This window comes from Monopterus albus, unplaced genomic scaffold (genome assembly GCF_001952655.1).
Source record: "Monopterus albus unplaced genomic scaffold, M_albus_1.0 scaffold54.1, whole genome shotgun sequence".
In the NCBI taxonomy this organism is placed as follows: domain Eukaryota; kingdom Metazoa; phylum Chordata; class Actinopteri; order Synbranchiformes; family Synbranchidae; genus Monopterus; species Monopterus albus.
In genome coordinates, this window is record NW_018127934.1 from 2,088,781 (window position 1) to 2,148,051 (window position 59,271).

Here is a 59,271-nt window from a genome sequence, read left to right on the forward strand (position 1 = left end):
ATTGTGGGATTCACTTTCACGAAAATCAGTTTATAGCCATGGATTTACCTTTTTTTCGCAAGGGCCAGAGAACATTTGGAACAGACTGTGTCATTTAAGGCTTTCTTTACTCTGGATTTATCATGCGTGCTTCGTCGTAACGGTGGAGTAGACCTGACTGGACAGCCACAATCTCCCGGGGCGCAGCCGAGAACCTGGTTTTATGCGGAGGCTGGTCGTGACAGAGCCATTAAAAAAATGATATTAACACGTAAGTCCTTCTCATGATCATTATCTTATGTGGTTGAAAACGAAACCTTTTTGAGACTTTCTATTCGAAATAAAAATTGTGTCCATAGCCTACATTTAATCGGTTTCCTGTTTAACCAGGAAAACGTGGTTTATTGATAAGAAGTCTAAAATGCTTATTTTAAGCTTTCAGTATTTCGGACACTAACGGTTTACTTAAATGTTGCCTTCTAGTAAAAGGCTTTTAAAGTTGCCTTTAAGGCAGGAGGCTGTCAGATAAGAAATCCCCCCACTTTGCGCATATCTCCGCGTCTCCAAATGTCCTTGCTTCTGCTCGGAGTTTATCCCCAGGTTTCATTTACCAATAACCAGTAAGTTATCCACGAGCCAGTGATCCATGTTTTGCTATTTAAAAAAAAAAAAGATCTTTGTTTTAAAACCTTCTCTTTTACGCACACAGAGAATCTTCTAGGAGACTAGCTCCCACTCGGCGGTTTGAAGTGGACTGAATGATCTGTAGCCTACGGAAACAAGGTCCTGAACTGGAATGTTCCACGCAAGTCGTATTTTTCTGTCCTTTTAAGATTATCAGCCTGCGACCTCTCTGCCATCTTAGTGCCTCCAGTCTGCGTAACTGCCTTTTTGTCTGACTGCCAACGTTTTCTAAAGGGGTAATCTGATGGGATGTTTTATGGTTGTATAAAATCCTATTTTCAGTCCTGTACTGGCATGCTTAACTTGATTTGTAGGCTTTGGCCCTTTGTCTCATCTGTTTTAACTGTTCCAACACATGGCGCCTTATCAGCTACCTCAGGCCTGGAATAGATATGAGCAACATGAGGTTCAGTTGGGCCATATAACAATTAGAAACGTGATCAAAGACACTCAGATATCCAGCCAGCATGCTGCTATATCAGTGAAAACTATTTACAGTAATGATAACATGAAGATATTATGACATTGACAGCATACGTCCACATACACACCCTGAGCCCTCTCTTTAAACAGTAAATAGCAAACACTAATGGAAACTATAACTTTTATACTCTAATTCTTACTGCATGGCTTTCTATTTCTATCAGGGCTAGGTGTAGTTGGTTTTTGGTTATTGGTGGTTGATCTGTGAAAGAGCAAATGAAGGATGCATGCATCATCTGCACTTTTTGTGAAACAGGAAGTAGGCTGGGGCTTTATCTTAAAGTTTCACATCCATCTGGCACACTGATTCTTCATGTCCTCTGAGGATACACATATGTTAGTTCTTACTTTCCCTGTTCTTAAGGTACTGGGCTGTCCTGGGATTGATGGGAGATGGGCTTCCCAGTGAGGCAGGCTGTCATCGGGCTGTGGATAGCTCAGCAGAGGCTTTGAATATGCCTGGTCACCTGATCTGCCGTTACAGTCCAACATGTGAGCATAAATCTGAGCACAGGGGCCTTTGGGGTTAGCTCTGCAATGATCCATCTGGTCCAGCTGTGTGTTTGCATGCGTGTGTGTCACTGCCTGCGTGCCTTTGCTGGCTGGTGGTAGATAACTAGAATGGACCATGGTAGTAACCTCATTATGCCGTCATGTGTGTGAGTATCAACGGGGCCCAGCTTGAGGCCAGCCAGATGGTGATATTCTTGGCACTGTCTTACTTAAGTAACAGCCAGGCCTTCTCAGTTAACACCAGGTGCCCAAGCTATGGATTTCACAACACATGATACCCACTGGGAAAACAATATGTTATCAGTCATAATTGCATTCCAGTAGAGAACTGGTGGGATTTTACATTTGTCATATTAAAAAAAATCTGCTATCCCTAGTGTTTGTTGATGCTTTCATATAGACACAAACTGTTAAGGACATTGTGATAATTCTGAAATTGTTGCATAAAGTACTGAATAGGTCAACCACACATGACGGGCAAACACTGTCAGGCTCCTAGCTTTCCTTGTTGTAGATTACTAATGACCCACAGAGTTTGGTCTGGCTTATTCCATCACTATATTCATTTTTACACTGGAATCCCACACTACTGCTGTTCCAAAGGATTGCCAATATCCCGCCCTTGTGCTGTTCATACAGATAAAGCTAAGGTCGGTATAATCGCGGGCCAGCCTATAAATTCAGACAGCAGGCCGGGACCAAAGGCGGAAAGCAAGGTAACTCTGCACCAACTGTGACGTCACTTTTGTGCCGGTAGTCTACAAACTCAAACAACAATGGTGGGAGAGATAAGTGCGGCTGTAGCTTTGTTGGCTCTTCAAGCGTTGTTTTCACTTCATGCAAAATAGGTTAGCATGTTTCTTGCTATGTCTGCGAATGAGAGAAGCCTAGAACAGCTGGAGGCAGAGAGGCGTGCAGACTTCAGATGCCGGTGATAGTGTCACGCACATATTACATCATCAAAACGTAGCACTTGGTCCCGGACTGCCGGCTTACCCTTCTACACAGAGTGGGTCTCCCCTTTCTTTCCGCTTTGGATGGTAATACCAGAGGCGGACCAAGAATGACCCGCCATTCCGGCTTTGTGCCTTACACATAGAAAACAAGACAAAATAAAGGTCTACCAATCCCGCCCGGAAAAGGCAGTGTGTAAGGTTTATCATAGTGCCACACTGCAGCTCCTTCAGAATGAGCCAGTCAGATCTGGAGTTGATAAGAACCCTCTGACTGCCTTTTGGCTTGTTTTACAGCTTGCACTGTTAAGACCCAGTAGATACGTCATTTCAATTCACAGCAGTTGTGTTTTTCAACAAGTATTTTTCTCTATCTTTGTCTTCAAATATCTAGCTTCAGCTATAACTATATTCAGACTCTTGACCCCCAGTTTGCAATGTATGTAGCAGAGCCTTTGAGGTGGGGAGCAGCATCCTTTGTTTGCTAGCTGCTGACAAAGTCCCACCGGAGCTGAACATTCAGACTCAGCCAAGCCAGACCTCACTGCCTCCTGGGATGGAGAGAAACTTTGGCCAGCAATTGTGAGAATTTCCTGTCACAGGAAAGGAGAGAAGAGACAGGGTTAACAGAGTTAGAATAAGCAGGGAGAGCAGAGGAGATGAAGGTGAGTACAGGGAAAAGGAAAGCAAAGAAAATACCATGATGGATAATTTTAGAAGTCAGTAAAGCTTAACACTGACTGGTCACTCAACAGATCAGCTTTGGCCAAATTCCAGGAGAAAAGCCACTCGCGATCCAAATGAAATCTTTATTAGCATCGGCTTATCTTGTTGTAGTCATGTTATCAGCTGATAATTACTCTCATCCTTCTTTTAATACTGAGAAAGTCTGCTCACTGCTGTTTTTTCTCATTCATATCAGCCAGAACCAATGTGCACCTACTTCTTCATTCCAGTTGAGACGATTTCTTTGTATTTCTGTCCACAAAGTAAGACTTAGATTAATTGTGTGGAAATATATCAGAAAATAAAAATGTAGTCAGTTTTGTATAACTGTCCTGATGAGGACAGTTCAGTTTTAGCCACATGTTTGACTGTTGCTTTGTCCCTCGTTATGGACATATTTCAGACATCCTTTCAGCCCCCTCAACAGAACCAGAAGTTCTGATCATATTTGGTCAGATTCAGGTATTAATATACCCAGCTGTTTGTTTGTCTGTCTGTGTGTCTCCTAGCCAACAAGACAACCAGTGATGGGAATAAGATACCCAAACAGAAAACAGTTTGGGATTATGTACAGGCATAAGGTTACCTTTTGTAGTAAGGGAACTACATGCAGCTGTTACCTCCTGTAGCTTGAAGCCTAAAGTCAGCAGGGTCAAAATGTCACAAGGCTGAAAAACCTTTTGTGGACTGGTGTGTATTTTAGACAAACCACAGTTATCCACATTTAACAGGCCATAAACAGTTGTTACTTTGTGAAAACAAAACATGAAGAGGAATGTCTCTAGAATGTGTTGTTCTAAAAATTACACTACACATAAGGACCCATGGTCAACTCTAACAGAATTAGTTTGCCAGGATGTTTTTAGTGCTGTGGCTGGCCTTGAAATTTTGTTGTTGGCCTGACTTCTTTCATAGTCATAATCTGTTTTACCTTAGATAACTTAGCGTATGTAGACTAAATATCACCATCATTAACAAGGTGGCCAACTTGACTTTTCTACTTGAGGGTGACTCAGCGATTGACCTTTTTATTGTCATATTTAAATTCCAAGGACTTACTGTTAGACATTTGTGGCTTTGTAGCCGTCTTTAACCATGAGGACATTTGGTAAGTGCACACAATCACCGGAGCCTATGTTTGTCTTGGCTGCCTTGCTGCCTATTATCTGGCCAGGAACAAATGAAGGCAGGGTCTTACAGCTGGGTGGTCAGCAACCACTGTGGTGCTGCTTGGCTCTCTTCCTGTGAGGGAAACAGGAAGAGGAACTGAGGTAGCTCCCTGGCAAGAGTGGAGGAATTGGGGTGGACAGTGGGGAAGACAAAAATTAAAATACCCTCACGAATCTCAGAAATGTAAAGGGCTGGGTGGAGAGTTGGACTAAGTTGACCGGAGTGCCTAGTATATTCTTGTAAACCCTTCCATGGCATTGTCAATCTTTTTTTTTTTTATTCCAGATGTATGAGTGTACATGTGTGCGCACCTATTTTTAGGTTCCCACAGCCAAACAAAAGATAGAAAAATATTATAGCTTCACTCTGTGAATGAATGGAGCAGTGACAGATATTATTCAGTCTGATCAATCTGCGTGGTGAATACTGTTGGCATTTTGTTTCCCAGGCACACTAAGTCCATATTATGTCAGTGTAAAGTAGATTTGACACACATTCTAGCCAAATGGGGTGTGTCACTGAATAGCTTCCCTCCAAAGACACTTATTGGTCCTTTTTTCAAAATTTTTTTTTTTGGTGGTGGTGGTGGTGGGGTGGGGGGGGGGGCACAGAAAGTTAACCATGTGTCTCATTTGCATTTCAATAGCTTTACTGTCTTTTGAGTGGTTTGTCTTTAAACATGAGTTTGGTCTTTCCAAACACACACAGACTTGCTTATGCGCGCACACACACACACACACACACAGATTCACACGCGAACCTAAGAATCTCTAGCCCTACACAGTGTTTGCTTTCAAAAATGTTCATTTAATTACACCTTGGTTTCTGCGTTCCTCTGGGTTCACTATGGTCCAGAAATACTAGGCTCACCACATACATGATGTCTGAGACTTTCCGGTTCACATCCACAGGGAAAAACTGAGCTCATAAAATAGCATTAAAACATTGCTAATGTGTTATTTGACACACAGGTGCATAATAGTGTCACGCTTCAGGGGTTGCTGGCCATTGTGGTGGCAGAGGGGAGACCCTGTTTTTTCCGTGTCACACCTTGTTGTTAGTGGCTTTGTCTGTTGTCTAGGCTTGTTGTTGGTATGTAAATGCTTGTATATGGTTGAGTGCACACCCTTTGCAGCAGCCGTCTTCTTCTGACCTCTGTCTCTGTCTGACAGTATTTTAGAGTCATCTCTCTTTTGTCCATCATTAAATGAAGTTTTTTAATGTCTCACTTATGTGACATTTATTATTTCACATTCATTACTGTATTATCTCTGTAGCTTTTGACCAAAACACTTGAAAGTCTTTAGCTTCTTCTGAGCCACATTCTGCTCTCTTGCTCTGCTCCTGTTCTTGAGTTTTAGCTACAAATATATAACAATTCCTTGGTGTAATTTAGCCTTGAAATGCGGTGGAAGTTCTAGACCTATGTTTTGAAGTAAAAATAAACTACACTACACTCTCTTTACCGATGGTTACTATTTGTTCAGTCAAACTTAGCACCCATACAAAAGTGTAAGAGACATAATATCTGACTTCAAGGATTGCAGAATCTGAAACAGAATTTCAGACTTCATGCAGAATTCTTATATCAGTAATGAGATTAACAATAACTTTGCTTTTGTGTTTTGCTGTCATTCTGAATGTTGTCACTATCCTTCATGGTTTACAAGTCTTTTACTGCCTTTATTACACTGGTTTTGTTTGCACATTTTTTCAAGCTTGTGCTACATTTGTGATTCTGTGACTTTACTAAAGAGACCATTGTGAAATCAGCTTCTTAAGGCCTGCAGACATGTTTCTGTCTGTCTTCAAACCGCTACAATTGAGATGATGGAGCAATTGAGGAGGCTGAGGTGTGGGTAACTATTTGGCATATGTCATCTAAAGGGCTTTCACAGATAATTGGGAGACATTCCCCTGGTTCCTTTGACACACAGTGGACCTCAACATTTAGACATAGTACTTAGCATAACAAGCCCAAATGTTACACCTTGTGTTTAAATGGAGTTATGGCAGAGTTTGTTCGGCAGTGCTGGACACTAGAGAAACATATGATTAGTATGTGACACACTATTTGTTATATGCATTTTGTTTGCCACATTGGCATCATGAGGGCAACACTGTACATTATCAAAAAAAAAAAACAACTCAGAAAACAAGCAAACATTGCTTCAAAAATGCTACCAATATGGCAACAGCCAGATTTGAGATTAAAAACCTCTCTTCAGAAATCCAATGGGCGAAGTCACAGTGAGTTTGTCCATTTTTTATATAGTCAGTGCTTGTAGCATACACCATAGCCTGACGTGTGCCTTTCCAGAAACATAACTGCACGTGGGGTCAGTGCAGACAACAATAACTGTGATTAGTTGCATCACATTTCTGGAGGTAGAGGGTTTGTCTCCTAACCGGAAGGTTGGTGGTTCGATTCCCAACCCCAGAAACACACCCCAGTGCCTTGCAGGGACAGCGCTGGCATTGGTGTGTGTGTGTGTGTGATGACACTACAGGTGGCTGCCTTGATTCTGTACTGGAGACAAATTCCTTGTGTGTGTAACATACTTGGCCAATAAAAGTGATTATATATAAGGAGTTTGAGTGGCATCCACTTGCTGTGTGATAGGGTTAACATTATTTGCACAAATTATACCTTGACTCTAGCTTTAAAAGCATGTAAGAGGAGATATTTAACAGGATCAGGGGGTTCACATTGATAAATTACTAGCATCCTGGAGTGCTCACCTCCAGAGTTTTGTCCCATTGATATGTTGACAGGATGGCATTTTCTAAAGATGTTTCATTTCCACTTGAGTGATAGGCTAATAAAAAACCTTTGTATCAATGTCCATTATTATTTGCTGATTTCAAACTGTGTTTTTTTCTAAATTAATCATTATTTTCTCAAGTTCTTCTTTGTTTTGGCTTGTTTACTGTATCTGTAATGATGTGTACATTTGTGTGTGAAGTAAACAGTTGATACATTTTCATCAAACTTGCCTTTTTGCCTTTCTCTGTCCTCTGCAGAAATTGAAGCCAAGGAGGCTTGTACCTGGCTTCGGGCAGCAGGGTTTCCACAGTACGCCCAGCTTTATGAAGGTAAAGACACCTATGAGACCCCTCTCCTGGCTCTCGCAGCTAAACTGGTGAAGCTGAAGATTAACAGTGACAAAGCCAGGAATCACTGTAATTCAATTATTTTGGGACTTGCGAGTCTGTTGAAAATTTTATTTCACCACCTTCCCACAAAAAACATACCCATTTGTGTTTTTTCTCCCCAAAAAAATGAAAATCATTTAGGCAATAAGATAATAGTAACACTTTTTTTAGTTGGAGTTAAATTAATATCAAATTAACACAGATGCTTTTTCACTCTTTCATGTAAATAAGATAGCAGCAGTCATTCTGCTATATTGTACACACCAATGTGGCATTTAGTTTTTGCTGAACACAATCATGTCCTTTATCAAGCAGAAAAACACGCACACATGCCTGTGCGCCCATTCACACCACACACAGCATAACATTCCTGAGGAGTAAGGGGTGTTTTATTTATTTATTTTTTGCAGCACCAGTGCTTTGCTTTAGTAATGCAAATCACACTCTACAGCAATCCAGATATGAACTATAATGTAACCTATACACTTACTCTTTTGGGACCAAAGGGTCTTGGCTAGCTTGTTAAACACAAAGGTTTTCCATTCCTTCTTAAGTTACTCATATGATGACAAATGGTTGAGAAAGAAGGCTTTGCTCGACCTTTGAGTTTTAAATTCACACTCACCAAAATACATCATTCTTTCCACTCTATTTAGCTACTCCAACTATATTAAGACATACCAAGGGCATACCAGTTGCCCTTACGTAACCACAGGGCAATGACAGCAGAATTAATCAGCTTTTTGTCAACAGGCCATTGCTTGTTGCTGCTTAACTGTGAAAGGTTGTGTTTCGATTTTGTGGTTGTGTAAACGGAAAGCTTGTATTTCTGCATAGGTGATGGGACTGTCTTCATACATGAACAGCAACACAAAATTGTAAACCACAATCAACTGTTCATATTTTACAGCCTTGCCGATTGGTCACTTGCAGCCATCGCCTCATGTGTATGAATCTGAGCCAAGAGCTTTTGTGCATGACACATTTTTCCTTCCGTTGTATCCATGGGACCATCTTTATTGTCTCTACTGTCAAGACTATTGCCCCACTAAAGATAAGCAGACTGATAGGCTTGTTTCAGCACAGTAAGTACAAGGTGCCTGGCCTCCCCTTAATAGTAATTTCTTATCATCGTTGCCTCCGAGGGTTTAGATGCAAGATTCCCATTTTGTGTTGGGTCATTACATTCCAGAACATATTTTAGTATCCGTCCATCCATCTCTATACCACAATATGTTGGTGAAATAGCTTAATATATTAAGACACACTTTAACTGAGAGTCCTTACCAGTGTTGTGGCTCTAAGTGATCCTGTTAATGAAGGAGACTAGAGAGAGTAGATGAGAAGCATAAAAGGAAGTGGGACCTCTGGCAGCGGTGGAGTACCTATTGTCATTCTTCAATCAAACCCCTGTTCTCCCTCTGTGCTCCACATCCCCCCTGCCTGCTGGGTCTGAAAGCTGCAGCTGTGTTTGTTTGGTCGGCTAAGACGCTGCTTCCTCTCTTAGGTTTTCATCAAGGCTGTATGGGGGAGAAGGTGGGACAGAAGGCCCTGGTGGGTGGGTGGGTGTTTTTTGGGGGGCTAGGGGTTGTATGTTTATTTTATCTGAACATGCTGATCCAATCAGCAGCAGGGAGATAGCCACACACTAATCTGACTCCTTCTCTTTAGATGCCCAGTTTCCCATTGATATCTCCTCGGTCACCAGAGACCATGACTTCCTTGATCGGGACGCTATTGAGGCTCTCTGCAGGTGAGATTGCACCAATTGTACTTATTTTCTCTTTCTTTTGATGGCACTCCTCTCCTTCCTTTCTGTACTATCTCTTGTTTTCCCCCAGATGAAATCATAAGGGCATGTTTTGGAAAGTTGCAGATGACATGAAAGAATGACTTGATAAGTGCCTTAGAGCCAGGTACTATACCTTTCCCTCTCACCATTTAGTTTTTAATCTGTGCCTCACTACATATTTTGTTTTTTTTCTGAGGCTGAAAGTGTTTACCCCAGTCATTGGAGTCTTTTCATAATTCTGGCAAGCACATATCTCACTTTTGCCTTTCACTGCTAAATGCTACAGTCATGCAGTTCTCTTTACATTCAAACTTTCTTTGGTGTTACAGGACATTCTGCATCATTTTCTACCCACAAATGGGGCATAAATGGTTTCAAAGCTTTGTTTGTGTGGAGTTTCAGGCATCTCTTTGGTTTGTGTGTGCAAAGAAAGGGCTAAATGCCAGTGCTGGAGAAAAATGGGTTTGCCTTCTAGTTGCTGCCCCTGTTATATTAATCTGCATATCAGGAGGAGGTTAATGGCTCTGTAATGGAGTTGACTCCTTCATCAAGTTCCAACTCTCCATAATAAACCACAGCAGGTGTCCCTCCATACATCTGGAAGCTCTCATCTCAGTCTCTTCCCTCTTGGCAGCCTTTCACCCTCCTCCCTACAACCCCAAAGATCTTTCAATTCCCATCCCTTCACCTCCATTGTTACATGATCTGCTCTAAGAGCTCTCCAGAGGGTGGACCCCACCGCCACCTGGAGAAGGGGAGCAAGGGTGGTGGTAGGGATAACATTTCTTTCCTCTGCCCCAAGTTTTCGTCACCTCCCCAGCAGACTTCATTCTCCTCGCTCTCTGGTTTTCTGTCTCCCTCTTTTTCTCTTCCTGCTCATGTAGGAACTATCCTTCAGCAGCTCATTAGTCAGCCTGGGTGCACTCAAAACGCTTCCTCTGTCTTTCTCTTCCCCTTTTCAGTTTTTCATTTTGTTTTATCATTTCTTCCATCATACATCATGATGAGAGGGATTAAAAAAACAGGGAGCTATATTATGTTCAAGCCCATTTCATATATAACTAATTCACTATGTCTTTGTGTTTGCAGGAGACTGAACACCCTGAACAAGTGTGCTCTAATGAGGCTGGAGATATCACCACAAAGAAAGCGAGTAAGTGCATATGCACACACATGAACGTCACTCCTCCCTGAAAACCACACCCACAACCACAGTTGGATTTCCTCACCTCAAACATCAGTTCACTCTGGGCCTCACAGCAAAGTTGTCTTTTCCCGCATCTTATTTAATGAATAGGCACTTGTTGGGTTTATTTCTATATGAAGTGAGCTGTGAGGACCCCAGGAGGAAGAAGGATAGCTTTAATGTCTAAATGAAGGGGTTGCATTCAATTGGACCTCCCTCTGCTCAAGGCGTACTTCCTTGTACTTCAGAATAACCATGAAATAAATTAGTATGCTGCCTTTGCGACAGTCTTGTAGAACAACCCACTATTTACCTGCTGCCTGTAATAATGCTCATAAGGATGTTTGAGCATGTGCAGTTTCGTACGTTTTTAAGGAAATAACAGGCCTCTTAGAAAATGTTTATCTTCTTCTTCTTTAAAAAGGGCTTCTGTGAATATTCCAGTTTTACCATGCATATTTCATGTAAAGTAGAAAATCTAGACTGATACACATGGTCACTTAGTGACAAGAGTTGTCTTTTCCACAAATCAACCTAATTCTCTAATGGCCTTAAGTGCTACATAGTAACATCCTTGTTCTGTGTGTGCTGGTATTCATTAGGATGACCCCTTCTGCATCACCTTTATTTCAGAAGTCAACAGAGAAGAGTAGAGGAGTCAAAGAGGTTATTTGCCATCTTTGTGGGGCGACAACCCCCTGCAGACAGCTTAGGAATGCATTGATCTCCTGTGTTGAATCTCCTTGTCTGTCATTCCTTCTGGTTTGCTCTTTCTGCCTGTCTTTTTGGAATAATAATAAATAGCTTTCAGTCTGTAAACTTCTTGTGGCATTCACTGCTGCAGGGAATGCTTGTGCATCTGTGATGCTTTGAGGATAAGATATCTCCAGAATGTCAACAAATGATTGACGCTCTATTGGCTAATCAGTGCTCTCTAGGCACAACAAATAGCACGGTTATCTCACATTCCAACCAGCATAACTGGAGGAACAAACCACAGTGGAATCTGAAAATCACAGATTGTCTGCTAAATCACTGGCTTTAATAAAAGCCCTGTAGGTGGCAGGGGTAGATTGCACTCAATATGTCATTACATCATGTTTCCACTGCAAGAACTTAACTAACAGAGTCCAGTGTGAGCAGTGCCATTGGAACACTGGCGCTCAAGTAGTGGAACATAGATTTTTTTTTAAATCAATTTTTTCTTTTTTAATCAAAGTATTTAATTTTCTGCTCTGAAGTTAACTGCTTTCAGATTTTTCTATGTACATATAACATATACACTTTTGTGTGTGTGTTTTGGTGAGTTCAGATTATGGGTAGCAGTTTAGAGGAGAAGGGCGTGGTCAAATAGTGTTGTGTTGTTTGGTTTTATGAACCTTGGCCTTCCAGTGTGATCAGGAACTATGAATAAGTCTGCTGTGGAATCTCCTGTATGTGTTTTTGTGTATGTGACAAGAGGTCAAACAGCTCTGTCATCAATAAAGAAAAGTATATCAGTGACAATGTCATACACTTATTGTGTGTGCATATGTACAGACAGAAGGGATAAAGGCTGTAGGGGGGATGACCCCAGTCGGACTGGCTGCATTGTGAGCTATGGGAGGGTCGTAATGGGATTTCCTAAAGTCCCTCCAGGGCCTGAGATAGATTAACCAAACTGGGGGAGGTGTATACATTTTTGGAAGTTGCATTTGTTCTATAGGTGACTCAGTAGTGGCCACTTTTTTCTTTGTTGTATATATGCTTTGTCCATGCAGTCAGGAAGTAAAGGTATTCTACAGCTGTCATAAATGAGTACATGTCATATACTTTACAATTATTATTATAAAATAAGTTCCATAACTCAAGAAGGTTTCCTGGCTCAAGGTGAGGAATGTTGGGGGGGATGGAAAACATAGCAATGCATAATGTTCTCCTTGTGTTTTTTCCCTTCTCTTCTTGCTATTTCTTTCTCTCTACCTCCATTATCCACTCCCTATCCAGAGTGAGGACTCCGATGAGGATGAACCTTGTGCCATCAGTGGCCGCTGGACCTTCCAGAGGGACAGCAAGCGCTGGTCCCGTATGGAGGAGCTTGAGGTTTTCTCCACACTGCCCACAGATGCTGCCCAGCCTCCGTTCACCAAAGGCCAAGTACCCCAGAAAGGCAAGCTTGCCCTACATGAAGGCAACAGTTCAGAGAGTGTGCTGACTGACCTCAGTGAACAGCCTGAAGTGGGCTCCATCCATAGCAGCGCGAGTGGAGGAAGAGGAGAAGAGAAGAGCCGTGGTGCCACCCTGGTAAATGAGGCTGTACCTGCTGGTGCCACTCGTGCCAGCTCTGTAGCGAGCATGTGTTCTTCGTCAGGCACAGGTGGTTCAGGATGCGCTAATGAAGACTATTTGTCAGACGGTTTGCCTCCATCGCCCCTGGAGACACTCAGACAGTTCACATTTGATGTGAAAACAGGAATGGGAGGACTAGGAGGAAGTCTTGACAGAGGAGGTGTCAGTGGAAAAAGCACACGCTCACGAGCTAAGAGCTTCCTGAAAAGGATGGAGAGTCTACGGCTGCGCAGCAGCGCCTCCTCCAAAAGGAAGAAGAAGGGGAGCACCAGTGGAGGGAAAATTGAAATCAGTGGCCCTGTCATCAAAGAGGGTCTAGATGATGATAAGTTGAGGAAGCTCAACTGTGTGGACATCTCCAGTATCAACCATAACCAGAACTTCAATCTCCAGTGTATTCCCACTCAGACTATGACACTTAACCGGAATCACTCTGTATCCTACTCCACTCAGATCAGCAATGGCAGCACTGGAAGTACTGGGAGCAGCCAGTCAGAAGCTAGCAGTGGAAGCGCAGTGAGCACACCAAGCCCAGTAACCCGCGCTCGCAGCCACAGCACAGCAGCAGGCTCTAGTAAGAGAGGAGGAATGTATTTGGAGGGTTTTGATCCTTTCAGCCTTCTCCAACAAGCTTCAGACTGTCAACCAACACCCCCACCCAAATCTGCCCCACCCATCCCCTGCCAAGCTAGTAATGGGATGACATTTGATCACCAGAACCATAGGAACAACTGCAGTGTTCGAAACAATAGCAGACAATTAGAGGAAGAAGAGGAGGAGGAAGAAGAAGGCATGATCTTTTTTTACTTACCAGAAGGTCACAAGCCTGGAACTTTCCCCACAGCCCTACAAGATGGGAGCTCACGCAATAATAATGGGAATGATGATGGAAACTCGGTGATCCTCAGGGGACGGCAAAGTAGATGCCAGCGTCGTAGCTCTTCAGGCTCCTTTGACAGCCGGCTCAGTTTTTATGACAATGTCCCCTACACTGGAAGAGAGGAGGAGGAAGAGGGGGATGAACACAAACTGGAGGAGGTGCTACAACATGTTAGCGGCCTGCAGCGTTTTGTTAACGCCTGGTCAGAGGCTGTGGGTGGTGAAGAGGAGGAAGATGAGGAAGATGAAGATGAAGAAGGTGACTCAGATTCGGCACTGGATTCGGCATCGCCGTGCCCATCCTCTCCACTGCAGAACCGACTGGAGGAGACTGAAAATGGAAGCGACCAAGACAGCACAGGAAACCCGCTGGGTGAAGGAGAAGAAGGGATGAGAGAGAGAAGAGATTCTGGTGTTGGAGCATCTTTAACCCGAACCAGCAGGTCAGTGAGGAAAATCAAAGGGTCTGTCATATTTTTTCATTCTCCAGAGCGATGTATCCAGCATTGCAAATAGTTTAGTTTTATTTTGTATTTCTCTTGTAGAAAACAGTTCCAATTTGAACTTTAACTTATGTATCATCTTTATGTAACTGATCTTTTAAGAGAGAAACATTCAAACAGCTTCTTCCAAACGGTCTCTTGCTTAGTCTTCTTCTGTAGAACTTGTGCCAAACACAAAAAGCTCAAGGACAGCTAAGCACTAGAAAGACAAGCGCTGGGTTACTAGCAAAAAGTTTTCCATAGAAAGTGACAGCAAAGGATAAACACGGGGACACGCTGAGACTTCTCTCCTTACGTAATGGTGCTGCATACTCTGGAATGCTGCTTGGTCTCCATGGGGACTGTTTCTGTTCTTTCAGGAATCCACAGGCAGTATTACATGCAGGGGGTGTGGGTTTCTAGTCCCTCGACAATCCCTTGATTGATGTGTACATAAATCCCTGTAATCCCTAAACTGATCACTTGGCACATACAGCTACAAATACCGTGTGTGGCTGTGTTATTTTCTGAGCTTGTGGACACAAATCCCAAGAGTTAAACTGCTCAACAAAATTCTTCTTCTCACATCTCAATTTGCGTTCTTTGTTTCTCCTTCTCTGTACTCCAGGCCACAGAAACTCCGTTGGCCAAGCTTCCAGAATTCCCATCGGCCCAGCCTGGCCACTGCACAGCTTCAGATTAGCTGCCAGTCTGTGCTGCAGATGAATCTGCTCCAGAAGCTCTCACTTCTGCAGCTCACTGCTCTGCTGGAGAAACACACCCCTACAAACAAACATGGCTTCAGCTGGTGAGTGGAGTGCTTATATAAGTGTAGATTATATGTAGTGAGGAGAAAGTGATTTTTTTTTACAGTGATAGTTTGATACACTCACATTTTAAAGCTTGTTTTTCATTTGATATGTCTTCTGTGTCTGGGTAATTATTCTTTGGCTATTCAAACAACTACCACCCCTCCATCCTACCCGTCTCCCAATCCCTTCCGTCTGCAGGTTGCTGTATAGTGTGGTGACGGCTGTCCACAGAGGTTGGGTTTCACATTCTTTTCCCAGGCCCATAATTGCTGGGAAGGGGCATACATTGTGTTTTTCTCTACGGGGCAATCATAGCAGTTCACACGCATGGTATTACAAGAGCTGGAGGCTCTAAAAATCTGTCCTCAGCAGTTATCTCACCACTATTGGTTTGACTTGACTGTATATGCTGCTCATAATTATCCATTAGCACTCAACAGCAACATTCTTGTTACTGTATCTGCTTTATCTTTGAGTTTGTTTTGTGAGGTCAAATTCTAGGGAAAAGCCCCTTAGATAGTGTAGGTCCATTGATAGGGAAGCTCTGACGTAAAAGTAGCAGAAAATGCAAGTGATATATGAGATGTAAGTCTTATGACCAAACAATACATTGCCTGGCATTCTTCACAATCAAAATGTCAGTGTAACATTGGTTACACTGGTTGTTGTTCTGAGGAGCACCTCTTACAAAGGCCAGCTTGTCCTGAGTCACGCACAGCATATCTCCTAAACACACTCAGACACACAGCTGTAAATCTGTGTACCCAAGTGCATGTGCACAGTAACAAATAGTGAGACAGACACTGTTTGTGAATGTATAAAGCATCAGGTCACTTCAGCATGCACCTCCCCTCACCCTGTTTATCCACTCCTCTCATAAACCTGGAGACAAGCCTCTTGCAGCTGCTTGGTTTCCTCCTTGCACACACATAAAATATCCATTCATTATCTATACCACTTAGTCCCGAATGGGGCTGGAGCCAATCCCAGCCGGCATCGGGCGAGAGGCGAGGTACACCCTGGACAGGACGCCAGTCTATCACAGGACTGACATGCAGACAAACTATGGGCAATTTAGAGACACCAATCAACCTAAGCCACATGTCTTTGATAGGAAGCCGGAGCACCCGGAGAACATGTAAACTCCACACAGAGAGGTCACGAACCTGGAACCTTCTCAGGCCGAGGCAACAGTGCTAACCACCGCACCACTGTGCTGCCCACATATAAAATGTTTGTTTTACAAACATTTAAGTTAAATCTGAGCTAAATAAATGACCTTTGGAAACATGTTTTAAATTCTAAAGATTAATTTATGTTTATGTCGGTACACAGACCTTTGTTTATCCTGATTACTGAATCTAACTGTACTATAAAAGACTGAGTAGGAATTTATGCAGCTACTGATCTCATGTGTTCCCTGATAGACTAGTGGTTTGGGCGCAGCACCCTCACCGCTGCAGTCAGGGTTCAAGTCAAGGTTGTGTCAGGAAGGGTATCTGGCATAAAACACATGCCAAATGTCAATATGGGAAAAAGCTGAAAGTGGCATTCCAAAATGGTCTCATGTGAATACACATTAATATCCTGTGCTGCAGATATTGATGATACTATTCTTGTGTGTGTGTGTATATTGCAGGGCGGTACCAAAGTTTATGAAACGGATCAAGGTGCGTGACTACAAGGACAGGAATGTGTTTGGTGTACCACTTCAAGTCATCGTCCAACGGACAGGCCAGCCACTCCCTCAGGGAATCCAGCAGGCCATGCGCTATTTGCGCAATCAGTGCCTCGACCAGGTAACATACAGTACAGTGTTTGGACAACTGCAATCAGTCTAATATTCATCCATGATTTGTTTCACTGGTTGTTACATAAGATTGAGCAGTGAATCAGAAAAAGAGAGTGAAAGAATGGGAGAATAAGGAGAAAATGGCTAATAATGGAGGGCAAAACAGAAAAGAGAACGATGGTGTTCTTTTCAAAGCAGGACAAGGCGCCTCTGTTTGAAAGTGGTGAAATATCATGGAAAATATTCAGGCTGGACCAGCCAATGGCATTTTCTGTTTTCCTCTCCAACACGGCCATTATGTACAGCCTTAAAAGGCTACTGATGAGGTTCTACATAACATTCATTACTAGAATGCCTACTGGGTGTCATGGGAGCTTCTTGTAGATACAATCAGCAGGATCTGTTTTGTAACCATATTTACTGTAAGCTCTGGATTTGGGGATTTTTCAAGAATAATATTTTTCTGTAATAACAGCCTGCAGCTTGAGAGGACAAGCACATGATAAGTCTTAATGACAACATCAGACATTACAGTGCAGTGAGTCTAGTAAGTGTATTATGGTTTAAATCTGACTTTTCAGTTTCTGTGCATGCATGTATATTATTAACTCCTTCTCTCTTTGTCCTTGTATCTCTGTCCAGGTGGGTCTTTTCAGAAAATCAGGCGTCAAATCTCGAATCCAAGCTCTTCGCCAGATGAATGAGGCGAGTGGTGCAGACGGGGGAGGTATCAACTACGAGGGTCAGTCGGCCTATGACGTTGCAGACATGGTGAAGCAGTACTTCAGAGATTTGCCAGAACCCCTGCTCACAAGCAAACTATCTGAGACCTTCCTCCAGATCTACCAGTGTAAGAATACACACACATCCACATAAATAAAATCTTGTACAGACATTCACATGCAGTAACATACAGTATGCCTTTACCTCAGATACACAGCCACATATCTGTAATAGTACACATGAGTGTAGCGTTGTAGATGCTTGCCTGCCATGGTGCAAGAAATTGTGAAACTGTAAAAAGAAAACAAGATAATGCGCAGGAAATACCACTGGAACGAGGTCTTACAGGTACCATAATTCCACTGGCTCATACTTCTGTGACTCAGTATTTGCATGGACATCCTCTCAAGTCCTGCTCTTTCATGGTTGCTGCAAGAGGAAGGGATTATCTAAGGTTAACCACAGACCAGTACTGTGTATGAAACAAGGTATGCATACTGTATACAGTACTCTTATATAACACACATAACTCAGAGCAGATCCTGTCATATCTCATTCCAGGTAAATGAAGTGAAGCAATATTCAAACTCCTTCCTGAGTTAACCAATGGACACAAAAGCTATGACAGGGTGTAGAATGCTGGTGGTTATTAGTCTTTTTCTGCATATCATATTAAAAGGTGTCATGACATCCTTCCTCTTCCTCTCTAGACATGCCCAAAGAGCTCCGTCTGCAGGCAGCTCGTGCCGCCGTGCTGCTGCTGCCTGATGAGAACCGAGAGGCCCTGCAGACGCTGCTGTGTTTGCTAAGTGATGTGACGGCCAGTGTGGCTGAGAACCAGATGACTCCCACCAACCTGGCTGTTTGTCTGGCTCCATCCCTTTTCCACCTCAACACCCTGCGCCGCAAGGAGAGCTCCTCGCCGAGGTGTGTGTGAGTGTGTGCCACTGTAGTCAGATCAATTTTATGATATGATTGCCTTTATTTTCAATGCCGCCACTAGTGTAGTTATTGTGTTAGCAGTTTACATAATATGTAATGCTGTACAATCTAAAAACAGGAAGGGTCACTCTAAAGAAACAAAAGAGCAGGATGCCGTAGATGGAGGACAGAAGAAAAAGGAAGAGGGCAGTGCTTGAGGGAAGAGAAAGGGAGAGAAACAGATGAAATGGAAAGGTTATATAAACATCTTTAACTAATTAAGAAACACATGTTATTCCACATTTGGCAGTCTGAGATTAGAGTTCATCAGGTGCATACAGCAAAGCCCTTTCTTTCCACCCTTCGTTCCTGGCACTGTTGCTATTGTCGTTATGCCCATTTGTCTTCCTTTTTCCCTTCCTTGGTCCAAGGGTGATGAACAGGAAGCAGACACTGGGGAAGCCGGACCAGAGGGATCTGAATGAGAACCTGGCTGCCACTCATGGCCTGGCACACATGATCCAGGAGTGCAGGAAACTCTTCCGGGTCAGTAGTTTACAACACAGGAGTTGAACGTGTCCTCTAACTTAACACTTTAAAAGGGTATGTTAGCTTGAAAATGAAAAGGAAAATAGATCCCATACAAACACAATTCAGAATGGTCTATTGACTGAGAATTGTTTGGCAACAAAGGTGTGTTTTCTGACAATATTAATGGGGCTGCAGGCTCACAATACCATGTTTTTGTCAAACACCTTATCAACCCAGTATTTGTCCTGTAAACAGACATAGTCCCAGTTATGTAACAGGTTGATTCAGCTCATGTCATGCCATTTGCTCAAGCACTGTTATGATTACATATAACAAATGTGCCAACTGACCTCCTCCTTTGTGCGGGAAGGTAAAACATAGTCAACCAGTATGGCTCAGTGTGTTCATAAGATGAGCAGTTGATGGCATAAAAAAGAAATCAGTAGACTACACTTATTATCATTAATCAAATTAAAGCTTTTTAGACATGTTATAAAAATGATTAACAGACTGTATGCTGTGTGTCATTACTGTTCAAGGTTTATTAGATGAGCTTCCTCACATCACACAACAGGAAAACTTGGTTAGCACTCAAGTTATTTTCTTTTAATTAGATTTCTGTTTGCTCATAGAGGTTAATAAATGGAAGATGACCTATGAATTTGAATGTAATTACTGTAACTAGCCTTTTCTTAGGCAGTAATACTGTGGATAATCAAATCAACCTGAAAGATTGCAGATATAAGTCAGAGAGGGATAATGAGAATGAGCTAGACAAACACACTGATGGAAATTGGATAGGACATGTTTCCATTTTAAATTATTTTTAGCCACTTAATACATTTCCCTTTTGTTAATGGAATTTACTGTATGTAATCAGGATGGAGATACCTGACAAAAACAAAACATGTGTCAGTGCTGATCATAGGAGATTTATAAATTAAGAATCCCCTGCAGACTTGTTTAAGACATATAAATACTTTGCTTTGAAAGAAGAATGTTTCCGATATAGTTTTCAACAAAAGATCTCAATTAATTAGTGAAAGTTTCTTAAAATTACATCTACTCCTTGAAACCCCTTCAGATCATGAACGTAAACACTTCTATTGTCAAATGGTCTGTACGGTACATCATTTTGCACAATGATGCTCAAATATCCAAGTGAAGTAACATTAAGCAAAACATAATATTGAGTGGAGAGGGACTAGAATGTATCAAGATTTTGCTAACATTTTTACTCCTTTATATGTTTAAGTGTTGTGTGGCTTCGTGTTGTTGTCAACATATTTCTCACAGCAAAATCGAATCCACACATTTAGCCAACATTTAATTTAGCTACTCCTGACTTCCAGCCACACAATGAAAAAGGACATATGTACAGCATGAACACCTGCCCTGACTCTCACCATCCACCTATAGATTCCAGAGGAAATGAATCGCTGCAGGAACTCCTATGTGGAGCAGGCGCTGCTACCACAACGCCTGGAGGAGCTTGCCGGTGAGGAAGCTGGACATGGAGGCTACAGGGTATATCTGCGGGAGAGCCTGGATGCCCTCCTCAAAGAGGCCAAGGACAGGTTTAAAGGTTATGACAGCTGCTCCACGCCCGATCACGCTGAGCTGGCCTATAGAAAGGTGAGCCTACTTATTCATCTGCTCTGTCAAACACTTGTTTCTTCATCTGTTCAGTCCATATGTTTGTGACAGAAGCTGAATACAGTGGTATATTGCCACTGAGTGAAAGTAAAAGGAATCATAAAAGACTGATTAGCAAAGAAAAAGTAGATCATCAGTCTGTCATTTGTGTGTAAACAAGCCACTGTTCACGAAGCACACAGTATCTCTGTTTCCTGTCTTGTGCTTCCCTCTTCGTGTTTGCTTCTCCATCTGTCCTTCTTCTCTAAATATCTAGTGGAAAACCAGCAGTGAGGGTTTCCTGTATAGAATCAGAGCCGTGTGAAACTGGCCTAGCTTTTCAGTCCCATCCCAGTACTGGACTCCATCCCAGAATGACATCAGTTCGACACAGACACATACACAACCTCACCATTATATCAGGCATACATGTCCTGTGTCTCGTGTGCAAGGGCCCTGTATGAGGTTATCTCTTCTTCAATTCGAGAGTCACAAGGCAAAGAGTGTGTTCTTTATCATCTGATGGCAGAGTGAAGCAGCTGACTTGACTAAAGGACTAGGCAGGATTTGAAACCACATACCGTTGTGTATAAGATTGTGGCTTGGTAATTACATCTAATTTTTGTGAATATGACTAATAGGATTAGATGCATTATTTATGCATTATTCTAATATAAGCACGTTGGATTTTAAATTCTCAAAATCACATGGAAAATGTTTAAACTTGTGTTTATCTCAGTGAATCAGGAATGTTTCACACTAACTCTGTTTTGCTCTCCCTGTAAGCCAGCTGTAAAATAATGCAGCTTTTCTGTATGTCTGTCCAGGTGCATGATGGGTTTCCACTGCGGCTGTGGAAGGCCACTGTGGAGGTGCCTGCGAGTCCTGAGGAGGTTTTGACACGGGTGTTACGGGAGCAGGGCCAGTGGGATGAGGACCTGCTTGAGAGCCGAGTGGTGGAGACCCTGGATGAGAGGACGGAGATCTACCAGTACATCAGGAACACCATGGCCCCACATCCCACCAGAGACCAGCTGGTACTCAGGTAAACCATTTTCGGTCTTCCTCTGTGTCTGTCCCACCTGTTGCTTTGACTTTTTTGCTGTGTCGCTTTGATCTAAATGTTTCTAAATAATATAAACTCAATCTGCTCCTTCTGCCAGAACATGGGCAACAGACCTGCCAAAGGGAGCATGTGCACTTGTGTGTACATCTGTGGACCATGACGGGGCACCTGTTGTAGGTGTTCGGGCCAATGTCCTCACCTCACGCTACTTCATCGAGCCCTGCGGAACCAACAAATCTCGACTCACACATATTTCCAGGGTCGATTGCAGGTGGGTGGACGATTGACAGGAGCAAAACCAAATTTTGGATTAGATCAAGCATTAATTATTACTTATTTACCGGATGACATTATGAGTTAATACATTGTCTTTTTCATGTTTTTCAGGGGTCGTTTTCCAGAGTGGTACAATAAACTGTATGGACACTTGTGTGCTGCTGAGGTGGCACGGATACATGACTCATTCACTGTGCCCATGGACAAATGAGAAAGCAGTGTGCAGTTTGGGCAACAAAATTCTCAACAGATTTTTTTTTAACCTCCGATTGTGGGACCACAATTTGGATCCTCCTAGTGACTCAAGAGTCATTCCACCCATTCCCACAGAGAGGTAGATGGACTCAGAGTCTTTTTATACACGTTTAAAGGACAAACTCTGGATCCTGGATTGAAGGACTTTGTCTTTGCTCTGATTATGTGCCAGCAGACTGATGTTCACATTGTGAAATGCTTTTATTGGAGCTCTGTGTGCTGCAAAGAGGACTCATGTCACACAAGCATTTATCTGGGCCAAAGGACATGATGTCACTGATATAGGATGTGAGGCTGAGCTTTATCCAAAGGGTGCTATTGCTTCTGGGAAGCAAAGGGAACTGGGTGTATGTGGGAGCATGTGTGTGTAGGTATGTGTGTGCAAAGCAGCAAACCATTAAAAATTCTTCACACTGGTTTCCAGTTGCAGCATTATCTGTACATACATAGTCTGTTCATAGCAATGGTAGGTGTCTGTCTTGTGTTACCTCTGTCCCTTTTTGTGGTAAAGCAAAGCACGGGAGGATAGCAGACAACCATGTGCTCAGCTGACTGATGAATCCAAGGGTGAAGAAAGATGTGAATGTGCAGGTAATATGCAGACTGAGTGGAGACGGGATATTGTGAGACAACAGGTGGCTGATGACGAAGAGAGTTTTAGTGCTGCAGCAGAAGAAGACAGAGACAGATGAGTATGGTGGCTGGCTCACCAGGGTGAAACTTTAAAGTTTGAATAATAGCTTTAAAGAAGAGTAGGAGTCCACAGGGAGCTGTGTGAGAGTGAGATTTTGTGTTAGAGAAAAGAAATGTTGCATATTTTGCTAAATAAATCAGACAAATGATTTTAGCGGACCAAATTTAGAAAAAGCTGAAAGATGTTGAGCCTTTCTTCACTGTTAAAGGCATTAAGAGCACAGCACAATTCAGTTTCTGAAGTTGTTTTAGGTGGATCATTACTTGTATACATTAAAAAAATATTGACTTCACAGTTGCTAAGATGTACATAAGAACAAAAAAACCATGCACCATTCCATTATAAGTCCTATAAGAAAAGATGAGAATAAACAGGAAAAAAGGTCCTTTTATAAAGGTGGAGATTTTACAGGTTTTACTGTAAAAAAGAGGGCAGACTGAATGTTGTTGTTGATGTGTGGTTTCAAAAGAAGGATAAATATGTTTGTGTAAGCTTCTATCTTCTCAGTGTTTAAAGATCAATTTAGGGTCCTCATAACAAAGCTGACCCTCCCTCATAACACTCCGCTTCAGTCTGAGGGCTTGCATATTTCATGTTGAGTTGTATGATTAATTCACTAAGCAGTGGTTCACATCATATATATTTGTACCTTTAACTGTGTCTCTGCCAAATAGTAACGCATGTCAATGGCAGTTAATTTAAATATATTTATACCTCAGATATGTTTGTTTTGTATCATTTTATTTTATTGTAAATGTTAAGTTCTGTTACAGAAATGAACAAATGTTTTATCTTTTTTATTAATATTATTTCTGTACAGGTTAATCAAAGTGCACTATTAAATGTATTAAAATAATAATAATGTCTTGAGAGTTGTGGATGTACAGAAAAAAAAAGAAAATATATAAATCCCGCATAATCTCTCCAGGCATTTGTTTATATTACAAAAGAAAATATATAAATCCCGCATAATCTCTCCAGGCATTTGTTTATATTACAGTTTGTTGTGGGCGCTAACATCATCGTAGATCCAAACTAACTCTGGATTTCCCTCACCACATCCACTCCACTCTTGTCTTTATTCCTCAAAAATAAAGACAGGCCTGATTAGGTCAGCTGGATATTAACTAGCTTTGTAGATGGTGATCTCACTGCTTGTCTTGTTTCTTGCATAACAGTTTGATATAGCAGCAGACAATGGGGGCTGTTGTATCACCACTAGCCTGGTCTCGGCTCAGTGAGGACGGGGGCAGTCATGTGGAAAATGGGGGTGTCCAAGGGTCAGAGTAATGGCTAAATTTCCCTTTATAATCACTTGGCAAAGTGAGAAGAGGCTGTCTGTAGGTAGAAAAACATCTTGGCTGTGCACAAGGTGTATGAAGGTGTCAAACATATACAGTCTGACAGCAGAAACAAGTGTAAACTTGACTGTGAAAGCCCAAAACTAAAGTGTTGGCATATCAGGGTTTTTTTTCTGGTGGACCATGCACACTTCATGTCCTGTTGAGTGAAACTCAGGAAGTAGAGTTTAACCAGAGGCTCCAGAAGAAACACGTGTAAACATAATTGCACACCTAGTTGCTTTTAAACTTGCCATGTAACTTAAAAAAAAAATCTTTGTTTAAATAACATGAACCTCTAGAGGACTATGCTGTCTTTTACTTTCTAATTCTCACTCCAACTCCTTTGTATGCACATGTATACACATTTCTGTTGGGAACCTCAACACCACTGAGAGATTACGCAGGGTCCAGATAAGACTGACCAGGAGTCAGCACAAGCACTGCATTCCTGTGCCGCTGTTTGAGAATCAAGCGCAAAAGGTTTCCCACATTGATAAATGGTTGTGTGAGCACATACTTGCACGTATGCATATCTTCTTGCACTTTGTTAAGCATTTGTCAGAAATGTACTAAACAGTCTGAAACAGAACAGCGGGGAAGGTCATTGCAGGATCTGATTTTATATGTTATTTTTATACCTGAGGTTTTCACACTGTCTTCATCTAGGACCAGAGACAATTGCCAATTGTATTTTTAAACATAAGTCACACTGAAAGGCATCAACATGGGATACTTTACTCATTTAATAATACAAAAATGTCACCACCTACCTGCCCATGCTCATTTGAGAAGCCTGCCACATGACTCAAACAGACAATGGCATACAAACTAACCCAATTATTACAGATAATTTACAGATCTTACAGCTAAAACAGAGTTTCCCCAGGCGTCTGCACCAGCATGATCTGTGCATGATCATCTTTGGTCACAAGAAATCCCACAGACATGCCAGGTATCTAACAGGAACTGTGGGCCACATATCTCCATGTTTTTTTTTGTAGATTACCTGTGGTAACAGAAATGGTATGTTGACACGATAACACCATATTGAACAAAGAATCTATTCACATAATGTTTCTATAGTGACCTCGTGTAACTCCTCAGCTTATCTCAGTATTCCAGAAATTTCTGACAGGTATGACAGCAAAGAATTTAAGCAGGGAAAAACAGATTTGTCTGTCTGTCTTCCAGGGTTGGGGTACACTACAGTATGTGCCAGGAAAAATACACCTACACACATGCTCTCACACACTTTCTAGTTTTTTTAAATGGCATGTTGTTTTAATGGTTAAATTCATGTCACACAAACATGAGCCATATCAGTATCAGTGAATGTTCCCGTTTGTGAGCACATGTGAATGTGTGTGTGACAGAGAGGAAATGAGAAGGAACGTATCAGTGCCATATCAGTCCTGATATGATTCAGTGAATGTTCACGTTTGTGAGCACATGTGAATGTTTGTGTGACAGAGAGGAAATGAGAAGGAATGTGGCATGACAGATACAAATAGAAAAAGACAGTCAAGCTACATTTCCAGCAGAAACACAATCAGCACTAATGCTTGAAGCAGAGTCACTACCTGAAGCAGGAACGAAAGGGCAAAATTGGTACAAAAACACGCATGAAATGTGTTGGGGTTCACTGAGGACTGGAACCCCGAAAATTCTCTCAACTGAACAAATTTATTTGACGTGGTGCTGTCAAGTCTTAAACCATGAGTTAAGCAATACTGACTCTCTTCTATGTCTGTTTCCTTGGTTTTCTACCATCCTTGAAACATTTATTTCTTAACATGTGTGGCACACCACTAGTGGAAAGTATCTAAGTGCATTTACTCGAGTTCTGAATACAATTTTGAAGTATTTGTACTTTACTTGAGTATTTCCATTTTCTCCTAATTTGTACTTCAACTTCACTACAGTTAGCTCAGATTAGAGATAAAGGTGATGTACACAAAAATGCATCAATAAATATAATATAGTAATATAACATGCATTGATGTGAAATGTGCCATTCTGCATGAGTACATTTACTTTTGGTACTTCAAGTATATTGTGATACTTTTGCACTTTTATTTAAGTAAAATTTTGAATGCAGGACTTTTACTTTTTTATTTATTTATTTATTTCAAGCATGTACACTTGTATTTTTATATTGTGGTATTGCTACTTCTACTTATGTAAACTATCTGAGTACTTCTTCCACCAGTGTAGCACACAGTAGTGGTCACTGAACCAGTTAAGTGACGACGGATTTATGCCTGTTTTACAGCTCAACACTGCCCTCTGGTGGCTGTTTGGAATACGGCCAGTTTGCTCGCCCATACTGAATCTTTCTCTGCATTCTTCAGCCCCATTTTTTGCTGAAATTACACTCAATAAAATTCATAAAATGAATATAGTAGCATAACACCAAGACACCAAAACAGCTCAACAAATCAAAAATATACATCAAATTGCTTCTGGTTTATAAATTTTAATGTTAAAAATGCAAACATCCTCTTAAACTGAAGTTTTAAAATACATGTTTTATTTTCAATTAAGGTCCTTAAAGAGTTCAGAGAGTTAGTCGGCTAACGTCATCATCTATTGATAAGAACACATACCCAGGAAATAGGTTGACAACTATATGACTTTCTCTCCCACTGCTTCAGTTTTTCACCTTTTTATAAAGCCTGTCTAAAAGATTCTTTATTTTTTTGCTTCTTTGTTTGTTTTGTCCTGTTACTGGTACTAAACACGCCTTTAATTTTATGTGTACATTTCTTCATAGCGCATTTTATAAATTCACACTAAACTCCTCTATGCCTGTCTAATTGGAGTAATTGCTCACTTTTCCCACTAGGGGGCAGTGTCCCCCCACAATAGCTCCATCATGTTTGGTCTGTTGAACCCCATACAACCTCAACTGTACATTATGTTGTCCTTCAAACGTTTCTCCAACGAGTTACAGCACTACATACATTAAATTAAACGAATGAGCACCAGCACTGATAAAAAGATTAATAATATTTTCATTGTGACTTCCTGAGATATTGCATATGATCATACTTATAACTTATAACCCTTCCAGGAAGAACTTAAACTGTTCAATAGCTTATCCCTAAATGACTTTATACATCAGATCAATATAGTGGATACAGAAAGCTTTTTCTGCTGCATGAAATTATTTGTTGTTTTTGTTATTCCGTGGATTATTTTTTTTAAGCTGGCTGATGATGTTATAACAGCACTTTTGTTGCAGTTAAGTTCATATTTCCTTCCAATAGTAATTGTCACATAATTCTCCATAAAAACAGTGATGCATAGTAATGTGCATGTGTTTCTTTAAGACCTCATATGACTTTAAATTTGGAACAAAAGGACAGGAGGCTGTCCTGTTTGATGGCATCATAGCACTAGCATCACTGGCTACAGGAAACCATCCCTCCCTGCTGTGGAGGAACATCAACTAGCAGACGACCTGAATGAGTTTTACTGCATGTTTGAGAATCATCACTCCCCCCCTCACCCTCCCCAACTCATCCAAGTCTCATCCAAGACAAGTCAGCCTACAGACGGGAGGTTGAGCAGCTGGTCCTGTGGTGTAGCTGCAACAACCTGGAGCCGAACACGCTCAAAACAGTGGACTTCAGGAAGAACCCCCCCACCTTACCTCCACTTATCATACTTGGCAGCACTGTATCAGAAGTAGACTCCTACAAGTTCCTGGGCTCCACTATCTCCAGGACGTGAAGTGGACATCACAAATAAGGCACAGCAGAGGATGTACTTCCTGCTACAGCTCAGGAAGTTCGACCTGCCCCAGGAGCTGCTGATACAGTTCTACAGAGGAATCATCGAGTCTGTTCTCTGCACCTCCATCACTGTCTGGTTTGGCTCAGCAACCAAACAGGACAGGAAGGAGGATAATCACCTTTATTGTGTCACACCCTGGACACAATCTGTTTGAACTCCTCCCCTCTGGATGGTGCTACAGGTCACTGTGCATCAAGACAACCAGGCACAAGGACAGTTTCTTTCCCCAAGCCATCTCTCTGATTAACACATGAGTATGTCTCATGTATGTATGATATTAACCCTCAGTGCAATACCTGTAAATATATACAGTATATGTATATATACATATATGGACCGGTCTCTATTGTTACATACTTTACTCTTATTTTTTTATCTCTTTTCCTAATGCACATTCCTTTGCTTGTTGATATGTACGTACACATTGAGAGCCACTGTACCACAGTCAAATTTCTCATGTGTCCAACACACCTGGCCAATAAAGCTGATTCTGATTTTATATGTTGCAGTGCTGTGTAGATTAGGATGTTTACATATTAAAACACCGTTTTATTTGTTTATTTATTGAAGGGCTTGTTTCAAATAAGTCAAGTTGAGATAAAAAAAAAAAAATTCCTTCCATAAAAAGAAACAAAAGTGTTACAATATATTGATATCATTGACTTGTTGGTGGATCCTTTAAATAGTTTGCACCACACTCAAGCCACCATCATGCTCTTGTTAGGCTTAATTAATAATAATTTTCATTTATCACTGTTAAAGACGTTGTTGTAAAAAGCAACACAGAGGCTATGACCAGCTTCAGGGGATGACAGGTGATGATGGGAGGTTATAGACACAGCAACATGTCACAACAGAAGAGTTCCTCTCCTGTGACAAGGTTTGGAAAAGGTGGATGATGCTGACTATTTTTTCTATGAGGAAAAAATGCATGAAAAGTAAATGTGCAGGCTACTGGGAAAGGTGTCTTAGAAAGTGGCAATAAAAAGGATTAGACACAGCTAGGGAAGCTAAAATAAATTAGGCCTAAAACTGAAATTTAGTAGGTTTTACAAAATCTTATTGCACAACCAGTTATGAAGGGGGGTTCTGGGTAGACTTTTAAAAACACCAACGTTTTGATAGATATATAAAAGAGTTGTATATCGTGCTTTTGTTCTGTTGTATTGTGGTGTATTCCAGTCTGAGGGCATTTAAGAGCACAGCAGTAAGAATCAAATGGATGCGCTGGAATCTGGCGCAGGGAAGCTCACAACGTCCTTTCCGTAGTTATGAAACTTTCCAGCGCAGGTTTTGTAACCGAGACGTTCTGACCAATCACGTCCCGAGTCTGTGTTCACGTGACGGTTTTTTTTTTATGTAACAAACGGGTGTCTATAATGTGAAGGACCGCGGCAGCTACAGAAATGTATAGAAACGTTAACAGAATAAAAACTAAATCTCCATAACAGTTGTCTATTTAATTATTGACGCTATAATGTCTCTCCAGCCGCAAGTAGAGGACGCCCCGGAGGAGAAAAGCGCCTTTTTCATCGGCACGGACTCGAAACACGTCTCGGAAGAAGAGGACCATCATCAGCTTTTATTACAGAAAGTCAACGCGCTAGCATCGGAAAACTACCTCACAGAAGCGATTTACTGGTTTTCCGTGGCTATGCGGTATGGTCCCGTGCGACCTGAACAATTAAACTCTTTCGTGGACTGTATCCTTCGCAACTTTAAGACAAAGGCGGCGGTGCCAGACCCACTCTCGGGCCACAGACGGGACAACTCCGGGGGCGACGTGTTTGACTGTCCGAACTGCCATAACTTTTTAGGTGAACCTATGACCATAGCCTGTGGACACACTTATTGTAAAAGATGTTTATATCGACGGCTGCTCTCCAAATGTAAGTTGTGCAATGAAGCCGTAAGGGGCGAGGAGAAAGCGAATGTAATTCTGTGCGGACTTTTAGACAAATGGTTCCCCGACGAGTTGAAAAAGTCGAAAACAGTATGTGAAGTGGACGAGCTGTGTAGAAACAAACGCTACCAAGAAGCTGTTTTGCTAGCAACCCACGTTATCGAGTCAGGTAAGTGTTGTTACCATAACCTAACGTCCATGTTGTCAAGAAAGAGGCGTTTCCTGACCGGCGGTGTGTCTCATGCGCACTCCCACTGCAAATGTGTGTTATTACGTAGCTAACGTCCCTGTGTGAAAACATCCGGGGTATACTTGAACTTGACGCTGTAATATGGGGTTGTTTGTTGTCAGTGCGTGCATACAGGCTAAAAGTAGGATGAGTTCCACTGGCCAACATTTTGAAAACTGTTACTAATGCTCCATGTGTTGTCTTGCTACCAGTCGCAATTGGCTGTTTGTCATCTGATGCGTCCTGCTTACGAAATTGCACCCGTTGGGCATGCGCGCTCCGTGCAAGTTGCATAAGGCAGGTCGTGACATGAACAGGGGCAGCTTTTGTAACTTATCCTAGGGGGTGGTATATGTAGTTTGTATTTCTGATGGCTGCTACGAGAACATGCTTTATAAATGCTTTTAAAAGGGGGTGAGTTAGTTTAAGATGCAGGGGAATGATGGTGGTCTAGATAAGACACTCAGCAAGGCAGTCAGCTTTTGTAATAGACCTTAACGTTATGCAGTGAGTGAAAGTAAGCTACCTGTGTGGCAAATGATTTATTACTACCGAGTTTTTGATGTAGATGTGGCAGAAAGGGTTGCTGGTTCAGATAACTGAATGGTTAATTGTAGCTATACAGTATGGGATAACATGCTGTTGTGCTAAGAACTCAAATTCCAAATTCCCCAGTGGAGGTGGGCCAATGTGGGGAAACTGCCTGTGTGTTCACTGAGCAGATCCTGTATAAAGAGGGATAAAAATGTTGTGGTTTGTGGAACTGAAAATGGCATGATGCACTGTGGGTTCTTCTACAAGAACCATGTGGCAACCTCTGAGGCTGAGAAATGAAATGCCAAAACTGGCAGTTCCTGGAATGGTCACTTGAGGTTGGCTATAAAAGGGAGTCAATCCCCACAGACTCCCATGTTAAAATAACCAACTTCATCTATCCATTATTTATGCCCCTTATTCTTGAATAGGGTCACAAGTGGGGATGGAGACAATCCCAGCTGACATCGGCAGTGTACACCCTGGACAAATTACATGTCAGCCCTGTGATAGACTGGTAGACAGACAACTACACACACCCACATTCACTCCTACGGGCAATTTAGAGTCACCAGTCAACCTAAGCTGCGTGGGAGGAAGCCGGAGTACCCGGAGAGAACCCCTAGCAAGGCACAGGGAGAACATGCAAACTCTGCATGGTTTTGGGTCATCCCTGGCTCGAACCTGGAGCAAAAATTGTTGTGGAACTTTGTCTTATTTATGGAAACCTCAGCGGTATTTGGGTCAAGTGAAATGGTATTACACAACCTTGCTACAATCCCACTGTCCTTTGTTACTCAAACATTGCCTGCAGGATTGTTTACAAAAGACCTATGCTACTGTTACAAGAACTTCAGTGACCCTTACACCTGGAAATGACCAGTTGAATAATTGACTAATCGGCTGACATAAAATTGATCTACCACAATTTCAGTCAGGGTAGCGTTATTTATTTAGCACATTTCATACACAGAGGCAATTCAAAGTGCTTTAAATAATCAAAGAAAACCTGTAACAGCATAAAAACGATAAGCATTAAAACGAGAATTAAATCAGTTAAGGCCAATCAAAGATAAAACATTGTTAAAGTGAGATACATGCATGAAATGAAAATTAAAAACAAACAGGGTAAAAGGTCTGAAACATGAACTTCTAACAGTTACAGTGCAATAGTAAGTTGAACAGCAGTGTTCTCAGTATAGACTTGGGTTAGACAAACAAATTTAAAGCCATCAGGACGTGTTTCCATCTGCGTGCAGCATAGTATCTAAAAGCAGCTTCTGAACCAAGGTTTAAGGACTTTATGGCCAGTCTGATAACCATGCTGGGGTATTAGTTAGCTTCTCAACAGTGGCAAACAAAACATGAGAACTATTGATATTCCTGGTGATGATATTAGAGAAACCGGCTTATTGGGTCTTATTTTTACAGAGTTTTAAATGCAAAGCCTCTTTTCAAAGATCTCATAATGAATCTGAAGATTATCTTTCCTCCATTTTTTTCAGCTTTCCTGTGCTGTCTTTTCTGAATTCTGATGGCTAGTGTTTCTATGTGGTACCTTTTGCTTTCTAGAGGTGTATTTTACCTTTTCAGGTGCAAAATGAATTGATAGAGTCTGGTGTTGGGCTTACTGACACAGACATAGCTTCCATAAAGACAGAGACAGTATACTTTTTTTTTTTATATACACCAACAGATGTGTTTCAGGTAGCAGGTCAAACTGAGAAATTACAGAAATTCTCAGACAGGGCGACATCCTTGACTGCGCTGCTTTGAATATCAACACCCTTGGTTAGAACTAAATCAGCTGTGTGCCCTTGAGTGTGTGTGGGCCCTTTCATATGTTGCAACAAATCAAAAGTCACAAACACCACAAAATTCTTTTGCAAGTTTTGTCTTTTGGATTATCAGTGTGAATGTTAAAATCACCAGTTATGACAATATACTCAAAATCTGTTGTGATAAGAGAAAGCAGCTCATTGAAATTGTCAATAAAAATAGAAGATGACCTTGGAGGCCTGTAAATTATTAACAGCAGGACCGTTGGTGTGCTTTTTAACACAAAACAGAGATATTCAAAAGAGTCAGAATCACCACACAATAACTGTTTGCACTGGAATGAGCCTTTAAACAGCAGCGACACCTCCACTACTTCTGTCAGATTGAGAAACATTAATAAATGTAAAGTTTGGAGGGGCAGACTCAATGAGAACTGGCGCACTGTTCCTATTGTGTAACCAAATTTCAGATAAAAGCATAAAATCAAGACCATTAGTAGTGATAAGATTATTGAATAAAATTACTTGTTGCTAAGAGATTGAATATTTAATAAAGCTACCTTTTGTAGAATTAGTGGGAGGGCTCAGAGCAGGCAGGGAATTGAACTGAGTTTTTGGATTATATGACAGAGCAGGATGCACCATTCTGTTTCTGTTAGCTATCATCACAGGGATAGGGAAAACTACTGTTTGTTCTGGGAGCATGCATGAGTGCCATCATCCTTGTGACCCAACAGGTACATATCAGTAAGAGAAGGTTGTATTATGTACACAATCTCGGATGACATCCCGGATGGGAGGCATGAGGAAAAGTGAAGACGATGAGCCCCCATTTATGGAGGTTGGCATGTGGGGTGGAGACTCTTTCTCTGATCCCTAATGGTCCCTCATGTCTTAAAGTTTTCTTAGACAGACCATGAGGTGGCTCTCCTTCATAGTTGCTGTTGTGTTGCGTCTTCTTGGTGTTGTGGATCTTATTGTCTCTTTGCAGTCCCAGAAAAATTTAAATGATCCAAGAAGTTCATATTAATAATCCAGTTCAGTTATTTCACTTCCTGCCTCATGCCCCGTCATGCTGGTTTTCTTGGCTTTTTGTGATCAGTGAGGAGGAGAAGAGCAGCAGAGTGGATTCATGACCACAGCTCCCATTGAGTTCTGCACAAACATGCCAGTCAAGTTTAAAGAGAAAAGGTTTTTCACATATGTGTTGAGGCAAATGCAACTAGAAAAAATTGTGGGTTTGCCCACTGTATGCAGAATTGGATGTCAGATTGTGTATGATTAGTATGGTGGTGGTGGTATTATGATATTCAGTGCTGTGTTTTCCAATATTTGAAGAAGCATATTTATATAGAAATGATTTCTTATTGCTAACAATCTTTTTTCTTTGCCCTCCCCATTTCCTCACGTCTCCTGCAGACCCAGAGACGACAGAGGTGGCGCGACTCTCTCGCGCCGAGGCGTACACGGCCCTCAAACAGTACCGTCTGGCTTTGGCAGACATAGAATTTTGTCCTGGGTCCAGCTCTTCTGCTGAAGTAGGTCACTCACTGACACTTGCAGCAATTTGTTACATAGATGAAAGGAGAAATGTTACATAAAATGTTGTAATGAACATTTCTTCTGTGCAAGCATTTGGTTCCCATTATTCTGATTTTATGATTAAAGTTTAACGACATTGGACATACAGAAATACTGTATGTTCATGTATGTTTATTGGTTAATTTGCTTTGTTATAGAATTAAAAGGTTTTTCAGATTTATTTTGGATGTATGACTTGGCAGCTGAATTCACTAAATCCAGGAATAATTTATTTGTGGTGTTCCTGTTGGTTTATTGCTTACAAGACATATTTTTAACAATTCTATTGATTTGTTTGACTATTACATAAACATTTTCTCTTAGGGTAAATAAGTTACAGAAGAGTCTTATGACTAAATGAGGTTTTCTAGACTGCAGCTGAAAATGCACTGATTATGGTTAAAGCCATTAATGACTGTTACTGAGACCAAATGTCTGGGTTGAATCCCAGAATATTTTTCATCTGTGATGCAACATTTGTCATGCAAAAGCTGTTGCATAACTGGTAATTTCTGATACATTTATTGACGATCCAAAATATTCTATTCTAATATTCTTTTCTAACCTGTCAGTGTTTGTATAGGAAAGCTATGGTGCTACATGAAATGGGCCAGGTGGATGAGTCTCTCCAAGTCTTCCTTCAGTGCCTGGCTGTGGACGAGGACTTTCCCTGTGCTAAGAGACAAGTGGAGAAGGTGAGAGAATGGAAAAGTTGTCATTAGTCTCGGGCAGAATGGAAAGAGAAGGATACAAAATATTAGGTGCTGCTGTCATTCTGAAGTCTGTCAGTCAGTGGAGGTGAGGTTACATGGTTTTCTGCAAGTAGGCTGGAGGGGCTAGTCCAGGGGTGGGCAAACTTTTGACTTGTGGGCCACAATGGGTTCTAAAATTTGACAGGGGGGCCGGGCCAGGAGCAGAAGGATGGAGTGTTTGTGTGAACTAATATAAATGACAGATAAAAGCCGTTACATAAAAGGTTTTGGCCTTTAGCAGGTAGCAAAGCATGAATATGCAAGGCTTATTGTACAAATTATTCTCCAAATGCATTTTTCCCAGAACACAGTAGAGAAATAAACCTTCACTTTCAGTGGGAAATCTGTTGTTGGTTTCCCGTTTTAGCCAGTGCATCAAAGTCTGGAGTAGGAAAAGTGTTGTTGGTTTCCCTTTTTTAGCCAGTGCATCAAAGTCTGGAGTTAGTTTTGTTGTGGCAATTCTCAGGATAGATCTGAGGTGTTGGTCAGTTAACATGGATCTGTGACTGGCTTTGTTGATGTTCCTCCTGGAACGTAATAAACTGAAGGTGCTGAACTCCCCCTGCCTGTATAAAGTTATGTCTTACGACTGGATTCACGACATGATTAAGCTGCAATACAGACTTACAGTACACAGAGATTCCTGATGAATGATGCAGTGAAGGAAAATAACATCCTGGTCAGGGTTTTCCTCTTTCACTTTATCCTAGATTCTTTTCAGCAGCCAGATGTTTTTTCCAGTTAAATTTGGCGATCCATCTGTGGTGACATTGGCAAGTTTACTCCCAAGGTAGCTTCATTCTCTTGATGACAGCAGAAACCCGGTCATATAAGTCCTCTCCTCACGTATTTCCTTTTAGGGACTCCATGGCCAAAAACTCCTCCGTTATCCCAAAACTGTCGTTAATCCCTCAGATAAAAATTAGGAGCTGAGCAGTGTCTTTTATGTTGTTACTTTAATCCAGTCCTAGTCAATAAAACTTAAAGGACTCCGCCTTTTTGTTTAACTTCATCAATCAGTTCCACACGGCGAGTCACTGTCCTGCGTGGTAAACTGATTTTTTTCAAGCTTGCCTTTTCTCTCTGGACACAAGAGACCTGCTGTCTCTACCATGCATTCTTTCAAAAACTGGCCTTCAGAGAAAGGCTTGCTAGCCTTTGCTAATTTAAATACCAGCATAAAACTTGCATTGGTACTTGACTCTTGAATCGCAGTTTGTCGGGTGAGAAACACTTTTGCTGAATCTGTAAATTAGCCATCAACCTCTGGGCAGTAGCTGTTGTCCACTCCTTATTAAACACTTGTCCACTTTTCTTTGTCTTTGGTCTCCTCATTTTTACAGAAGAGGTCAAAGGACAAAGTGAAAAGGTGAAGTAGAGAGGTCAATATGTCTAAAATGCACCATCTATAGGGGAAACATGGGAATTGCAGGGAAAAGGCAAAACGAATGAGGTTGAATTTAATAATATAATTTGGACAAGTTCGGCGGGCCGGATTAAAATGCCTAACGGGCTGTATACGGTCCGCGAACTGTAGTTTACACATGCCTGGGCTATAACATTACATCAAAGATTCTAGGGACATTACTGTCCCAACTCCTTGCCTGGATAGATGGGAATGTGAAGCTCCCCCATTATAATCTTGATTGCCTTAAAGTCATTTATTTTATTTTTATAGATAGCATGTGCATTTATATTGCATTCAATTAATGGAACCTGTCTTCTTTAATGCCATGGATCTCACAATTCCACTTTAGTTTTATGACTAAACAAACAGTTTAGCTGTAAACATCCTGATAAAAGCATCCCTTGTACTGCTACGGTTTTAATAGGATTTACATTGTGCATTGTCCGCTACACAGAAAATGTCTGAAATATGCTAACAGAGATCACTTACAATAAGATTCTGCTCATCCATATCGACCTAAGACGGTCTATTTTAATTGAAAAGGGAAACTACTGTATATAGTGCATTTTAGCACATTTCACAGACAATAAATACAAATTTGTTTGAGAAGCATAATTTGGGGAAGCTCGAGCTAACACGCTCAGACTAAGGGAGGGCCTGCTCAGCTGCTCAAGATGTGCAAAAACAAACAAGCAAAATGCTTGCAAAAACAGAAGCAGACCGTCATTCATGCTACTATTTTCTGCTTGCTTGTTTTTGTGAAGCATAATTTGGGGTTATGCTGTATGCTGATATGCTTTAGTCAGGTGAGCACTTGTCACTTTTTAGAGTTTATAGCTAAATCAGATTAATTCCAAAAATAAAATGAAAACAGCTTAGATATATGGTGCTACTACCACATAATGCGGTTGGAAATGCAAAGTGTGCATCTTTTAAAGAATATCAACTAGAATTCATGCTATTATCATCCATAAATATTGTCTGTTCTTTCTATTAGGATCATCTGTCATGGAATTGCATAAGTTGTTAGTTGGACAGATCCAGTGGCTGTGTGCCTGTAATGACATTAGTACCACCTAACAGACAGAACACAGCACTGTAGTAACACACAGTAGACTCACTGTATTCTCAGAATACCATGACAGTTTGTTGTCTTTTTTTGATGAAACTATGTTAAATTTAGTTGCTAATGCTGCTTAGGTTGTATGTAATTATCACTGTTTAAGGAACCATACACAATCACATTTTATAGCTTCTGTTTTCACTTGGTAAAATGTGTGAAATTGATTGGAGCAGCTGTTTAAGGATGCTGGTTGTATTGGCATCTTGTCTGAATTCTTTATCCTTCTAATCCTGAGAGTGTGGGTGCCAGACAGCCTGCATCAATAAAATGTCATATTTTGTGCAGCCTGTAGTCACATTTAGTCTCAAAGCCCTTTCCAATACCCATATAATGAAAGCAGCATATTCAAGAAAGTGAAAATAACAGCTTCTATCCTTGATGGCCACTCGGAGACAGACCGAGAGAAAACATACACAAGAAATCTTAGAAGAAAATATAAACCTTTTGAAAGCAAATGGGTCAAGATGACAGTCATGAAATAAAGCTGAGCAAAATTACTATAACCCACATTGAGTAAAAAATGTTTAAACTCATTTACATTTTTTTATACAAAACCTGACAGGAAAATGACTTTTCAAAAGTAATTTTTGCATCAGATCCATGTACAGGGTTGTAGCATTTCCATGGCTCATAAAGGCTGCAAGATGCTCTTTCAGAACAAATGAAGTAATGATCAACTTATCAACATGAATCACATTTTTAAATATTTACACTTTCATCTTGTGTACCAGCAGTATTTAGTTATATGCCAGCATCTGGTGGTAAGACTGAATTTTATTTAAAGAAAGCAGGAATAAAACTAATACATGACAAACACCCACACCTGCATCCACATTTGCACCCAGTGACAGCTCAGATATTCATCTTAGCCTGTCTCTTGCAGTTCGGTTCAGTTGTCTTTTGTGACACTGAGGCTTTTTTTCAGATCTTGTGTGACTTGCTCTCTCCTGCTGGTGAGAATGTGAAGGTCGGCCTGAGGGAAACTACACAGAACGCATCACCTCACCTGCACAGTAAAACTATTGTGGCCGATGCCCAAGCTCACCCACATAGCCCAGTCCAAAGACAACACCAAGACCAAGTCTGTGCCAACTCTGTAAACCACCATCTGGACAACCAGGAGGTATGACCACACCATGCACTGATCTTACATAATCATTAATGGATTGTTCAGTGCATGTTTTGTGTCATTATCCAGGAACACTGGGAAAGTCTGGAGCGCCCTGGTTTGAGCCGAGCTCATTCGTTACGGATGCATGGCTCTAGCCATGATGAGGAGGGCCTGAAGAGAGTCTACTCTGCTCCTCAGCTGGGGGACCAGGAGAAAGGGAGCCTGCTGAAGAGAAAGTTGTCGTCAGACACGGAACCCTGTGTTGTGGACAGTGGAAGTAGCAAACATAAAAAACAAGGTCAGTTGCCAAGCCCTTCATTGTACTGTTTTCTGTTCTTCATAGTTTATTATTTTTTAATTTTCACATCAAATCTCTGCTCAAAGAGTCGCTTCCCACGATTAAAAGCCCTGCATGCTAAATGTTGCCTAGGTAAAAGTAGAAAAGTATTAGCATCAAAACATACTTAAAGTGCCAAAAGTAAAAGCAGTCATTAGCAGAACGGCACTGTTCGTATTAATATATATTATATTATTGGATTCTAATAATTTGTTGCGTCATTGTGTTCATCAGTCAAGCAAACAAACATCAAGAATGTATTGTGATAAAATATTTTGCCACATCGCCCAGCCCTGCCTAGTCAGGAGGACCATATCTATCTCAGAGATGATGCTTTTGTTAATAAAATTACAATGCATTTTCTCCTTTGATTTTATGTGTGGTGACAGTCTTCAAACAACAGGCTGCCAAAATTAAAACCTGCAGAAGTGTCCCCAAGGACCTGCTGGACCCCAGTGACTTGGAGTGCTCTCTATGCATGAGGTAAGAACACACTACTGAGCTACGTGCATACATTTACCATGAGGTTTACTTACCAGGTCACACTGTGCAAATGGCCAGTTGATTGTTACATCTCTCTGGTCAATACAGGTTGTTTTATGAGGCTGTGACTACACCATGCGGCCACACCTTCTGTAAAAACTGTCTAGAACGCTGCTTGGATCACACACCCCAGTGTCCCCTCTGTAAAGAGAGCCTGAAAGAGGTGAGAAACCATGGCATGTATTCAGTTTGGATAGTAATCTTTAAAAAAAAAAATCATTCATTATCATATCCTGCTCTCACCAGTATCTAGCATGTAGGAAGTATATGGTGACAACTCTCCTGGACACACTGACCAAACAGTATTTGAGTCAGGACTATGCAGAGAGGACTAAAACCCATCTGGAGGAGACCAGAGAGCTGTCTGAGTAAGTATTTTTGCCTCTTTCTTTGGTTGATTTCAGTGTTTGTCAACATATGTTTTAGTATGTAGAAGATTCATTGAGGTTCAGGGGTTTAAAATATTTCTGTCCTTCTGTGCAGTCTCATGAAGAATGTGCCTATCTTTGTGTGTACCATGGCTTACCCCACCGTGCCTTGCCCTCTGCATGTCTTTGAGCCACGTTACCGCCTCATGATTCGTCGCTGCATGGACACGGGCACGCGGCAGTTTGGGATGTGTATTAATGATCCACAGAAAGGGTAAGAACACAGCCACAGACAGATGGTATAAATCTGTATGATTTACATTATTAGAGGACCTTAAAACTAGTCATAGATTCATATCAGTCATCAGTGAAATTCACTCTGTTGTCAAGTAGACAATAAGATGCTCAAAATCTGTTGTGGATTATATGTTCATGGCATTTTCCATTGTACTCATCAGTTCATGAGTTCTAAAACATCTCAAAGCAATTGTGGGAATAAAGAGCTAAAACTAAATGAACCACCGTGTTAATCTCTGCAGGTTTGCAGATTATGGCTGCATGCTGATCATCAGGAGTGTCCACTTCCTCCCTGACGGGCGATCAGTAGTGGACACAGTGGGAGGAAAACGCTTTCGGGTCTTGTCCCGAGGAGTAAAGGATGGTTACAGTACTGCTGACATTGAACACTTAGAAGATACCAAGGTAAAAACCACAGACTATTGTCTGAAGGATATTATCTACAGTATATGCTTTTATACTCAAATATGAAATTGCTTTTGGGTTTGGGTGGGGTGTCACAGTATATACAGGTCCTGGATAGATAGAGTACTAGTGTACTAATTGACTGACCTTTGCCTGTTAGGTGGAGGACAATGATGAGCTGGAGAGACTACAACAGCTGCATGATGCAGTGTATGAGCAGGCTCGTGTTTGGTTCCAGAACCTGAAGATCCGCTTCCACAACCAGATCCTGCAGCACTTTGGACCAATGCCGGAACGCGAAGCTGACATCCAGGTAAGCATCCAGCCCAGTGTCCCTCTACTTCCATCTTGTAGAATTGAACTACAATACAAATGCAGCTGTAGGAGAACAGTGAAGCATCTTCACCAGTTTGTATTTAACACGCTGTAGTAGGACTACAACTTGGAACCCACATCCAATGGTAGTTGCACAGGAGCTCACTGTTTCTCTGTGCTTAAAAATAATTCTCACATTTCCTCTTATTAACCCTCAGATCTCCTGAGTTTGGCTTTATGTAATGCATATCACATAAAATACGTTATGAGTCTTGAAGTTTATTTTTCTTTGTGAAAGCAGTTGTCTCATACTCTTCATTCTCTATTCTAGGCAACTCCCAATGGCCCAGCTTGCTGCTGGTGGCTCCTGGCTGTCTTACCTATTGACCCACGGTACCAGCTCTCCGTCCTCTCGATGACCAGCCTCCGAGAACGCTTAATGAAGATCCAGCACATCCTCACGTATCTGCAGAGCATCCCCAGCAACTAGAGCTTCCTCTTCTCACCACCAAAAACATCCTTAAGACCTTAAAACAATACTGAAGCAACCTCCTATGAAAATCTTGCCAACTTCTGTTTCTGCTGACATCTGATCATTTAAATGACCTTTTTGACAGCTGTTAGACCCCTTATTCTACATCTGTTTGTATTAAGTCTACACAAGATGAGAGCAAGGCTGAAACATCCTTGAACCAGTGGATCACTGAAAAAGAGATAAGGCCGACCCATCTCAGGAACACTTCCAAGGACACACACTACTTGTGATTGTCAAAAATGATTTAAAAAGTAAGACAGATATGACAGCAGTTATTTTGATCTGCTCTCATTCGTAATGCATTTCATTTTCATATGAACTTTCTGAAGGAGAGAGTCGTGTACAGTATCTAAGAATGATTTCTGAGTGTACCGTCTCTCAGGATAGTAGTACTTCCAGTGCTGGCGTGAAGAGAGTCTGCACCCTCTCTGGTGAGACCAGTGTTTTTGTTTATCTCCTGGCTTTCAGGTTTGTTTACATGGAGAAGGAGGGGGGATGTGATCCTGTGGAACAAAATCCTAAATGCTGAAAGTCCAAACAGTGATTGCAAGATGTAATGTGACTTCGAGGAACCATTGAGAAGGGATTTGTGCAAAACCCAGTGCAACTGAAGGCCGGTGTATGTGTACTAGACGCCAATGAAAAGCATTCATCTTTCCCAGGTATTAAACTTTCTTCTTACGCATTTCTCCCACATGCACAACTGCTGCCACTAAGTAGTGGCAAAGGGAGCTTCCTGTTAAAAGACTGAGATCTGTATTTTCCCCCAGCTTTATCCACTTTGAGTTACTTCAAAATTGTCATGCAGCAATCTGCCATTGTGTGCCTCCTGGACATGAACATGAATTTGGAGGAACAGTCTTGACCCTGAAATCTTATATTGATTCTGTGCTTTTTAGATGTTTGTTTCCCTCTCACAGCTCTGACCTTAAATTTTAAGCCCTATCTTCCAAAATGTTTGTCATGATGCTGTAGAGATCCTACTAGAGTGTGAGGCTTTTCCAATGAAAATGAAAGACAGCAGTTCTGTTTTTAATTTCTCTCCTCAAAACTGAGATGCAGTTTCCCATTTAACACATTTACACCGAATTAATTTATAAATTAAAATATATGTGCATTCTGGCTGTCTTTATATGAGAAATTCTAAGTGGGATTTTGAAAGATTATGATAAAACGAGACAAAAGCAGCATGTATACCACCAGTGGGTTTGCATTATTCCTCATTCAAAGCTGCTCTCAGTCTGCCTGCAGTGCTTCTGTCAGGACACTGCATTTGCCTTACGCCATTTTGCATTGTGATTTGGGGAAAAAAAAAACAATAGCTTGATTACCATTCCTTTGTATGAGTATGAAGTATGATTTCATTGTATTTTTCCCCCTCAGTCTGAGGCACCATATGTTCACAATGTGTATAACAATATCTGGAAAAAAGTCTTAAATGTTAAGCATTTGTAGTAAAAAAAAAAAAAAAAAGCTTTTTGGACAGATCATGCTTTTTGTCAAATGTTTTAAGTTATCAGTAATAATAAATGCTCCTTTTTTCAGTTTAAGCCTCAGTATATGTTGTTTCATGAATATAATAGAAGATGTTGCATAAAATACATCAATGTCCTGGAGTTTTCCACTCACAGCAAGCCATCACCCAGAAGTTTGTTTGAGTATAACATTGCCTATTCATAGCTATATAAGCAATAGCAAAAGAAATATGCATCATTATGTATTATACTGTATATTATGAGTGTAACTCTGTGTGGTCTTATCTTTGACAGAATAGACAAACCATTAAATATAGATGTTTTTCATAAAACAACCAGCACTGTTGTAGCCTGGATGTAAAATACTATTTATTTAGGAGCCCATTACCCAAAGTAGGACACTGAAAAGTACACTTTCAAGACCTTTAACCTATACTACATTTTCCCAGTTCAAATACCTGTGTTGTAAGAAACCAGTGGGTAAAGAAAACAAATCTAGCTTCATTTTGGAAAAATGTAGATTCTACACACTTCTGAACCACAAGGGGGCGACAGTGTAGCATTACTGTTTCATGATGTTACTGCAAGTGTTTCATAACTCACCCGTTGCCTTCTGCACTTAACCTTCCCCTATAGCCTATTATGAAAATATAAACGGATCTCTTTGGCCCTATTATTTATATTTTTTAACAATCAGACATTTGAAACACAGAATGTCAGAAAAAGAATTACAACAGCAGGAAGGAGACCATGGTCACGAGTTGATACACAGGCCGTGAATCCAGTGTTTATGTTCCATCTTCCATCAAAGGTCACCGAGCAGAAAGCATCATAACAAACTCTGCAGAGCGAGACAGAGACAGCAGCAAATCCATTGATAAGGTCTAATGACACTAATATCATAAAAAGGACAGCATGGGATGCAGCCACATCATTATCAGCCTACATAAAATTGTACTGGAAACCGACACAGCTCATGGTGTGATGTAATAGCAAAATGTTTCCATTATCACCAAGTTAATGAAAAATTAAAGTGGTGATGCAGTGATGTATCAAAGCAACAAGGAGAAAGGATACAGGAACATTTCAGTTGAAAATTTAAAGCTGCATTAACTAAGACTGATCCGACTTCCTGTTGGATCAGTCCTAGTCACAAAGACTTCTACATTTTGAGTCAAAACATTAAAGTTTATGCAAGTATAAATAAAACAGCTACGCGACCACCTCCGAGTGTTCACATATGGTGTAGGCTTGTTTTGAGTCTCACTGAACCCTCTAGTGGCTGAACAGAAATGAGAGTAGCTTTAAGTATGACTGATTTCTTTCTCTCTCTCTCTGTTGTTGGGAAAAACTGGTTTTCTGGACAAGGATTGAAGCCCGTCCTGGATTTAAAAGGTTAACAACTCTAGTTTGCCAGCTGCCATTTTCCAGGCTCTGCTCATTTCCTGGTGTAATCAGCAATCAATTTGATTACAACTTGTTTCAGCTTGCTGTACCCATTATTGTGGATTCATTTGTTAATCAAGAAAGCTATTGATGTGTCCTGCCAATGAAACCCAGCTGCAGATAGCTTGAGGCGGTTTTTCCACTAAATCCATCTACTCGATCTCATCTTCCATTTCCCATTGTTCTCCTGAGGCACTTTGCTCTGAAAGACTTCTAATGGGAGGTGTTTGTCTGAGTACTAAATCTTAATTCCAGATTAACCCACTAGCATTAGCTCTGAAGGTGTTTCTCTGCTAGCCATTTTCTATAAAGGGAAGTAAACCAAGTAGAACACTAGCCCCGTCCTAACACACTCTGAGCTGCTACAGCTCCAGTCGCTGCTGTGGACAGTTGTCAGCCAGGTGCCTTGTCGGATATTCTGCACATGTGCCTAAACCGGACAGATACACTCAAGTGCTGCCTTTCAGGGTAATTAGTGATAATGAGGAGCACCTGCTCATTGATCCCTTCTGAGACTGACACACTTATTCATATGTACCCAATAGTTGTAATTGATTAGATTGCGGGGACAAGACATGCCTGCGCATGTGCATGTGCACATCAGTGTGTATACATGTGTATGACTGTACACTATTGTACTGTTTATTTGTTTGAAAGGTAACACGTAATGTAATTTCTGCTATATCCTCGAGCTGTCCAATAGTGTGTGTTCTTTGTGTGTAACATCTGACAAGTGTCCAGGCATGTGTATTGATTGACTTAATGCACTACTGATTCTACTGGACTGACCCTTCCAACCAATCAACCTTGACTTAACCATCCCTCCTTTGCCATCAAGCCTTTTCCCTGCGTCATCTCTAAATCTTTTTCTCCTTCTGTCTCTTTCCCATTCACTGACCAGTACTAAAATGGTTATGTTTTATTGTTAAAAGAACCAAATGTACTGTCGTGACTGGGAGACAAATACCGTACCTGCATGATTCATGAGGTGAATGCATTAGACTATTCAGAATATTTTAATGAAAGCCAAATGATTTGTCATATAACAGGCATTTCTCTTACTATTTTCTGTTAATTAAACACAGGACAGTTTTCAAATTGTGTTCATTATGTGAATTATCTGAAGCAAACCAGGTCATGGCTGTATACGTGCACACAACAGCAACACAGATGCAAGTACTGCAGCACTGAATTTAGTTAGGAATGGTTGGTATTTCCATGTAGTATGCTCTGGTAAATGCAGAACTGTGTTATTGTCGTTCTTTGATAAACCTTTTCACTCCCTTCCTACACATTCTTCCTCCACGTCCGGCACCGCTCACCATCAAAGTCTATGCTGCCATCTTTGTTGAGATCAATGTCGCCAAGGATCTCCTCCAGCTCGCCTTTCTTCAGCTTCTCTCCCAGGAGGGTCTTCACACCCTCCTTCAGCTCATCAAATGTGATCTTTCCATCACCATTGCAGTCAAACTGAAATGTATAGAGGTGGTGCAGAGTAACAAGGTGGGCACATCAACATGCAGTGAGTAAGGAGAGACCAATAAAATAAAAGTTGAAGAAAAATATGGGCAACACAAGGGACAGAGATAGAGAAGGACTAATATGGAGGAAAAAGTACAGTATCAAGAGAAACAAATCACACCATGGCTATGCAAACACAGAGAGCATGAGGTCCTGTAAGCCTGAAAACAGCTTGAGTCTGCAGATGGGGCAAACTCTGAACAGTGGAACTGAGCATTAATTCACTATTTATTATAAAAGGATTCATATGTGAGTTTCAGACCTTTCACAGCATGTGTGAAGAAGAGACAATGGTGATGTAAGATTGCATTCTTAAAATGTGTTTAATAAAAAAAGCACCATCTCTTTCAAAAGCTTTTTTTAGGGGAATAATTCTTTTGGTATTTTACAGGCTTTGATAAAAGCTTGATCTGCCAAGTAACCTCACTAGTTCAGGAAGACATTTTGTTTGTTTGTTTGTTTTACATGTATGAAACTTGTTATGAGTGCAGTTCAGAATCAGTTGTTTTAATGACAAAATAACTTGTATGTCCAAGTTCCTCCTTGCTTTTCATGAGAATAAAAGTGGTTAAATGTATAAGACATATAAATCTAACCCTAGTACCATGTTAGGCTGATATACTCCATTATGTTTTCAGTTATAATCACTAACAGCCCTTTATTAATGTGCTCTGTTTTGCAGTAACAATTACCAACTTATTATTCTCTGATGTGTTAAATGGCTGAATGCCAGTGTGTGAAGTTCTGCTTAAATAAATCATCATAAATCATGACTTAATTTGTCTTGCTTGGCCTGAAACTACGTCACACCAAGGCTTGGCTTTGGAGGACAATCGAATCAGTGTCTGTGTACTGACGTCAAAGACAGCAACTCAATAGATATTTCCTCCAGACCCACGAGGCAAATAGAATTGGACATGGCTAATGAGAACAAAAGGTGAAAGTAAATATCAAATATCTCTTTGGATGGCAGGGACCAGGCTATAAAAACCTCTTCAATATGAATATTTTTCCTCCCTTTATATTATTTTTTCTGCATTCAGGTAGCTGTCTTCTCTCCGACCTGAACACATGAGCCATACACTTTTGGTGTCTCTGTTGTACACTTCAAAGTAGTGTTACAGCAAGAGGTCCCATTCACTCGCTTGAAGAGAGACTTCTTAAGAGTTTCAGTCGCTGGGGACCTCTCACCTGTTTGAAGGCACAGCGGAGCTCCTTCAGTCCAACCATATGAGCCGTCTCAGCCAGCATCCTCGGCCCCATTAGCTCACAGAAATCATCAAAGTCTACGTGACCGCCCCCTGCAGAAGCACACACAAGGGGATACACACTCACACATGCACAGGCTGACCACAAAGTAATAACTTCTGTGCCTCCCTGGGGTGTGTGCTGCACATATGGCTTCATAAGGTTTCATACTTATAAGAGCACAGACAGTGAACTATAACAGTTCATTTTATCTTTCTTATTAAAGGTTTGTCTCCAGCCAGGAGTGAATAAGGAGCGCAGCCAAAGTTAAAGGCACTATGTGTGTCCCACACTAAATAAACTATTTGATTCTTAATAATGTATGGTTTATTATTTCACAGAAAAAGGGGTTTAATTTACTTTTTACAAGTATTTCAAATGTGCCACCACACTCTGAGTCTATGCCCCAGCGTGGCCACCCCGTCCAAAATTTGTCTAGATCCAGCCCTGGTCTCAGGACCGTTGAGGATGACAATCAGTCACGGGCTCAGACTCTTTGGTCACAGTAGGACTGTGAAATAAAAGACTGTGTCAGGCATTTAATTCTGTAATTTTGAGTTAGCAAAGGATTTTTTTACTTGCCTCGAGGTTAAGGTATATTTTTTGGCTGACTGGCTTTACCATTGTGGAGCAGCAGTCAGGAGGGATTTCCTATGCTGCCTTGAATTTTTGTGCCTTAAGTAGGTCAGTATGTAGTCGCTGAGCAGAAAAATTCTCCTAAAGGTCTTGAGGGATTGTTATTATTTTTAATTGCTAGTTTAATGCTAGTTGTACAAAAAAATAGATTGCATTTCATGGTATCAGTGTCTCTGTGGGGATTATACAACAGAGAATAAGCAAAAAATATTTAAAATCCAAATCTGTCAAATTAAAGTGTCAGTGAACACATGAATAATTCATATTACACCGTATGAAAAATATCATATAAAAAGAAAACATTATGTAACAACCATCAAACTCCTGTTGTTCAAAACTTCTCCTATTGTTTCCCTTTAACATTAAAGCATCACATATTTTATATGTGTATGTTCCTGCTATTCAATGAAGTGTGTAAAGATTATTATTATAATTTTTAAATAGTTTTGGCTGCAGTATCACATCAAGTGGTAATGTTGCAATAGAATACAAAACATTTTAGACACACTCCCTTGTAATTTACCATAACTTGTGTGTTTTTTTTTTATTATTTTATTTGAGCAGGTGAGTCCAGTTAACTAGCTGGTATAACAGTCGCACCCTGGGCCTTGAAGATCACTACTGAAAGACACGCTGCCTTACAGTATCGAGATGGCTGGTTTCTAGCCAAACAATTACACTATGAGCCCAGTGTTTTGTTTGTTGTCAGTGTTATTGTCCTGGAGGCTCAATGCTAAGTTACAGCAGACATATGCACATATAGAAGACTCTAAGACAACACCTATTGTTATCAGCCACGTGTAGCACACACTTCTGGTAAAAGGGTTAGTTCAGCCAAATACAACAATAAATAAACAAATAAGAAAAGATTTCTAATGTAGTCTTGCGATGTTTAGTTATATTTATTTAAGCTTAGATATATCCATGTCTGAGATGTCTACCTCCACATGATATGATGGAGGTGAAAGAAATTATTGTTCATGGTGCTTACAACGTTCAAGAGCAGCATCTCTGTTTAAAAGCAATGTCTTCATTGCCCTCAGAGCATCGTGGTAACAGTTACCACAGGGACTATTTCAGTAAAAAAATGAGCAAATAAAACTAAAACTATCTGCAAGGCTAGATAACATGAAGGATAAGAAAGAAAGTATTTTGGACACCCTGCTTTACCTCCTGAGCCATAGAAACCTCCATTAAGATTATGAATTAGGGTATTTCAAAACATCACACTCAGCATCTTCCACTCGTTTGTGTCCCATGTGCCTATTAAATGTTTATGGGAAGTCTTGGGAGAAACAGCTAGAATGCGTTTGTCCGGATTTTCAGGCCGTGCTCTGACACTAAGTACGTGTTACAGGGACAGGTTCATTAGGCATATGGCAGAAAAGCAGCAAAGTTAAACCTTAAGCACACATAGATCTATACTTGATCATTCAGGATAAATAGCGAAGACAAACATGACCCCACGAAGAGCAGAAAACACACCTGCAGACTCACAATCACACAGCCCTGCACCTGTAGAGTGAGGGACATTAATGAATGCTAAAATGTCTCCACTGTACCCAGCTTCACAAACAAACATCAGCTCCTCGTGGACTCACAGGAAGGAACACGCACAAACACCAGCACACGTTTTTGTGCAACACATCACTCATGCATTCAAACCTGCTCACTTCAGAAAGATCCATCAATCATGAACGCACACTCTAACCCCTGAGGATGAAATGAAAACAATGCACACACAAATATACCCAGATGTTTAGATACACACATTTCATTTTGATTTGCTGAATGATCTCAATGAGCTCCATCTCTGTTGGCATGTAGCCCATGGTCCTCATGCAGTCTGCGATGTCTCTGTAATGGATGAAGCCGTCCGCATCGTAGTCAAATTCCTTAAAGGCCTCCTGCAGTTCTGACAGATGCACAAACAAATGACAGCAACTGCAACAAACTGCAAAGTATATACAAACAAACAAAGTCCACTGGTAGCAATGATTACAGCACAGTAAGCTTGACTCCAGCAGACAGAACTACAGGACAACCAATTCTCAAAAGCTGCAAGATTGATTTTGTAAGCCTGAGTCATTGGCAAGCAGCATTTAAAGCCTATCTTCAATCTCTTAAATGAATCACGAAGAGAAACCAACGTAACTGTAACAAATATGTGACTGATAATTGTCGACCATCAACTTACCATCCAACTCTTCTGGCATCAATTCTCTCTCCTGCAAACCAAAGAAAAGAAAGACCAACAATGATTATAGAACAGCATCGGCAGAGGGGATGTAAAAATTCTGGCTGGTTTTAAAACAGACAGTTCTCTTGACAAATACTCTAGTGATAATGTGTATCACATTACCAAATTAGGATAACATGCATATCATGTCAACACTGCTACATGCTGACAGCAAACTCTAATGGGATTTTACCCAGCGATGCCTTTCTAATTTGCAAAATGGCACAATATCACACACGCCTTCGCGTGTGCACACACACACATCTGCAGCATCCTAAGATGCAGTATATGCACGTAAATACACACATGCAGCCATGTCATAGTGAGTTTCACAATCCTTAGTTGCACTGTCACAAAGAAACAGATATACAAATGTATACACGTTCCTGCACAGACACAAGACATGAAATTTGCATATAGTTGTGTGTGTGAATAATTCAACTGTTTTGACATTTGCTTTGGGTGATCTCTCCCTTTTTCATGCATTTTCAGTTAAAGTTGGGGCAAAGCTACTGTAACCACCAGGAACAGTCTCCACATAAGCCTAAATGACTGCAGCAAAATTTACAAATGCTACAGACTTAAAATAGCAATGTGTCAATATATTGCAGGGTTCAAACAGTTCAGCTAAAAACTCATAATTTGGTCATGAATTGCAATACTGTGAAATTTTGGTTTGAGGTGTGGGAGCTCCACATACTGTAGATCCATCATACTGTATACTGGGCAAGAATGTGCTCATATTTTAGCAAAAAAATATAATGGTACATATCACAATGGTACAGTCCTGAAAAGAGTGTGCTAATGAGCATATCTGTAAACACATTCTGACTTATATTCATATATGTAAAGCTCTGACGTGACATTAATCATCCTTTAAAAGCAACACAACAATATGTCTTAGCAAGACACCTTGTTAAAATCATTCTTGTGCCTACAGCATTTTGACTACAGGGCTCCTTAACAACGTGCAATTCTTTGACACAAGCAGCATCACATTCACAGGATGAAGTAAGAAACTTCCAAACTCAGTCTTAGTAATGAGCAACCGAGCCTCATATCACTTAGCACAAAGATGCCGCAGGCCTGAAGATATCTGTAAGTTCAAAGAAACAGAACTGACACCCAAGTAAAACTCTTACTGTAAGCACAGCTTATTTTTTTCCTCACTTTCATGCAGCAAGAGCAATACTGAGGCTCAACAGAGCTCAAAAACTGTGAGATAGCCACTCTAGTAGGTGGAAACTATAGTAATCTGTTCATAGTAGTATCATTTTACCTGGCTATTTTTAAAATGTCAAATGTTACTTTTATTCCAGCGTGTTTCAGATATATCATGCTTATTTCACATTTGTCTGTTGCTTTATTGAAACTATGCTGCATATAATGCATATAAAGGAGATACACAAGAATGACTATAAAACTAGTTTGAATGCTTTTCATTTTAAAAGATAGTGTGCCTTTGACCCTCAAGCCCATTTAAAGCTGACCTTACTTCTGCACTTTTTCATTTTTATGTCGCATCTCTGCTTTTAATCAAGTGTCAATTTTCCTTACTTTATTGCTACTTTTATTATGGAAAATACTTTTTCAACCTTGACTTGTTCTTTTTACTGCTGAAAAGTGAGAGATAAAAACGCAAATCAGAGCAGCAGGGAAAGTGAAATGCAAACAGAAGTGTAATATTTTTCCCCTAATATATGTTGGCACTGAGGGTGGCTAATACATAAATCATACAAGGTCATCCTATTCAAGTGCAAAATAGCATCAGGAAAAGGAGAAGCCCCCACAGTTTATTTGGAAGCTGTTTCACATGGCAGGCATTCAAATGATTATTCACTGTATAATATTGCCAGCAGAGTTGAAACACAAATACACTGCCAAGATGCAATTGCATCAAGAGTATCTAACTACATGTGTTCTCTGCTTTAGACTCTCATGATTTTTTATAAACCTTTTAAGTTTTAATGTGAATTTTGATGCTGCAGCATAAAAATAAGTGCAGAGTGCAGCACCGCTGTTTGCTCTGCATGGGATCCTCCAAGCCACAAGGGCATATTTAGATAGCAAGGTCAACACATTAATTGGATGTTTTTTTCATTCTGAAAGACAGCATGCCATGCAGACTCTCAATTCATCTGTCAGAACAAGCCCATTAACCGTTGATTTCATTCTGCCTGCCTTCACACGGCCCATTGAGCAGCCTTCTGCTTTGTAAGCATGGCACATGAACACATACGAGAGGTACGTGGATACTTTACTCATGGTCCTCAGCACTTAAAATGACCATAGAGTGCAATATGAACATAGTAAATACCCACTGATCAGTACAGTCATTACTGCTACACATCTGTCTGTCTTCCATTGTGGTTATATTAAACGTGTAAATGCACCAATTGTTTTTCTTTCTTTCTTTGTCCCTCCCAGCTCCTTCTTCAGTTGAACCTAATGAGGGCTGACAGCGAATCTTGCTAAGGGGCTTATTAAGACTTGTGTTGAGGCAGGGATTGGAAATGCTTCAGGGTGGATGGTCTCCCTGCCTCAGTGTCAGAGGGCGTTCTGAAATGATGCAGACCTCACTACCTGGCTACTAGTAGATTCAACAAAAGGAGATCAGTCATGGCAGATGAGGTAGTATCTAAGGAAAAGAAGTAGAAGAGGTGTCCAAGGTCATTGCACCGGGTTTTATTCTCCATAAATTGCTTTTAAACAATGAAATGGTTCCATTAGTTATTAAGAAACCTTGTTATGAAACATCATTCAAATCTTCACACTCTCTCCTTGGCGTGATATCTTTTACAGTTAATCCCTCTGCTATGATGAAGACATTTATGGAAAGGCCTTTGGTTCTGCTTTGTAATAAGGTCTAAGCACGGTCTCATAAGGTTATATCACACTTTAAAGGATCTTCAGTGAGATTTTTTCTTTCACTAATAAATAGTTACCTTCATGCCAGAGTTCTTTGCTGTTGCAGCTCCCCTCCAACAACATCTTACTGACTATATTGATAGTGAAACTGAATTTATATGTTTATAAAAGTGGGATTACTGCTCCTCAAAGTTCCTCTGAGCCTTTTCTACCCAATGTAACAGTTTTAAGCAGTCAGTCAGTTTCTTCTTGGAAGTGTCTCAGAATTTACTGTGAGACTGATACATTTTGTGCTGCAGACCAACTTAACTATTCTACATTTGCTGTGAGACTGGGCTGGAAAATATATATCCGTCAACTATAAATCAGTTTTTAGCAGAAATGCAGAAGGTGACACTGAGCTGGATTAGTTGTTGGATCATTTCCCCATTAGTCCAATGCCCTACAGGAATTTGGAATGGTGTTATCAAGGCCTGGACAAAGCCAGTGATTAACAGTGGCCTGGTAGTGAATCAGTCTGAAGTGAGGAACTACTGGAGTGACTTCTTTCAAAAAAGCTTTAGAGGAATAGGTAACATCGTACAGACCTGATCAGATGGTTTAATGTTTTTATGGACTGAAGGTGGGGAATGATATTGACCTTCTACAGTCATTTGACCTGATCTCTATCAGTGATTAGTTTATTGGATTTTCACAGCTCACTACAGCCACAGCCATTGTTTATGCTTTCATTCAATAGTTACCACTTAGAATCAGCTGAACAAATGGATCCATTTTCCAACTCAAGGCAATTCTGTGTAATTTTAAAGTCAATGTAATGTTAATTCTTTTAGCTGTGACACAATCTATAAACTTCCACTTTATCAGCCTGCCTTTGCCAGCTTCTCTCAACAAGCTCATGGCCTGTAGAGATCCCAAATTAAGTGAATGAATTGGTGGCAGCAGTGCCCTGAAGCTTAGAGAAGCAAGTTTATAACCAGATGGTGTCAAGCTGTGACAACATGTGAGTATGGGTTACAAAGTGCAGCTGAACCGACCTGTCCAAAGAGTTTATCGAGGTAGGAGATGTAGGCAGCAGCCACCGCTGAGCTGTTGCTGAGGCTCCTTTTACTGCGCCGACGAACCTTCACCTCTCCAGAGCCTTTCCCCTGGGCCGAAGAAGACTGTGACTTTGAGCTGTGAAGAGTATATTTGAGTGCGAAGTGTTGAGAGCCGTCATCATCAACACCAGGCCTATAATATACCCTCCTAACTTTCTTTAACAAACTGTCCCTTTTTGGTGATAGTATTACAAAGGTGTTATTCTACTGAGAATCTCTTGAAATATTTGCTCCGCTTTAGTGAAAAGGCTGAAAACCCCTAGCAACCCAATTAACTAGCCAGTGGATACATCAGACACTAGGCAAAGGAAATAAAGGAAGTGCAGCTGATGTACCAATTGATGACACTAATTGGGTGCACAAACTTTCACCAACCTACTCCCCTTGTCCTAATCAATGTTGATTAGAAACAGAGAATGATAATAACCAGAATTTCCTGGAGAGGCTGAGCTGAAGGGCCTTGTTTTTGAATCTCCTAGTAGCAGGCGATCTGCCAGCTGCAGCACCCCTCCCTCCTTGTGGAGACATGCTAGGTGAGAAAGAAGAATTTAAAATGCACTAAAGGTTGTTTAATAATGTCAATACTTTTTTATAACCAACAATAATAATCAAGAACAATGAATTCTGTGGATTGTCATATGGACAGAGCATCCTGCTGACGAGGTTAACATGGACTCACACTGCATGGAAGAAAACTGTTTAACTGACAGTTTAGAGGCACTATTACCCAGAAACTTTGTACAGTAAAATGGTAATAATGGTGAGTCTGTCTTTATCTAATGAGTTGCTTAATTTCTACTGTATAGAAAAATAAATGAGATACAACTCTTGACTCCCAAAATTGTGATTAACACTGATTTAACAAGTAGGTTTGTATAAAAACTGTTTCCAAATGGTTTGACAGTCATATTTTCCCCAATTCTTGACTTGGAGTTTAGTTACAACTTTAAAGCTGTATACATTCACTACCAGTATTTTAAGCTTTCTCTCGCAGACCTGGCAGCAGAGGATGGTCTACTCTCTGGTCCTCCCTTTGCACTTTTCACGGACATCCTAGAGGGGAGAAATAGATACAGTAAATGTAGAGGGGAATGTTAGGTTAACTGGTGACTCTAAATTGCCTGTAGGTGTGAATGTGAATGTGCATGGTTGTCTGTCAGCATAGCCCAAGTCTCTTGTATGATTCTTCCTCGCTCCTTGATCCTTCAAAGTCATTCTGGTCAAGCAAAAATCGAGGACATCCCTAAACTCTTACACCTGGTCTGAAGAGTGGGAACTGGGGTGGACTTCAGGTGAAGGATTGGTAAAAAGGATGTCTCATGTCCCTAAAAGCGTGCTTCCTTTATTCCTCTTTCCTTGCATCTAAGACACTAAGACAAGGAAAGCCCAAGTGAAGGAAAGGTGAATGCATGTAAGAGACGAGGGGTGTACCCTGTGTGTCAGCCCTGTGATAGGCTGGTGACCTGTCCAGTGTGAACCCCACCTTATGCCCTATGTCAGGTGGGACTGGCTCCAGCCCCATGTGACCATCTACAGGATAAGGAGTATAAATAATGGGTGATGTGCAAGTTTTGGAAAACTATCTAGCACCTCTCAAAAGCTAACCACGTCACCCCACCTTCTTTGTGCTTTGCCCAGACTTTCACCTACATCCCAGTATAGCTCTCCACATTAAGTTATGGAGTATACTGCAACTAAAAAAAATATTAGAAAAAAGTTAGTAAAAACCCTAAAATGTTTGGGAGTCAGGTGAGAATCACCTGGGAGTATGTCAATACAACTGACTTCATTCGTAATACAGAAAGTCATTTCATTCTTTCAGCATATAAAATATTGATTAGAGCAGCTTCAACTATACTCTTTTATCTTGATTTATTCCACACAGTTTTTACAGCTTGTAAAACAAGAGACACAGCCATAAGATTGACTGCTTCATCTTGAGGGAGGGGATCACTCCTATCCAATTGAGAGACATTAATTTTGACAGGAGGACACACACCCAAACAATAAAATTAAAATCATAGGCAAATAATGAGAGTGGGTGGAACGTGTACAACAGATGAGATGAATAGAACATGAGGTGCAGAAAGGCTGGATGGAGTGAAAAATCAAAAGATGGGAGTGTGTGAGAGTGAGGAGAAGCAAAAGATGAAGAAAAGGGGGAGTGAATGACAATCACATGTGTAGGACTTACAGAGGGGGGGGTGGATGAGGAGGGCAGATTTATGGCTGTCTGATTAATGTTCTGTCATGAACCTCTTCTGCAGTTCTGGCTATCAAAACCTGATGATGAACGACTGTACTTGGCAATAATGTGTTATAAACCTAACGCCTCACTCCAGCATCTCACATGCCATGAAGGTGATGTGCAGACAGATACCAAAGATCTGCCACAGCAATCGCCCCTCAGAGCCACATAGCCCACGACAGACTTTAATGAGAAGAGACGCAAAGACCAGTCAGTCCACTAGAAGTTATGCTAGAACATTTAAGGTGCCTCTGCCAAGTCAACTGCGTTCCCAGCTCCCACTGCTGTTGAACTGTGCTACATTATACAGAAAGGTGTTTCTGTTGTTTCCTCTAGCCTCGCTCATATAAACGGAGTGGACAAAATAATAGAAATGCCTGTTAGTATAATGCAATACAATCCAACAGCACCACAAACTACTCATACAGTAGAATCAGTACCTCTCTAAAGCACTTTCAACAAAAAACATACATCATGACCTTCGTGAATGAAGGATTTAATGCAGCACTGTTGCAGTAGGTTTAGCTAGGTGTGCCTAATAAACTGCTGAGTGTATACAATACATGCAGACAATGGTAGCTCAAAATCTACCAAATATATGTGTAAGTATACACACACAACACATACAAACTTTTTCCACCTGCCCACCTTTCTCTCTCTGCCTCACGTACACGTGTCTCTTTCACTCATCCAAACACTCACGTTGCAATCGGGGTAAAGCAAGATATCTAGAGTTTCATTTGCAAAGGTCCAACTTTGTTTGCCTTAAGAATTACTCTCATCTTCAGTAAGCACAAGTCCCATTAGGGTAAACAAACACAAGCACACTGACATGCACAGACTGTACACATGTGCATTTCACTACACACCACTGAGCAGCACCTTGTATGTCTGCATTTCTCTTCCCTAAGTGGCCAATTGCTGTCAATCACTGAGCCATCAAGAGCAATTTTAGATCCTAATCATGTTAACTGAAGTAATGAAATGAAGAGCTAGGTGGACTGGTCTAAAACAAACATGGTTAACACTGCTGATGATGGGGAGCAGGCTGTACTCAGTGGATGTGATGTTACAGTAGGAGAATGATGGAGCCTGGCTGGAGTGTTAGGGGTTAATGACTAAACAGGAATTCTAAATATATTTCACAAGAGCAAGTAGAGCAAAGGATGTCATATAAAAAAGACTTACATACAGTATGCACAGACACAGATGTAAAACACACAGAAAACTGAAAGCACTCAGAGATCATTACTTCACCAAAGCTGCACAATTCTTTTAATTTGTTTTTTTATTTGAGAAACTGTTTTTTCTGCATCTGGATGTGAATCTGCATCAAAATACACACATGACAAGCTAATTGACAGAGGTCATGATGTTGGAGAATGCCTCAAGCCTGTCTGTGAATACAATTGTGTTGTAGAAGCATGAATTGTGCAAAATATCAAGTGAGTCACGCTTATGGCCACCGAGGTCTGACTGATTAAATATATGATGATGCTGTAGCATCACATTTTGTTTATATTCTGCCAGGATACTGCAGAATTGCTTAAAGTTGATGCACCTGATGTGTAAATTTGGCTTCCACTGTAATTCAATTAATATCAAGCTACCCACACCTAATACACTTTTAGCAAGTTCTTCCAACCAAACAACACAATACTCATGCCATTATAATGTTTTGGTTTTGGTCATTGGTTGTAAAAATGATGGACAGTCTCAGAGCTCCCAGAAGTGAAGCCACCATGTCTTGTGGTAGCTAGTTGCAGTATAGGTCATAAATCCCAACTCATCCATGTTAGGAGATGGAACACGCTAAAAACCCAAGGTACATATCATATACATTTTTCCCAGAGGTCACGTCTGTGTTTTCTGGTAGATATTATCACTTTGATGCATGTATAAGTGTTCATTTTTCTGGTTATTTGATGATATAAAAAGGCATGTATTTCAGTTAATTTCACAGCTTTGACTGGCGGTCTGATGCTGTCACTCCACTACTATGCAGAATTTGGTTGCCAAAAAAGCAAGATGGCAGCCACCGTATTCACAATATTTTGGCCTTATCTTTGCATAGTGGAGGGAAGTGACGATGCTATGTCCATCATATATATGTCAGTGGTTTAGGTGGACATGAGTGTAGTCCATATTAATGGATCTGTGTAATCAAGACTTGGAGATCATCAGATGAGATCAACTCAGTTGTTCATTAGTACACAGCCTAAAATCACACCAAATGCCACTAAAATCCATTGAGCAGTGCTTAAGATACCCTTCCAAAGTAACAGTCAGACAAATGAGACCAAAAATGACCTACTTGGCATATACAAAGACACAGATGGAAAAAGAGAGCTCCACCTAGATTGGTCATGAGTTCAGGTAAGGCCTCACCTGTCTTCATACTCTGCCTCTGTTTTACCTTTGTTTTTGTTTTGTTTTTCTAGTTGCCTGCTGACCAGTCAGAAGACAATCAATCCCAGAGGGCCACCAGCCTGCGTCTGATCCCTAAACTACTGATAGTAATGCATTCACCCCCCCAACAACTCAATCTGTGTCACAGCTCTAAAATTAAACTGTCACCTTCAGTATTAGTGCAGATAGGGAGGAACAAGGGGCAAGAATGAAATATTTTTCTCATTCATTGACATTTTTCCCTGTCTCTTCATTTGGGATAATCTCCTTATTGCTTCATATATTTTTTTCCTCTTCCTCCTTGTATTTTTGGAGGTCAGTCTGATAATCATAGGACAGAGCTGATTTGAAAGTCTGTTGATATGACTGCATTATATAAACTGATATTTTTAGACCTTAAAAAGCATTTGATAGTATGAGCCATGAAGTACTTACATGTTTTATATATATGAAACATGAAAACAAAAGCAATTTTTTAGCAATTTGTTCTTCTGTTTATAAAAATAATCTATGCAGCAGCTATAAAGAGTAAGTGAGAAGTATATGCTGATGACACAATCACTTATATAACTCCTCATCAGGCTGAGAGTTGTTAACTAGGCAGCTGGTCAGTGTCTCCCAGTGACCACAGGAAAACTGCTTAACAATAAATTATAGTTTCAATGTGTGTGAATGAAAAAGTGTT

The 59,271-nt window shown here is 40.8% G+C and overlaps 3 protein-coding genes across 10 annotated transcripts in view; 2 read left to right on the forward strand and 1 right to left on the reverse strand.

The window, feature by feature from the left end:
• dlc1 (DLC1 Rho GTPase activating protein) overlaps window positions 1–23,899 on the forward strand; it is a 69,050-nt gene extending 45,151 nt beyond the window's left edge. For 2 of the 7 annotated variants that reach the window (XM_020602013.1, XM_020602016.1), the window contains 13 exons: window positions 7,533–7,604; window positions 9,336–9,417; window positions 10,546–10,609; window positions 12,629–14,292; window positions 14,960–15,139; window positions 16,783–16,942; window positions 17,578–17,785; window positions 18,369–18,591; window positions 19,011–19,125; window positions 20,530–20,745; window positions 21,573–21,790; window positions 21,909–22,082; window positions 22,199–23,899. In XM_020602013.1, the coding sequence (XP_020457669.1) occupies window positions 7,533–7,604; window positions 9,336–9,417; window positions 10,546–10,609; window positions 12,629–14,292; window positions 14,960–15,139; window positions 16,783–16,942; window positions 17,578–17,785; window positions 18,369–18,591; window positions 19,011–19,125; window positions 20,530–20,745; window positions 21,573–21,790; window positions 21,909–22,082; window positions 22,199–22,298 (3,476 nt within the window). In that variant the 3' untranslated portion in view covers window positions 22,299–23,899. The other 5 variants (XM_020602018.1, XM_020602020.1, XM_020602017.1 and 2 more) reach the window with 5 other exon arrangements.
• Window positions 23,900–29,455: 5,556 nt separating this feature from the next.
• lonrf1 (LON peptidase N-terminal domain and ring finger 1) lies at window positions 29,456–42,946 on the forward strand. 2 transcript variants are annotated; one of them, XM_020602112.1, is made up of 12 exons: window positions 29,456–30,249; window positions 34,041–34,159; window positions 34,775–34,897; window positions 38,411–38,608; window positions 38,684–38,894; window positions 39,323–39,416; window positions 39,525–39,639; window positions 39,723–39,844; window positions 39,960–40,118; window positions 40,384–40,546; window positions 40,707–40,859; window positions 41,193–42,946. In XM_020602112.1, exons 1-12 carry the CDS (start codon window positions 29,655–29,657, stop codon window positions 41,349–41,351), a joined length of 2,211 nt encoding a protein of 736 aa, XP_020457768.1. In that variant the 5' UTR covers window positions 29,456–29,654; the 3' UTR covers window positions 41,352–42,946. The 2 variants fall into 2 exon arrangements, with proteins under 2 accessions (XP_020457768.1, XP_020457769.1); XM_020602113.1 differs by having other exon boundaries at window positions 29,456–29,994.
• A 717-nt stretch (window positions 42,947–43,663) lies between these two features.
• On the reverse strand, window positions 43,664–54,976 carry cabp4 (calcium binding protein 4). The gene is made up of 8 exons (XM_020602129.1): window positions 54,926–54,976; window positions 54,357–54,458; window positions 53,867–54,005; window positions 49,920–49,950; window positions 49,494–49,637; window positions 47,030–47,139; window positions 45,640–45,787; window positions 43,664–43,712 (listed from the first exon to the last, which is right to left on the reverse strand). Exons 2-8 carry the CDS (start codon window positions 54,455–54,457, stop codon window positions 43,684–43,686), a joined length of 702 nt encoding a protein of 233 aa, XP_020457785.1. The 5' UTR covers window position 54,458; window positions 54,926–54,976; the 3' UTR covers window positions 43,664–43,683.
• Window positions 54,977–59,271: the final 4,295 nt, after the last annotated feature.

Bases quoted from the DNA above. Each gene is read 5' to 3' on its own strand.
- lonrf1 (XM_020602112.1), top strand. From the start codon at position 29,655: ATGTCTCTCCAGCCGCAAGTAGAGGACGCCCCGGAGGAGAAAAGCGCC. The intron at 39,640-39,722 runs GTGAGAAACCAT...TGCTCTCACCAG, and splicing joins GTAAAGAGAGCCTGAAAGAG to TATCTAGCATGTAGGAAGTA. The intron at 40,119-40,383 runs GTAAGAACACAG...TAATCTCTGCAG, and splicing joins ATTAATGATCCACAGAAAGG to GTTTGCAGATTATGGCTGCA.
- cabp4 (XM_020602129.1), bottom strand. From the start codon at position 54,457: ATGTCTCCACAAGGAGGGAGGGGTGCTGCAGCTGGCAGATCGCCTGCT. The intron at 49,638-49,919 runs GTAAGTTGATGG...TGCATCTGTCAG, and splicing joins GATGCCAGAAGAGTTGGATG to AACTGCAGGAGGCCTTTAAG. The intron at 43,713-45,639 runs GTGAGCGGTGCC...CTCGCTCTGCAG, and splicing joins TGGCAGCATAGACTTTGATG to AGTTTGTTATGATGCTTTCT.